The sequence below is a fragment of the Onychostoma macrolepis genome, chromosome 07 (assembly GCF_012432095.1).
Source record: "Onychostoma macrolepis isolate SWU-2019 chromosome 07, ASM1243209v1, whole genome shotgun sequence".
NCBI lineage: Eukaryota > Metazoa > Chordata > Actinopteri > Cypriniformes > Cyprinidae > Onychostoma > Onychostoma macrolepis.
The window spans coordinates 18,597,593-18,669,681 of NC_081161.1; the positions used below are offsets into that span (position 1 = coordinate 18,597,593).

The 72,089-nt window shown below is 37.3% G+C and overlaps 1 protein-coding gene across 1 annotated transcript; it reads left to right on the top strand.

Moving 5' to 3' along the window:
* The first annotated feature begins 384 nt into the window (after window positions 1-384).
* Window positions 385-32,944, top strand: hsd17b12b (hydroxysteroid (17-beta) dehydrogenase 12b). The gene is made up of 11 exons (XM_058782846.1): window positions 385-704; window positions 23,605-23,651; window positions 24,080-24,155; window positions 27,768-27,875; window positions 28,168-28,232; window positions 28,362-28,406; window positions 29,709-29,743; window positions 30,720-30,801; window positions 31,033-31,098; window positions 31,307-31,456; window positions 31,842-32,944. Exons 1-11 carry the CDS (start codon window positions 551-553, stop codon window positions 31,947-31,949), a joined length of 936 nt encoding a protein of 311 aa, XP_058638829.1. The 5' UTR covers window positions 385-550; the 3' UTR covers window positions 31,950-32,944.
* Window positions 32,945-72,089: the final 39,145 nt, after the last annotated feature.

Here is a 72,089-nt window from a genome sequence, read left to right on the forward strand (position 1 = left end):
GAAGTTAAAACCCTTTGTCAGTCCACTGCTGTTAGGCCTACTTTCATAATATAGAATTTAATTGTGTCATTTGTTTCAGTGTTTGTTCCCCTAAATGTTCCAGAAAAATAAAAAGGGACCATCTGACTCTTCACAGTGTTGTCTTGAATTCACACACGGGTTTATTTATGTTTTTCGTCTAAGTATGTAATCGTATCACTCCAAACGTTTCATTATTTTAAGCTCTCTCAGGAACCAAACATTTGAGACGTTCATATTTCTACAGTATGTCAATGTTTTAGCACACTTTGAATCTTCAGTCTTTCGCTGACAGACACGAGACGAGACGAGGCGGGGACGCGCCGGTGAGCTAACGAACAGAGCTGACATCCAACCAGAAAGCGGTCTGCAGAAAACGCAACAATACGTAATTAACACGGAAGCGGATGTGCTTCAATCCTGCACTCCAACGAGCCGACAGCGTGCAGCAGATCACATCTATCGGCATTTGCAGCAAACACTATAAACAGTTGTGATCTTGCGTGTGTGAGGCACGTTTGACTGTGTTGTGATGGAGCTGCTGACAGATGCGCTGTACTGGATCGGTGCTGTCACTGTGGCCTGGGTCTCGGTGAGCACTCTGTGCTGTCTGCTCAGCGGGATTCGCGTGTGGATTGTGGGCAATGGAAATTTGATGCGGGCAACCAAACTCGGGAAATGGGCAGGTTGGTACACACTGCAATGACAGATGTCGAGATCACTTTCATTATTATCAGGCAAACCGCTTCAACTATCAGCCATCTGTTACTGTGTGTCATTATTGTAACATGATGGTCGTATGATGTTTCATTGTGAAGCACTTCATACAACATCTATCAGAATGAGGACTGGAGCTTAACTTTATTTTTCTGTTTTGCTACACTTTTTACGCTGACTTCCACTGAGACGTCTAATCCTCTTGACGTATCCACCTCGCGATAATACTGTTTCCGGGTCCTCTGGTGGAAGATCTCGTTGCTTCAGTACAGTGCTGTGTTCCTTGTTGTTTGAACAGAGCTTGAATGGAGGGACTAGAACCAAGTATTAAGACGCTTTATTTGCCCTATAGGAACCACTTGTGTAATGAATGATTGCAGTACAGAAATATAGACATAAAGGCAATCTTTAATGAGTTGTTACTTTATGGATACATATTTAGTGGTTAAAAAACAAAACATGAAATTAAAACTTTGTCACTTCATTTAAAAAATTTTACATTTTTTTTTAAGTGTATATCTGGTTAAACCAGACCATACATTTGCATTTTCAAATTTTGGTCACAGTTTAGTTTGGGGCTCAGTTCTCACTATTAACCACCAGCAATGACATTTGCCTCAATAAACTCATAATTTCCTGCTTATTAACAGTTAGTAATGCGGTTTTTAAGTTTAGGTATTGGGTGTGGATCTAAAATATGGTCACAGTGAACAGCCAATGTGTTAGCATGCTAAAAAGCAACTAGTTAATAGTGAGAATTAGTCCCTAAACTAAAGTGTTACACAATGTATGTGTGTATGTGTATATATATATATATATATATATATATATACATACACACATACATACACACATACATACACACATACATACATACACACATACATACACACATGCATAGATATAGAATGTCCCTTTCTCCCGTAGGTGCAACAGGTTCTTAGAGTAAAAAAAAAAAAAAGTTCCATTTATTTTGGGGACCCTTTAAACTAAGACCTATGACGAACACTGAGATTGTTAATCGACTGGAAATTTCTTTTGTTGAAGTCATCAGTTTGCATTATTTTAAGTTATTTTTAAAATAATCCTGGTAACAACTTTGTAATAGTGTGAGTCAGTTGGTTTGGTTCTTGGCTTATAATACTCTCTTTTGGGAAACATATTTCTGGAACCAAGGCTGCTGAAAAAGTGGACCACCAACATGCAGTATCAGGCAGCATATCAACGTATTAATGTATAACAACATATTAATAGCAGACATCTTGTTTTTAAAAGGAAGTAAACAGCATGGATAAGAAAACGTGCTTGCCATGCAGTTTCGTGGGGTCTTTAGTTTCTTGGGATATAGATTGTTAAAGATACAGAATCTCATAGAAGCACAAGGTCATAAAGTATTTCGTGGCTCTGGGTCTTAGACCTGACCTTTGACCAAGGGCTTATCATACGTGGAGTTCCAAAAGTCCATCATTCTGTAGAGTTTAGACCAGTCACCCCATCAACATGCTTTGCCCTGATTTTGACTTTAGCTCATGTCTACTCAAATGACTTCCTGGCTGTCATTAATTTTTAAAGTATTTTTAAATGGCAGCTGTCGATCCCCCAATAACAAGTACTGATCATGTCAGAGATCATCAGCCATCTGTGAAAATCTCTTGTGTATTTGTTACAGGTACTTAAATGCATTTAGTTTCAACCAATATAAATCAGTGCTTCTCAATATTTTTGACTCAAAGGACCCCGCAACAGGGTCCAACACAACATTCCAAGAGTAACTTTTTTTATTAAGAAAAACTGATTGTATTGATTAATTTAATTAACCAAGATTCATTTTATGATTCCAGAAGTTTCTTGAAGTATGTTTTTCAGGAAAAAACAGTTGGTGTTTTTTAAAGCAATTTTATCTATGATATGAGAGATTAGTTCATTATTATTATTATATTAAAATATCTTGAAAATTCACTGAGACCCTGTAGTGGACCACACTCCTGGTTTGAGAACCATTGATATAAATAAAACATGAGCTATCTTCTTTCAAAAATTAGGATTTTTTATATTCTGTCTTTATAAATGTGCCCCTTTTAATCTTGAAAAAAAGCATATTTTAAAAATAATACTTTTCAAATATTGTATATGAAAGTAAATGAAATCCAGTGGCATATTCCATACCATTTGTGCACTGTATTCCAAGATTGAATTCATACAATTGTTTTGTGTGTAGAACAAATGGAAACTCAGTTTGTTTTTCACTGCTAATCTTTTAGGGTTCTGCAGTCACAGAGTAAGTGATTTAAATGTAGGTATTATCAGGTACCATTTGTGAATGAATCATTCATGACTGGATTTGTGAACCAAATCCAACTGAAAAGAATGATTTGTTTATAAACCCCACATTGATACTTCTCTTCTGATTTCAACAAGGAGACCTTGGGAGGTTGTGAAGATATTTAATGAATAACTGCTTAAAGGGGTCATCAGATGTCCATTTTCCACAAGTTTATGTGATTCTTTAGTGTCTTAATGAAAAGTCTATAACATACTTTGGATAAAATTTCTAAATGGTAGTGTTAAACGACACCCGTTTTACCCTGTCAAAAATTGCGAGCAAGCCGTTTCAATGCAATTCCCTTTAAATGCTTATGAGCTCTGCTATCCCCGCCTCTCTCCCTCCGTGGGGTGATGCACAGTTCTGTAAACTTTAAGCCGGGCATACACGGTGCGAATTCTGACGGTCGGAAGATCGTATGTCCACGCACACGATGTGAGTAAGTTTATCTGAAAATCGTACGGACGCAGTGATATACGACATGATTTTAAGACCTGCCGAATCCCGAAGCAATCACGTGAAGTTCCCCGATGTAATGACATGTACTGAATTGAGTTGAGAAAAGGGCAGTGTATCATAGCCGTTATGTAGTACATTTAAATAAAACGTTGTCTCTTTGGCTCTCTCTCTCACCTGCATAATATACGATATGTAAGTGTTTGCTTCACATAGGCCTGAAACTTTCCACATTTTATTTTTTGATGGTTGTATTACTGTTTGTAGGCTTTACTGTTTTTGAGCATTAATAAAAAATAAACAGATAAAGAAAAAAAAGTTCAGCGAATTTCTATCTTCCTTTTCATCTTTCTTAATAGTTTTCCTCAGCTGCTGATTGGTCAACTTCAGATAGATCGACAAATCGGCTCGTTCAACCGCACACACCTCACGAATGCAAGCGACAGCTCCCGAACTTTTTTGACATGTTTAAAAATGATCAGGAACTCGTGAGGCTCGTAAATCCCTCTCACACGATGCGAGCCACGACCATGCGAGCATCAGCAATTCCTCCCGATGGGAAATAAATGGTGTACGACGTCGTACAACATCAAAAATATCACCATGTACGCCCGGCTTTAGCCGCATTCATCGTGAAACCTGCTAACTAGCACATTTTTAGGAAAGGAGATTGACAAAATTCATAAAAAAAAACTTATAATCACTTCTTCTGTAAGTGAAGCTGGATCACGAATGATTCGCGCAAACATAGACTCATTTAGGTAGATTGGGGGCACATTCCCTTCAAAAACAAACGCACTCCACTGCGTCTTCAGCGGCTCAGATGTCGGGAGTAAATGACGACTGCTATGTTCATTATTACATCCAACAACAAAACACCTCAATCGCTTAGGAGACATCTGCTCTGGCGTCGAAACAATGGCGGACTGATGACAGCTCACTCGGGGCGGGTCTAAGGTACAACGTTAGTGTCAATCAACAATCATGGGAGGGGCCTGGGTCTGTGTGATGTCACACATCCAAGAATTTGAGAACAGCTTGGTTTGAAAAAGGGGATATTATTTATCTGGATTTAAAAAAACAAAACAAAAAACACTGGGTGAATTTTTATCATTAGGGTGTATGTGTACAAACACTGCCAACACACATTTCAGTTCAAACAACATGTAAAAGTGAATTTTGCATCCGATGACCCCTTTAAATTTAGCCTGCTACTTACACAGAGCATCTAAAGCCATACCATAGCTTTGTGTCATTCGTTTTTCAGGTCAGGTCTTTTCAAAGAACTGCTTGATTAATTCAGCTCATGCCATTAGCAAAGGTTATCATTGAAACACAATTTAAATTTTGGTTTGTGTCTAATATAAAGCTGCTGTATCAGTTCAATAGATTTGGTGTATAGTGCATAAATAGTGCATAAATCATGTGAACTATGATCATCTTTTTTATAATGCAACTTTTGAGGCTTGAAATCTTCACTTCCCATTTCTTCAAAATGTCAGAAGGAAGAATCCCTTGAAGGCATTTAGCAGACACACTTATATAACATAAGACAGAAATTTATAAGAAATATGCATAGAAAATAAATGTGGTTGTTTTAACATTAACATTTTTCGTCTTAAAGGGATAGTTTACCCCAAAATAAAAATTTGCTCTAATTTGCTCTTAATTTACCCTCAGGTCATCCAAGACTTTATATCTTCAGTACAACAGTGAAGAAGATTTGGAGATTATTAGTGCTGTGTTCGATACACTGAAACGACGATGTATCGTTACAGAGATTTGACGATACGAGTATCGATACAGCTGGTTCTGTATCAATTTTGTGGCACGTGTGCAGCAGTGATCGCGCTTAATTTGAATACAAGAACACCGTTTAAAATTGAGTAAAAAGTGCGAGGTTTCTAAAAAAAAAAAAAAAAAATGAATAGAGCATAATATATAGGCTACAACAAGGTTTTATCTGGCCGCACTGTTTTGCCTTGTTTCTCAATTAACAGTGAAGCTGTGGCTTTAATTCCTTTAGAAACAATGACTGCGTTTACATGCGCACGAATATTGCGATTATTTCCAATAATCAGAGTAAGGACTTAATCGCATTTTGATGTTTACATGTCAAGAGCAAAGCTCTTACTCCCGTTTACATGCAATTTCCATTATTCTTATTATTCGCTAAGAATTGTGGTTAATTTTTTCACTGCCATTATTCACATACCCCACTGGACAGCACAAATGATGGACTCAGAAAGAGCAGTGTTACTGGTCGCCGTTTTAATCTATTTACGTCTAATGCATAATGATTTTGTATCGCTGTATTCCACGCTTTTCGCGCCATGATAGAAATATGATGGAATTTGTTTGCCTATACGCTGCCGTCGCGTTCTGTTCGTCCTTTCTGGATGAGGGTAAGGAACAGATCAACCTGATCTCACAGAATTCCGTGTAATGTTCACGGAAATTAACCCCGAATCTGTGGTGGCATCACGGAATCGCCGAAAATTCCGTGATGGGCTCACAGAAGGCATCAGCCGTGGTCCATGCACGGATTCACTGGTTTCTGTGCGTGGAGCACGGCTGGTGCCTGTCACTGACTTACATTGGTATCACTTCTGTGAGCCCATCACGGAATTTTTTCTGTGAGCCCATCACGGAATTTTCGGCGATTCCGTGATGCCACCACAGATTCGGGGTTAATTAAGTCCGTGAACATTGCACGGAATTCTGTGAGATCATGTTGGACGGAGACTGCTGGCAGCTTGTTGTGTTTTCCTCAGAATGCGATGCTTTCTTCCCCTCCATCGTTTCTAATCTCCGTATTATTACAGGTGCGTGTCACGTTATTCATATATGTCACAAGCGCATGCGCACTTTGGTCAGAGCGGCAATACTGCGATTAAGGTGTTTACATGCTTGTATATTCCGATTAAAATCGGCGTCGCCACCTATGTTAATCTGATTATGCTTGCTGCGATTATGAGCTTAATCGTATTATTTAGATCGAAGTATTGCGTTTACATGAGGTAAAGCATAATCGCAATATCGCCAAAATCTCATTATAATCGCATTAAGAGGGTCCATGTAAACGCACTCAATGATGTTACCAGCTCCTTGTTGAGAAAGATAATGTAGCTCTTGAGCGATTAAGGTATTTAGTTGATAAAACTGCGGGGCAGCGCTAAAAAGTTTGTTCCTGAATGTCTGTGTGCGGCCGCAGCGTGATCTGTGTGAGTGACTGAGCGTGTGTGTGCATTAGATACAGTGAAGACAGCGCATTAGTTTAGAACGCTTATTTTAATTTACATTTTTTTTTAAACATAGAGAATGTGCATCATTTGTATCATTTGTGCAATGATAACCTACCAGCAATGTAAAGATTATTTTTTTAATATATTAGAATGAGTACATTACAGTATAAATTTATTAGAACGAGTGGCCTACATTATTATTTATGGGCATAAAAACAAGATGCAATCAGTAAGAATTTTGTACCTGGTGGGGAGTGCCCAATGTAAACATGAAACATTATCTATATTGTCATGGTCTATATTGTACTGTGGTACAGTAATGGAGGCCCTTCGTAATGCAGACGTCAACTGCCTGCTCTGCCTGTAGATAGAAATGGCCCTATAGTATGCAGTGTTTAATATTCTGCTGAGGTGAAATTCAGTGCAGTCCTGTATCATGATACGTATTTTATCGTGGCCTCTGTATCGTGATATGTATCGTATCGTGACTTTGCTGGTGATACACAGCACTAGAGATTATGGTGATTCATAAAATGCGAGTCCACGGCTGCCATCGTTTTGAAAGTTGAACAGGCAACAAAGAAATAATACCTGTGGCTCCTGGTGATATGTTGAGTTCTTAAGAAGTTAAAATGATCTGTTTCTGCAAGAAACTGAACATTATTTACAGCACTATTTATATGACCTGTAATCCATAGTCTTAGGGAACTGGTCTGGAGTGATATCCAGTTCATTTAAGCAAATTGTTCTTTTGATCTGGTTCTTTTTAATGAACTAGTTGCACCAGTTCACCAAATCAGACTGAACCATCTGAAAAGTTCCCAGCTCCAGTCAGCACGGATCTAAGTTACTCAATCAAAACAGTCACTCACTCTGACTTGAAACATACCTGCATATATGATCTTATGATGCCAAATCATTTTTGTCAGCTAATTCAGTGCTTCAGTTACTCCCAACAGTCTATTGAAGTGAGGAAACCGTTTGGACTAGGACTGAAGAACTGATGAGCTGCAGATATGAGCATGTGCAAACTGAGCACTTGAAGCGACAAAATGAGATCATCAAACAAATTTTAATATTACACAAAAATAACCAGAGTAAATACAATATGTAGTTTTGAAATAATGACTTCAGTTATTAAGGGAAAATAGCTGTCTATACCTGCCTGGCCCTATGTGAAAAAGTAATTGCCCCCTAAATCTATTAACTGGTTATGCCACCCTTGGCCGCAACAACTGCAATCAAATCTTTGTGTTAACTGGCTATGAGTCTTTCACATCGCTGTGGAGGAATTTTTGGCCCACTTTTCTTTGCAGAATTGTTTTAATTCAGCCACATTGGAAGGTTTTCAAACATGAAAGGACTGTTTAAGGTCATGCCACAGCATCTCAATCGGTTTTAAGTCCGGACTTTGACATGGCCTCTCCAAAACCTTAATTTTGTTTTTCTTGAGCCATTAAGAGGTGGACTTGCTGGTGTGTTTGAGATCATTGTCCTGCTGGAGATTCTCCTTCAGGATTTTCTGATAGGCTGCAGAATTCATGGTTCCATTAATTATGGCAAGTCATCCGGGTCTTGAAGCTGCAAAGCAGCCCTGGACCATCGCACTAACACCACCATGTTTGACTGTTAGTATGATGTTCTTTTTATGAAATGCTGTGTTGGTTTTACGCTAGATGTAACGGGACACGCACCTTCCAAAAAGTTCAACTTTTGTCTCATCAGTCCACAGAATATTTGCCCAAAGGTCTTGGAGATAATCAAGATATTTTTTGGCAAATGTGAGACGAGCCTTTGTGTTCTTTTTGGTCAGCAGTGGCTTTTGCCTTGGAACTCTCCCTTGGATGCTGTTTTTGCCTGGTCTCTTTCTTATTGTTGAATCATGAACACTGACCTTAATTGAGGCAAATGAGGCCTGCAGTTCTTTAGATGTTGTTCTAATTTTGGTAGGCCGGCCATTCCTGGGAAGGTTCACTACTGTTATAACAGGGTGGCCGCGGGTCCTTAAAAAGTCTTAAAATGTATTAAATAAAGTTTTGCTTAAAGGTCTTAAAAAGTCTTAAAATGTCTTGAATTCAGATTCAGTGGGTCTTAAATATCTTCGGTCTTATTACAGCAAAAGTTTCACCAGTCTGACGGACCCAGGGACTGTTTACAATCATTGGACAGACGGAAGACCCCCCACCCCCCACTCCCCGCGCTGTAGTTACTGCGTCATCAGAGAGAGTTGCGGTAGCAGAATGCAGGTCAAATACCACCAGCTCGCTGACAAGCCTCCTAGCTGCTTTAAATGGGTTAATGCAAGTTTACTGAAAAATTGCTCGAATTTTACTTGCCCGACAGGACAAATAGCCTGATTAAAACTTAAGAGACATTTTATTACATTCAGCGTAAACAGCGATTGATAATGGATAGTGTATTTCTGGTATCAATGTTGCGCTGTTGAGGCTCATGCTGCCTGTCTCTGTGAGAGACTTATATGGAGAAATCAAATCAAATGAGCATAACAGCAAACATAAAGAAACTCATAAAACGAACATACTGAGATAAAAATTCAAAATGTTTAGTTTTATAACATGATGATGATGATAACATACCATGACAAGGGGACTATTTTGCTAAAAATTTTCTTGATTGCAATTGTTACATTGATTTTGGCTCAAGAAACAAGTAGTTAAGTAGTTACTTACATTTTAGACAGAATATTGACTGTTTTGTTCTATTTCACCAACGAAAATAGTTCCAAACAAAGATCAGAAGTATTGCACATTCTCCAAGCAGCACTGGCATGTTTGTTCCTGAATGATTCAGTGTTTTGAATGAATCGGTTGAATGAATAAGTGATGTACCGCCACCTACTGGTGGTTTAGTTAGTTTAAAAGTATGCATTTTTCCACCAACATTTCTTATTTGTATATTCAAAAAAATGTATTTAAAACATTAATCTCATAACATTTATTTATTGCGGTTGTAAATTTGTAGTGCAAATTATTTCATTTGATTGCTAACAGCTGTAGTGTACATTAAATTTCTTCATCAGTTGTAAGAATTTGACATGAAAGATGACGCATACATTTAATAAGGTTAAAAAATATTGGACTTTATGGAGGTAAATAACAACCTGGGTTAAATATTAAAAACATGCAGATTTAAATATGTAAATGCTGAGTAGAAAACTGATGAAAATATTGCTTAATTTACACCACCAAAAATATTGCTGATGTGGAGCTTTTGAGGGATATTTTGTATGGGATATTGTCTTCAGATATGAAAAGTTCTCTGTATATCGTAATAATAAATAGCATTTTTGACAGCGATGATATTTTGATTTCTTTTTAAATTTAAAAACACATTAAATATTACATTTATGTATGTAATATAATGTGTATTTCCTTCACAGGTTTGGTCTTAAATGGTAATTTTTTTTTTTTTTTTTTACATATGGTGGTATTAAAAAGGTCTTAAGTCTTAAATCTAACTTGTTCATATCTGTAGACACCCTGTATAAGTTTTCTCCATTTGTGGGCTTTATAACCCTGTCCAGACTGATACATGTCAATTATTTTGTTTCTCATCTGTTCTTGAATTTCTTTAGATGATGTTGCTCTTTAAGCATGCTTCGGTTCTATTTAAGTGATTTCTTGATTCAACAGGTCTGGCAGTAATCAGGCCTGGGTGTGGCAAGTGAAATTTAACTCTGCTTTCTAAAATAATGTGGTTAATCACAGTTCTTTCATGGTTTAACAGGAGGGGGCAATTGTTTTTTCACGTAGGGCCAGGCAGGTTTGGACAGCTTTTTTCCCTTAATAAATGAAATCATCATTTAAAAACTGCATTTTGTATTTACTTGCATTATCTTTGTGTAATATAAAAATTTCTTTGATCTGAATCTTTTAAGTGACACACATGCAAACAATTTAAAAATCAGGAAGGGGGCAAAAACCTTTTCACAGCACTGTAAAAAGGTGAGTTGACTGAGACTCGTTTATTAATTTTAGACATGTAAAGCATCACATCAGTAATGGGTGCTTATTGCGTGCTTACGAAAGTACCTGGTTTAGACTTTCCTGTTTTCCTGAGGCTATGGATTATATAGGTAGTAGGTATAGGTTTTAGGTAATAATGTTGTAAATAATGTTCAGTTTCTTGCACTGACCAATCGTTTTGCTTCATAAGGCCTCTTCAATATATATTCAGAAGCCATGGCTGGTCATTTTGCGTTTCTGTATATGTTTTTTTGACTTCCAAAGTCACAGTTGCTGTGGACTTGAATTTTTAGAATCACCAAAGACCATGGTTTCTACTAAAAACCTTTTTTACTGTTCTACTGAAGAAAAAAAATTACCTACTTGTTGGATGGCCAGAGGGTAAATACATTTACAGCAAATTTAAAATTTTGGGTGAACTATCACTTAAAAACTAGCTACTTTTGTGAATGAAGGCATTTGTTGGTTGGATATAGGCCTAACTGGTTGACTGAACAAAAGCTGCAATTGGACATTTGAGTTCTCGTGTGTATTTACATCTCTCATGAAGAGCACCCTCTGTAATGTGCCTCATCATCTTGTTTAGCATATTATCTCCCTCCATTTAGCCATCTCTTTTACCGTCATTCCCTCCTCTTTCTCATGGAACAATGTGCAGTGTTTCCTCTGCATCCTTTCTTTCTCTCAACTTCTCTGGTGCTTTTTCACTGCTCTGTTATTAACTGATGAACTCAGACCAATAGATATATATTTTGTTAATCAACCAGTCAGTTGAAAGTTACACTTATATATGTATATGTGTGTGTATATATACAGTTGTGGCCAAAAATATCGGCACCCTTGGTAAATATGATCAAAGAATGCTGTGAAAATTAATCTGCATTGTTAATCCTTTTGATCTTTTATTAAAAAAATTCACAAAAATCTAACCTTTCGTTGGATAAGATTTTAAAATGGAGGGAAATATCATTATGAAATAAATGTTTTTCTCGAATACACATTGGCCACAATTAACGGCACCCTTTTATTCAATACTTTTTGAAACCTCCATTTGCCAGTTTAACAGCTCTAAATTTTCTCCTATAATGCCTGATGAGGTTAGAGAACACCTGACAAGAGATCAGAGACCATTCCTTCATCCAGAATCACTCCAGACCCTTTAGATTCCCAGCTCCATGTGGGTGCTTCTTCTCTTCAGTTCACCTCACTCATTTTCTACAGGGTTCAGTTCAGAGGACTGGAATGGCCAGCAGAAGCTTGGTTTTGTGCTCAGTGACCCATTTTTGTGTTGTTTTTGAGGTTTGTGTTTGGATTATTGTACGGTTGGAAGATCCAAACATGGCCCATTATAAGATTTCTAACAGAGTCAGTCACTTATTGATTTTTTTTATCTGTGGGTATTTGATAGAATCCATGATGCCATGTCTAAGCAAGATGTCCAGGATCTCCAGCAGAAATATAGGCACACAACATCAAAAATACAGCAGTATAATTCATTGTACACATGGGGTATTTTTTATCCCTGTGTGCACCAAACCCAGCTTGAGTGTTTGCTGCTAAAAAGCTCATTTTTTTATTTTCATTTGACCACAGAAGCCAGTCCCATTTGAAGTTCCAGTCGTGTCTGATAACTGAATATCCTGGAGTTTGTTTTTGGATGAGTTAGGAGAATTTTTCTTGAAACCCTCCCAAAACAATATGTGGTGATGTAGGTGCTGTTTGACAGTTTTGTTTTAAGGATTTCTGACCCCGAGAGACAACTATTTTCTGCAATTCTCCAGCTGTGGTCCTTGGAGAGTCTTTAGCCACTCAAATTCTCCTTCTCACCGTGCATTAGGACGATATAGACACACATCCTCTTCCAGGCAGTTTCGTAACATTTTATGTTGATTGGAAATTCTTAATAATTGCCCTGATGGTGGAAATGGGAATTTTCACTACTCTAGCTCTTTTCTTAAAGCCACTTCACTAATTTGTGAAGCTCGATTATCTTTTTTTGCACATCAGAAATATATTCTTTGGTTTTTCTCATTGTGATGGATGATTAAAGGGGTCATATAATGGTACATGCACTTTTACAAGTTGATTGTACTGAAATGTGTGTTAGCAGTGCCTGTACACAACCATCATAAAATGATAAAAATCCATCCAGTGTTTTTTTTTTTAATCTCCTTATTTGTTTTACCCTGTCTCAAATCAAGCCGTTCGACCGTGTGACGCCACACGGTCGGACGCCCCTCCCACGATGGTTGATTGACAGCAGTGTTTCAACACAGACCTGCCCTTGCTCGTGAGCGAGCTGTCAATCATAGTCCGCGCGTCATTGTTGATATACGCTGGAGCTGTCTATGAGCAGAATGGCGTCTAAGCGATTGTGGTGTTCTGTTCTCGGGTGCAATAATGAACACAGCAGTCATTTTGATGTTCCTAAGTCCGAACCGCTGAAGACACAGTGGCTGAGTTTTGCTTTTGAAGGGAATATTCCCCACGAGCAACGTCAATGTTTTCATGTTTGCGCGAATCATTTTCACCAGACTGCTTTATAAATGAAGGTCAGTATAAAGCTGGTTTTGCTAAGAAGCTGCTCCTGAAAAAAGAATCGGTACCAACTATTCGTGTTCCTGCTGAACCTCCAGAAGAAGTGAGTGTAACGTTTAATTAACCTTTATATTAATCTTTGCAAATCGCTAGCACGCTTCACGATGTATGTGGCTAATGTTTACATTCAGGGTACATGCATGTTTTCTATTTACGACGTTCTCAATATAATTAATAATCCCACGTTTATAATGAACAAAACGTTATGGTTATTGTGTTATTACAAACGGTGTACGCAGGTATTAAAGTTAACATGATAACACTACACTAAGCTTACTTTTGTAGATGGTTTATAACGGTGTCTGTTAAGAAGTAATGTAAAAAATTTAAATAAATAAAAAACAGTTATAACTGCATGAAAATTAATGGTTTCCGCCCTGAGAGTTGTACCTAAAACTGCATAGATAACGTTACGCATCACTGACAAGCCTACATTTACCGAATTTATTTTTCATGACCATTAGCTGTAACATCAATCTGTCAATGAACTAACGTATTAGTAAACACATAGCGTCCGTATCTCACTACTCTACCTGACAGTACACACAAAAATAGATAAAAGTGACATTACGTTAACCAACCATTCAGAAACGTCCCGTTCGAGCCTTAATTGTCGAACTTCTTCGGGGCCGTCATCCTGTTCCGGGTCCGACTCCGGTTCGAATTGATACGGTTGCACAGTATCCTCAGAGACTCCCGCTGCCATTCTTCAAAATATACCCTCAACTGTTGTCAAGGCAACACTCCACGTGTGTTGTGTCAAAAACGCCCCACAGAACAGAGGCGGGCGAGCAAAGCTCATTAGCATTTAAAACGCACGCACTAAAGCGGTGTGCTGAAAACAGAGCTGTTTTTGAGCAGGTAAAATTAGTGTTTTCTTACAATACTAATGAGAATTTTTAATTAAAGTATATTACAAACTTTCAATTTAGACCCTAAAGAATCATATTAGCTTGTACAAAAATGGCATTATATGACCCCTTTAAGGGAATTTGGGCTTTGTTTTCCCTCCTATTTATATTTCTGTGAAACAGGAAGGCATGGCTGGATAATTTCATGTTCATAATCATCCTGGAGTGCTCAAAATTGTGAATATGAATGGGAATATACTTCAGAGATATTTTACTCATAAGAATTTCAAGGGGTGCCAATAATTATGTCCAACGTATTTTAGAAAAAATATTTATTTCATGATATTTCCCCCCCATTTTAAATTCTTATCCAATAAAAGGTTAGATTTTTGTTAATTTTTTTAATAAAAGATCAAAAGGATTAACAATGCAGATTCATTTTCACAGCCTTCTTTGATCATATTTACCAAGGGTGCTGATATTTTTGGCTTTGACTGTATGTGTATGTGTGTGTGTGTATATATATATATATATATATATATATATATATATATATATATATATATACATATATACATATACATATACATATACACATACACATACACATACACATACACATACACACATACACACACACACACACACACACATATATACACAGTGGAGTGCGGAAAGTATTCAGACCCCCTTAAATTTTTCACTCATTGTTATATTGCAGCCATTTGCTAAAATCATTTGTTCATTTTTTTTTTTTCCTCATTAATGTACACACAGCACCCCATATTGACAGAAAAACACAACAGAATTGTTGAAATTTTTGCAGATTTATTAAAGAAAAACTGAAATATCACATGGTCCTAAGTATTCAGACCCTTTGCTGTGACACTCATATATTTAACGCAGGTGCTGTCCATTTCTTCTGATCATCCTTGAGATGGTTCTACACCTTCATTTGAGTCCAGCTGTGTTTGATTATACTGATTGGACTTGATTAGGAAAGCCACACACCTGTCTATATAAGACCTTACAGCTCACAGTGCATGTCAGAGCAAATGAGAATCATGAGGTCAAAGGAACTGCCTGAAGAGCTCAGAGACAGAATTGTGGCAAGGCACAGATCTGGCCATGGTTACAAAAAAAATTCTGCTGCACTTAAGGTTCCTAAGAGCACAGTGGCCTCCATAATCCTTAAATGGAAGACATTTGGGATGACCAGAACCCTTCCTAGAGCTGGCTGTCCGGCCAAACTGAGCTATTGGAGGAGAAGAGCCTTGGTGAGAGAGGTAAAGAAGAACCCAAAGATCACTGTGGCTGAGCTCCAGAGATGCAGTCAGGAGATGGGAGAAAGTTGTAGAAAGTCAACCATCACTGCAGCCCTCCACCAGTCGGGGCTTTATGGCAGAGTGGCCCGACAGAAGCCTCTCCTCAGTGCAAGACACATGAAAGCCCGCATGGAGTTTGCTAAAAAACACCTGAATAAGATTCTCTGGTCTGATGAGACCAAGATAGAACTTTTTGGCCTTAATTCTAAGCGGTATGTGTGGAGAAAACCAGGCACTGCTCATCACCTGTCCAATACAGTCCCAACAGTGAAGCATGGTGGTGGCAGCATCATGCTGTTGGGGGTGTTTTTCAGCTGCAGGGACAGTACGACTGGTTGCAATTGAGGGAAAGATGAATGCGGCCAAGTACAGGGATATCCTGGACGAAAACCTTCTCCAGAGTGCTCAGGACCTCAGACTGGGCCGAAGGTTTACCTTCCAACAAGACAATGACCCTAAGCACACAGCTAAAACAATGAAGGAGTGGCTTCACAACAAATCCGTGACTGTTCTTGAATGGCCCAGCCAGAGCCCTGACTTAAACCCAATTGAGCATCTCTGGAGAGACCTAAAAATGGCTGTCCACCAACGTTTACCATCCAGCCTGACAGAACTGGAGAGGATCTGCAAGGAGGAATGGCAGAGGATCCCCAAATCCAGGTGTTGTTGCATCTTTCCCAAAAAGACTCATGGCTGTATTAGATCAAAAGGGTGCTTCTACTAAATACTGAGCAAAGGGTCTGAATACTTAGGACCATGTGATATTTCAGTTTTTCTTTTTTAATAAATTTGCAAAAATGTCAACAATTGTGTTTTTCTGTCAATATGGGGTGCTGTGTGTACATTAATGAGAAAAAAAAATGGCTGCAATATAACAAAGAGTGAAAAGGGGTGTAACAGTACATTTATTCGTACAGAACCGGTTCGGTATGCATGTGTACCGAACGAATACAGCATTTATTTTTTTATTTTTTTCAGGAAATTGAAATAATAAATGGCGTTTTGACAGTCTTTGTGGCATGACAGATTGCTGTATAAACGCCTTGGAGAGCCGCTTCTGGGAAGGATCAGAAACGTGCTGGTATAAACCCAACACAAGCATTGACTCGAGCGGCTGCGATCAGCTCCGGTTCCCATGTCTGAGCTGTGACGCGCCGCAGACTTGTGCAGAGCGTGAGTGAACGCATTCACCTCTGTACTACTAGTTTTATTGTGAATAAACATGACTGAACATCTCATGCCTCATGTAATTGCTCAATCAGTGTTTCAACCGTGGAAAGACATCAACAAAACAGTGTGGAAAAAAGTCACGTAGCATTTCATTTACCTCAGCAAGTCATCAGTGTTCACAACTCGTTAGTTCACTAGAGAAATGAAGTCTAGAGAGGAACATTTTGCAAAATATTACACCATATACTCATTATATTTGAGTATATGGTGTAATACGAAACATGCTATGACAGCCACTGTGTAATTGATTATATTTTAAAGGGGTCATATGATGCAATTTCAAGTTTTCCTTTTTCTTTGGAGTGTTACAAGCTGTTCATGCATAGATAAGATCCTTGAAGTTTTAAAGACTAAAGTCTCGAAAACAAAGAGATATTCTTTATAAAAGTTAAGACTCAACCACGCCCACCTAAAACGGCTCATTCAAACATGCCCCCACATGTCTACGTCACAGTGTGGGAAGATTTGCAAAACACCACCCAAACGTATACGCAATGAAAGAAGGCGGAACTATTATTCTCGCTGTAGTGTTGTTGCTGCCGCCGGCGCCATGTTCTGTAGACACTGTTTCGTTGTGAAAGTGAAACTACTTTGTTTGGGCTTCCAAAAGAGGACACAACTAGAAATCAGTGGTGAAGTTGTATTTACAACACTGTTCCAGAACAGTTCAACCCAAATATTAGAGTGTGTGCAGCACATTTCACGGAGGACTATTTCCTGAACCTGGGAGTAGCCTGCCAGCTATGCTAAAAGTTTGCTGCTTGTTTGTCATTTCTCCAATCACAAATTAAGATATGGTGATGTTTACGCGGCTCGAATCGCGCGATGCGATGCCTAAAAAGACAGTACAAGTCATTATAATCAGTAATTATGTCTCCACTGGATGCAAGAAATGCCTCGTTTGTAATGGGTTTTGTTTTTGTGTCGTCACGCCGGGACACGGCATCACAATATGGTAAGGGACGTAACATTTCCGTCTCACGCTCGAGGTTTTCGGCCAACAGAGCTGGGTAGATTACTTACAAATTGTAATCCGTTACTGATTCCAGATTACATGACAAAAATTGTAGTCAGTAGTGTAATCCGTTACATTACACATTTTAGGTAATATAATCAGATTACTTTTGATTTAACTCGCATTGATTTAAATGGCATTATCTTGTACCATAATGATGCAAAGAGTAAGAAAACTTGTTTCATTCATTGTAATTTACAACATGAAGTGCATTAAACATATTACATCCTAGTTTCCCAAACTAGGATTCGTAAAGGAACTGCAGGGGGGTTGTGAGTTTAATGAAAAGCTGACAATTAATTAAATCATAAAAAATTTAAATGAAAATAAATCATTGTAAAACAAACTCTCTTTCGAGGAAAGTCTCTTCAGTCGGCGGCCATATTTGCAATGCCTCCGGGCAGCTCGTACAAGACCAATCTTAATGAATGGGGGAATCCTGAAATCTCAAAAACTGCTGGCTGAACTCACAATTAAATTGCATGTCAAATCAGCAACAAAAATATGAAATTAATTGCCCCATGAAAGTTGTTTCTTATGGTCAAATAGCGTTTAAAAAGCTTATTTTTCAGGCTAGACCAGCCAATGCGCATTCGGAGTCATAACGTGCTTACTGTGCATGTGCATTGGCTGGTCTAGTCAGGGCTGCGTTCAGCCCCGTCAAAACATTGCAAAACGTTTTTTAAATGGAAACGTTGGTGCGTTGAATACCCTGTTCTGATGACTCAAGAGCTGAGAAGTATATAAACTATGGCAGCTGAGAAGGCCGTTCTTTGTGTTCTCTTTGAAGAATTTTCGGAGCCTAATGAAATCTGTAAAAATACGTGTTTAATACTGCAAAATATGCTCAATGTTGCAGTCACAGCCCTTGCCGTTCATTCTTATGTAAAGCACTTAATTGCCATTGTGTATGAAATTTGGTATATAAATAAACTTGCCTTGCAATGAAGCTAAAAATATAAACAACTACATCATGTTGATATGCTATATTGTTACTATAAAAGTCTTACGACAAACATGTCTTCTAATATCTTCAATTGTTGCGTATACCAAGCTGCAGCGGACACATTTGTAAACGATTTTACTTGGACCCATTGTGCGAGCTGTCTCTTTAATACGGTGTGGTTTATATACATGTTGCTGCTGAAAAAATGAGAAAACATATCTCAAACCCCGTTGCACACCGTTTCCAGGAAACATGTCGTTCATCCCGGAAACCAGGTTTGAGCTTTAATGTGCCCCATGTTTCTATGGAAAATTTGGCTCTTTCATTTAGATGGTGGGACTATTCCTCCATATTGCGCGTTACAGTTTCTCCCATTCATAAGTATAGGAGTGAACCGTCTTTGTATTTCTATATTTTTTGTTTTAAATAAAACACTTACTAAAAAAAATGAAATATTTTTGTTTACCTGCATGCCATGTGATCATTAATCAACATTAAAGAAACTGTGAACATGCAAATGTGATACTTAATTATTGAAATATTTATTTTAAAATCTCAGGGGTAGGCTACTTAAGCAAATATAGGCTATTTAGTGAATAAGGTTTAGATGAAAAAAAGTTTTGTAATCCCTGCATTACATGTAACTAAGAAATAACGTGAATATGTGCATTTTAATTAGTTATAATTAATAATACATGCTTAAAAAAATCTACATAGTAACAATTCTCTACAGAGTAAGAATGTGTATTTTAAACCTTACTCTAATTACAAGTACTTAATTTTTTGAATCTGATTACGTTATCCAGATTATATTATATTATATCAGTTACTACCAATCACAACGCACTGGATAGCAGGCCAATCAGAGCACGTCTCGCTTCTCAGAATGATGAGCTTTATAAAAATCGGCGCGTTTCAGAAAGGTGGGGCATAGAGGAACAACAATAATGTACAGTATGTGGAAAATTAGTTTTTTGAACCTTAAACCGCATAAACGCATTACATTACACCAAATTTAAAAACTGCATTGTGCAATTTACATATTGGCATACAATTTTTAATTTTATTTATTTATTTTTTTTAGTTGAGTGTTGATCATCTATTTAAAAATAAATAGTAATTAAATTTAAGTTTGGATTAAGTTGTTAGGCCTAATTGTAACCATATAATGTAAAAGGGCTCCCTATAGTTTTAAGCATAAGCTGAGGTAGATTTTTATCACTAAGAAAATTTTAACTATAACTGAATGTATTTTAAAGAAAGAGCAACTTACTCTGTAAACTTTTTTTAAAAGAATAAAAAACCCCCCAAAAAACAGTTTAGTTTTCCCCCTGCTGCACCAAAATCATACCGAACCGTGACGTTAAAACCGAGGTACGTACCGAACCGTCATATTTGTGTACCGTTACACCCCTAATAAATGAATATATAAATGTGTGGGAGTTCAGCTAATGTTTCTATAGTACTTGACTACTGTCAATGATATGAGACAGAGCGAATGGGAAATTAAAACCAAAATTTGAGTATTGAGAGTGTTGAAAGGCACTATATGGTGATATTGACCCGTATATATGCCTGAACATAAACTGAGGAAGTGCAGCTTTACGTCTCACCCATGTCCTCTGTAAATGTGATTCATCTTTATTCCAAGGAATTCGCATGGTACACTGGCTCGTCATTTACTGAGAATTTGAGTCAAAAATACTGAAATATGCGTACTACACGTACGTACAGTCACACACATTTCACCACGATGACATGACATAATTATGAATAAATTATATGCAGTATTTCAACAAGAAATGTGGTGTTGATTGCAATTCTCTGTTGACATGGCTTTAATTGAAGGCTCTTCCCCTCTTGTGCACATTGTTCTTAATGCTTCATTAATAGATATTTATGAATTGCTGTAATGCTACTGTACTGTACACTCGATCGCAGAAGACATTCACATAGTTCTCCCCCTTTCTGAAAATATCTTGCCTCAGGGAAAAATAAATGCATCTCGCTCTATTTTTAGAGCAGCCGATTTTAAAACCGTCCTTTTGAACAGCGCTGCTGATGTGAAGCAAATAAAGCCGTTGAGAGAGGCACGTGGCACCCATGCTATTTAAAGAAGCATGTTACTGGGAGTGGGGGCCCAGGAGACACTTTGAATCCTCTACTGCAGCATCCAATGAGGAGGGAGGATCCCGGTCTGCAGACGGAGAGGGGTGTGCTATTACATAACACTGCAAACATGGGAACATCCAAGGGCAGTGAGGGATGGCACTTTTTGTTTTTCTCAAAGTTTTCCAGGTTGCTAAGAGAGAAACTTGGTGGAGAACTGTCTGCTTGTTACAACCCCTTGAAAAAAACTTGTTACTTGTTACGGCTTGAACCGTACTGTTATTGAACATATCGTTAATCGCTTAATCTAAACCTGCAATGAATTCCACAGCATATGTAGAAAATGAAAAATAAAATTGCATTGTTGACAGCAGTTGGCACAATGCAACAGTCGGGTGTATAAATAATCACGTGTACCATTCATTCACTTGCTCTTCATTGTGTGACATGCAGCTGCAGAAAATGCCTCATCAAATGCATGGCTTCTCTGTACGGCTGCATGTACGGCTTGGTCCGTGAGCCCGAGGAGGAGGAGGAGTGCAGTGCATGTGATGCCGGGGGAAGCTGAGGCTCGTTTGTATTCAAGTGCTGCAGCTGTTCCAGACGAGGCTGCAGTGCTTGCCTGGTATTTTTAATCTCCTGTTCTTTTTTTAGCCTTTAGAATATTTAGCAGCAGCAACATCAGTGTGCGCTGTGAGGGAGTGTCTTCTCTCTTATAAGATCACTTCTCAGTTGACCAGACTCCAGCATTTAATCTTTTGATATGTAGCTTGAGAAGGTCGACGAAAAACACTGTTTCATGTTTGTGATAACCTGCCAGTTACTAATGTGAAATTAACAAGGGGTGTTTCCCTGTTGCTGCCTCACATGTTTGCAAAACTGAAATGCTTCTAAACTTGTGGTTTTATACCAGACAGGAGGGGGCTGTGTCTGACTAATGTACAGTTTGTGAGAAATTAATGAATTCACTGAGCTGTTTAATGTCATTGTTTAGCTCTATACTTTAAAAATAACTTGAATCACACTGGCCTAAATTCCTCATGACTAGGTTTGGCATCACCTTCTGAAGATTTTTCTCTGACATTTTCTAACAGATGATGCTCAAAATCGGTGACTGTTTTCACTCAGATGCAAGCTTAGTGATATATCGCAGAAAATATTGTGCCGGATTTAAAAAAAATTGCTGGAACTCTTTTATTGGGGTTGGTTTAGTTGTGTTACTTTTTCTGCACAATGCAAATGAAGTGAAAATTGTGTATATTATACACTACGGTTCAGAAGTCTGGGGTCAGAACATTTGTGCAAGGATTTATTAAACTGATCAAAAGTGACAGTAAAGACATTTACTATGTTACAAAAGATTTTAAATAAATGCTGTTCTCTGCGCGTCTGTCGCTTTAAATTCACGAGCTCCTTACAGCAGGATGGATTCTGATTGGCTGTCAATGTTTGTATCTTTCATCAGCTGGAAAAAAATACTGTTCTGGAAGTTATTCCAACGATATCGTTTCTCTGTGCCTTTATTGTTATAGTTGTGGTGTGGACTCTGCTATTCTTTAATATTGAGAACAATTTTTAGAACTATATCTTTATCGTTATCTATATAGTTATCGTGCTTGGTGTGAAGTGGCCTTTACTCATAATAGCATCATGGAAGAGTGCTCTTAATATTACTTAAATCAAGATATTTTTGCACCTTTCTCCAGACGGGATGTAAACAGATGCATCTTATTTAAACTGGATGTCTAGTTAAACTGTAAAGCAGAGATGTGAAATGATACAACAGCGTTAAACACGTGAGGTCTTTTTACCAAGCAGAGTTTTTCTGAATAAGACTCCCATTCATTCACATTTCCAGCGTGTTTGCAGACATTGCTCCGGGTGTGTTATGAGATGGAGGCATTTGGCCATAGAGCAGCATTCATACAAATTTTTCTCCTCTCTGTCCTCACCTAGCAGTACACGCTCGAAGCGTTTCGTCCCAACCAGTGTTTTTTCCTTCGCTCATGTGGAGTAATGTATTGTAAATGTGCTTAAAAATAACTGGGAAAATGGTTCCCTTGCCTCTAACTGTGTGCCGCCCCCTCCCAACTGTACTCTCCGTTAGCCGCTTGCCTTTCACTCTTCCCTTTCTATTTTTAACTGCCCCCAGGATCAGTCCTCATTCGCTCCTCCCTTGCGCTGTCTTATTGTTCGTCATCCACCCCTCCCTCGCCACACTCTCTTGTGTTACTTCAGCCAGTGTATGCGGGCTGCCCATGTAAATCTTTAATCAGTGCTGGCATCTCTGACACCAAAGATGCCAGGCTAAAGGGTGGGGATGTGTGTCCCTTGTCCTTGATGCCCGATGAACAGGGAACAGAGCATGAATTCATGCTTTTCTGCTCTTTCTATAAATGTGAAGCCGCTTCCCTCTTTGCTTGCCTCCAAGCTATTTTTTGCAAAGGTGAACTGCGTTTGGTGGGTGACAAGGCTTGTTGTCTAGGTGAAGCCAGGACAGCTAATCAAAAATGCTGTCATTTCCATGCTTTCATTGGCAGACACCCAGGTTTAACATGTCTGTTTTTTAAATTGAAAAAATACAGTTAGTTTTATAGCCAAATTTAATAGCCAAATCTTTCTTCTCTCACGAAAGTAATAGCTTGCACTGTTTATCAAAATGCGTAATTACACCTCCTATCAGTGTGTCTTTACACATACATTGAGGTGATGTGTATTTAGTGTGCTTGATCATTTACATTCTCCCCTCAGTAATATCTGGCTGACTCTGTCTTTTTCCCTGTAGTTGTGACTGGTGCCACCGATGGAATCGGAAAAGCCTATGCGGAGGAGGTAAGATTCCTCAGGTTTTATTTGTCCCCCCCCCTCTCTTCACAGAAATCACAATGAGTCATCAAACTAGAGGTCTCAGTCAGAGTTCAGGGAAAACTCCGCTCTCAAAGGTTTGCCTCGTACAGTCGACAAACCGGCAAGCATTTGCCACCCTGCTGCTTCTCATTTCTTCCATTTGATGGCCTTTATGAATTGTGCTTTTTATTATATACTATTTTGAATGATTATACTAAACGAGATCTGATTCTATGATAGTGTACTTGGATGAGTAGGAGCATTTTGATGATAATGCGAATAGAAATGGGTGATTTGATTGTGAAGGCTAGATTACTTATGATCTGATCCAGAGCGATTTGATGTATAATCAAACTAAAGTAATAAAATTAGAATAATAATGTATAATGTGAAATGTTTCTGATTCTGTGCAGCTTGCTCGACGAGGTTTTGCTATCGTTCTCATCAGCCGTACTCAAGAGAAGCTGGATGAAGTGTCCAAAGCTATCGGTAGGTATCTGCTTAGACTTTTTAAATAAAACTGTGTGGACCTCTTTTAATAAATGCAAGCAGAATTAATATTTTCGTAAATCATTCATACAGTTGTTCTGACAGATTTTCATGAAAGTGCTTGTATCATCAAAATGTTAGTTAATACGAAAAAATACACCTGCTCCCAAACATCAGAACATTTTGTGCTCTTTTAGGGAAAATAAAGACACTACATTTTATTTATTTATTTATTATTATATTAATATCACTTTATTTAAATTATTACGCATATGGACAATTAGTCTATTTTACGTGTAAGGAAATTACTTGACCCAAACCTGAGAAGGGAGTCCAGAAGATCCCACAGGATTCCTGTACATGTAATTCATATAGTTATAATTCACGGGGGGGTATTATATTTATTCTGAATAAGGGTGGCCTGTTTACAAAATGATTGTATCTAAGGATTAATGAAGCATTTGAAAATCAGGAGGAGTGTTTTCAGGGAAGGTCCGCATTACGTGCACTATGGAAAATATAAAAATAAAAATACTTTGATCATTGTGTGATTTTAAGTCTGTTGTTGTGTGTGCATTGTGTTGCTGTAGAAAAAAATATTTGAATCATTTGCACTTTTATACGTATAATCCATTGTTGGTTGTTCTTTATACCACTGGCACTGCAAGAACAAAGCAAAAGCAGGTCTCCTAGTATGGCATCGTTGAATGAATGGAGCAGCAGTGGCTGAATCACAGATGTCCCCCCATTCATTTTTTTCTTGTCCTTTGGTTGGCTGACTCCTGATCTGAGGAGGATGGCATGATTTAGATCATGCATGCACGTGTGTGCGCCCATGTGCTGGCAAATGTGCGTTTGTGTTTGCTTGTGTGCAGAGGACCCGTGGGGTACCTATTCGTGTGTGTGTGAGAGAGAGCGAAAGTCGTGAGCAGCGAGTGCTGCTCCTGTTTGTGAGGCAGAGAGTGTCTCCCTCTGCTAAATGAATGTGGATGTTAATGAGCAGAGTTATTTTTAGCTCTGTGTTGAAAGGCAGGCACTCTGCCAATTGAGCTGCCTGGCTGCTGCAGCAGAGCGCGACTTCACAGATGGAGGTGGATCCTGGAGATGTCATGGCGGGAATGAGAGAGAGAGTGAGAGAGAGTGAGAGAGCTTCGAATGGAGGAAATCAGCCCAGTGACCTCCACTGAACACTGGCAAATACAGTCATGTGCATCTTGCATCGGATGCAGCTGGAATTATTTGACAAAAGAGATGGACGTAATGACTCTTACCTCTCTTACATGTGTGTCATTGTCCTCCAGATGGACGGGACTTCTGCATGGTGTATGTTATACTTGTGTTTTATACAGTATTTATTAGGGCTGCATGATTAGTAAAATTAAACTAATATCACAATATGGCTTAGTGGGGTTTTAAGAAATAAATATGAAGTAAAATATGAAGCTGGGCACTAAATAAAATTGAAAATTTCTTATCTTGATTACTGTGACCCAAAATGATCACGGTTATTAGTATTATCATGGTATTGTTAAAATGTGCTGGAAATATTCAAAAAGTACTGATCTAAACTAAATCGCTTCACAAAGTTTAATATTTAAAATCTAATTATCTAATAACATGAAATGTTCAAATAAAACTTTGAAAAGGTGTCATGAAATGTTAAACCTCACATTTCAGCCTTTAATAAAGAAAAGGGTTGTCACAATGATAACTGATTAATAAATGATTTTATGTATTTTATTTGCTCCATAAGTAATTTTAGATACCTATTGTTTAAATGTGTAGAATCCAAGCTTGTTTTTCATTACCTGGTCAAAATTTACAGCAAGGCATGCAAATTGGTCCGTTATTTTGACCAGACAAAAACTGCACACAGGCTGCATGTAAATGTAACTCTGTAACTCCACTCTCTGACAATAGGTGGTGCTTATGGAACAGCAGAATTACAGCTGTTTCCCATAACCTTCATGGACAAAGCAGCATTGCAATTAATGCTGCCTTCACGTGCTATCGGAAATTATTGTAACTATGAGTTTCATAGTTGGAATTTGGACATGAACGGCCTTAGAGAGGCATTATGTCCAATTTCCGACTAGGAAACTTGTATTTACAATAATTCCAATAACACGTGAAGGCAGCTTAAGAACATTATTAAGTTGCCAATCAAACCATTTTTTAAATGCTTGAAGATGTGAAAAACCTACTTTTGCGAAGTAGTTCTAGGTTTTTTGCTCAATCTGGAAAAAACCCGCACCGCAGTGCAATCCTCTGGACTCTCTTGGTCAATGCCAGTTACAGTTTTGGGCCAAAATGTGCAGTCTTACAAACAACCACATCAAACCTGGAGCTTATTTTATTTTATTGCATCTTAAATCATAATTACAATTTTTATCTGAACACCGTAAAAAAATTACTGCGATTTTTAACGGTAAAAAAACTGTGAAAATGCTACAGTAAAAACCTGTTAAATGGTTAACAGTAAGTTACTGTAAACTGACGTTCCCAGAATTCACTGCGTTGCATTTTAAATTTTGTATGAATTTGATGTTTTTTCTTTGAAATAACTGTTTCTTAGTTTGTTAAATGTTGTGAAATGAATGTTTATTGCATATTTCAGTTTCACAATGATGGTGTTTAGTGCTTGTGTGATTGAAACTGTGCACCTTCTATATATGTTATTATTTAAAAGCTGCTTGTGATGGGCTTTGGTTCATCATGTGACTGCATTTGGTGGTTATCGGTGTATTTCAAAGGTACAAAACAGATTTCAGTACTTTAATAGGTTGGTATATTAACATTATATCAGTTAATGAAATTACGGTATTTAACTATAATTTAAGTTAAAACAGTAAAACCTAAAATGTTTGCAGACATCTGTTAATCAGTCAAGTGGGTTCTGACTAATGCTAACGACATCACAGTGATGGCGTATTGGCCAAAGTGTCAGTGTACTAATAATTTATACTGATGATTGTGCCAAAATGTACCATTTTCCCAAATGTGTCCAATTGATATCACTTTCAGAGCTGTTTATTGAAAATGATACTGACTGACACCAAAAAAAAAAGAAAAAAAAAAAAGACCCGAGTAACCAGTACAACAAATTCTCATCAGTTTGTGTAGTTTTATTAGGATATGGTATATATATTTTTTTAACCTCATTTTCCTAGTGTGACTTTCTGAGTGCAAATATACATGTCACATTTCTTTCAATGAAGCAGAGCAGTGTCTACCAGAGCGAGTATTGAATGGACTTGACTGTTTCTTTTCTTTCATTCACTCTCCTCTCTCCCATCCATAGTCTCAGACACATTCTGTAATTAAAGTAGCCTACTTTTACAATAGAACATTTTAGTGCATTTTACAGAAATGAATCATGCTCTTGTGAAGAGAAACTGCAGTTGTAGTTTGTGACATACTTTGTTGCAGTTATTTGATGATAGTTATGTTGATTTATTGGAATTTTTACACTGAAAACAGTGTCTCGCTTTCATCAAATCAAACCAATGCAAGACAGCGTTGCATCTTGTAGTTAACATTCTATGACATTTCATGAAGCTCTTGCATTCATAATGTTTTGCAATTGTCTGCTTTTCCTTTTTCCCCCTCCAGAGAGCAAGTATAATGTAGAGACCAAAACCATTTCTGTTGACTTTGGATCTGTGGACATCTACCCCAAGATTGAGTCTGGACTGGCCGAACTGGAAATAGGAGTTTTAGGTATATTACATATCTGAAGTGGGAGACTATAATGAGTTATTTGGTTTTGTCCAGAACAAGATGTTCTGTGAAACTTCTTTTTTTTTTTTTTTTTAAATAATGAATTGTCTCTTCAGTGATATTTTAGTATTTGCTGCCAGCTATAGGAAGGTGGAGGGAACTACCTGTGTTTCCAGATCTGTTTTTAAAATATCCTGTTTTTGTATTATTGCTCAAGTGCTTTGCAAGTCTTTTTTTTTTTTTTTTTTAATAACCTGCCCTTTAAATTTTTGGATGTTTCTTCCTCCTGCAGTTAACAATGTTGGAGTGTCTTATTCCTACCCAGAGTTCTTCCTCAACATTCCTGATGTTGACAGTGTGAGTTTGTGTAGCCATTTGTGTGTTACACAAAATTACCATTTGATTAATAGATGTGTAATTGTCTGTTGTGATCTGTTTCGTTGTTGTTTGTTTGGGTTGGTAACGTATTGACAATTGTGATTGCAGTTCATCAACAGTATGATCAACATTAACATTACATCAGTTTGTCAGGTAAGAGAAATTTGCTTCTCACTCAAGTCTTAGAAACAGCCTTTACTCATCCACTTTGATGTACAAAATTTCTCCACCAATACCGATAGCTGATTATTCAGAATGGCATCTGCAGATACTGTTAAAAATATCTTCCAGCTAATGCTGTAAACGTTACTGGGACAATCGCATGATACACTGCTATAATATTAGAGATGCTTATTTTAATGTCCTATAATGTAAGTGCCTCAGCCTGTCACATTTAAGAGCGTCAAACAGCATTTATTATTTTAATTTGTTGATAAAATGGACAGAATTTGAGTTTTTTTTTTTTTTTATCAGAAGTAATAAAGCACAAAGCTGCAATTACTGGATGGGATGCGAATTGCAAATAATGTTTGATAAAGGGTAGTGGACCTGGCAACCCTGCCTTGAACTACTGGTGATTCATAGGTTCAAATTGACTCCATTAACTGCACGATTTTTTTAAAGTGAAATTGTGTTAATGTGTTATCGACAGCCCTAAATTCTACACAAGACATTTTCTTCACACATAAGTTGAATTCTGACATGTTTTTCTGCCCCCTTTTGATTGACAGAATATTATCGGCCTTTATTATTTACTGGTATCGGTATTGATCAGATTTTGTGGCTGTTACCAATTATTGGCCGATACATCTGTTCATCCTTAGTATAAATGACAAAAACAGTCATTACATAGTTTTTATAATTTATGAAATCGTAATTTAGTTTTTGTTCATTTTTTTTGCTGGAATGGTTTTAAGATGCCCTCTTTGCCTACATTTTACTAACAGTAATATTGTCTGTCCTGCTTCCTCTATATTACCTTACTGTGTCTTGGCAGTCCAAGTTTCTGAACACAAAATAAGTGCTGTTGGCATGAAATGTTGGCGGTCTTATGTGTATGTGTTAATGCATTCATTGATTTGGCATTAGAAATTTGCAGAACTCCTTTTTGCACTAGAATAGGTTTTGCATTCTGATTGTAACAGTGTTTTCATATTACAGTGAACTTTATCAAGGATAAAATGATTCCTCATAATATGATTAACAAATTTGACTCGTTCATGAAAAAATGTATACATCACTTCCTATATGATGCTCAGGAAAGTTGAGTGTAGCTCACTGCCTCTGCAGTTCTTTATTGTACAGCCAGTCTTATGCTGCCACCTTCAGGATTCAAAATGTATTATTCTGCATATGTGAAAATATTGCTGGAGTCGATCAGATTTTAATTTATTGTGCAATAGCTTTTAAACCTTGTAGATCTGATTCAAATGCTTTATCCCTGCACTATTGCAGATGACACGACTGGTACTGCCCAGGATGGTAGAGAGGTAAGCTCAAACTAAGATTTTTGTTGACGTTCAATGTAGTGTTTTGTAAAGCAGATGGAATGATTCTTATACTTGTAGCATTATGACTAACCATTAGGCTCTGTCCCACAGGAGTGTGTCATGCAAATTTTTATGTGGTTATTTTTGTACAGTTTGGTCATCCCATGCTTACGCAGTGGTTTTGGCCTTTACTTCTTGCACACTTCAGTCCAGTAATCATGAACAAATGTTCCGCTTTCACATATTTTGATCTGTCAGACTGGCAATTATAAATGTTTCATGTTGATGATAAGCTGTTAAAGGGATAGTTCACCCCCAAAAAATTCTTTCTTTTGCTGAATACAAAAGTAGATATTCTGAAGAATGTGGGTAACCAGACATTTCTGATCCCCAGTGACTTCCATAGCATTTTTTTCCCTCCATACTATGAAAGTCATTGGGGACCAGCAACAGTTTGGTTATACACATTCTTCAAAATATCTCCTTTAACATAACAGAAATTCATACATGTTTGGAACAACATGAGGTAAGTGATAATAAAATGTAAAGTTTAGGTGAACTATACCTTTAATTACTTCTTATGGCACAGGCTGACTGTGTCAAGCTGAAATGAAACTGGACATTTTCCCAACCAATGTATTTAGTTAGGGTCTTCCTTAGTTTGGAGAATAAAATACATGCTAAAAGTATTTGTAGCTCCTCCCATCTAGAGCCCTAGAGTCTGGTGTGCACTAGTACATAATGCAACAGTATGTACACTGGCATGGGCACTGGTTGCCATAGCAACAGGGATGCAAGAATCCATTAGCAGGTACCAGTGCGTTAGAAGGGATAATTCTGTGCTGTCAAAAGAGTCAAGTGAAAATGGAACGAATACATGATACATTTTAAGCACTGTTGTCTGTGTAAAACATGCTTATGTGCTGTTCTGCGACAGTTTGAACATTAATGGGTGAAACAACATGACTTTTTCCAGGTCTAAAGGAGTGATCTTGAATGTTGCTTCAGCGAGTGGCATGTACCCAGTTCCTCTTCTCACCCTCTATTCCTCCTCAAAGGCAAGTCATCTTTCTCTTATTCTCTCTACCACTGATCAGTTTTTCGATATCTGTTGCTAAGGTTCTCGGAGGACTTTGCTGTATAGAAAGTGTTTAGCAGCACTATTTTGAGCAAATTAGGTGTTGATATTAGAATGCTACTGCAGCTTGATACTGTTGGTTAGTTATTTATTTTTTATACTTTCATGATGTTAAATAACACGCATTACATGATTATTCTCATACCTCCAGGCCTTTGTGGACTTCTTCTCCCGTGGACTTGAAGCTGAATACAAAAGCAAAGGGATTATTATACAGGTGAGTGACAATTTATTAACAGTAGTTAAAGGCAACCATGAATTCAGGCATCAGCATGTTGTTGTCTGAAAAGCATCATCATTTCAATATGCAAAGATGATTTTAAGTGTAATGCCATTTGAGAGATATAGTGTTTGATGTTTTTTTTCTATATTCTATTTCAACTGCTTATACTGAAAAATAAAGTGTCTTGTGTATTGCCTTGAAGAGTGTGCTGCCGTTTTATGTGACGACAAAACTGAGCAAGATCAGGAGGGCCACTCTTGACATTCCAACTCCGGAACGCTATGTTAAAGCCCAGCTGAGCACTGTAGGCCTGCAGACTCAGTCAAATGGTTACTTTCTTCATGCCGTCATGGTGAGACCCTCTTAAAATGCATTCATCTTTAATTAAGTGTTCCGATTTACAGTGAATTCATCATATATACCGTTCAAAGGTTTGGGGTGAGAAATATTGCACTTATGCTCAGCAAGGCTGCATTTGTTTGTTCAAAAATACAGTTAAAAACACATAAATAACAAAACATTTATTTTAAATTGTTTAAATTTCAATTAAATATGATATTATACCTTAAATTTAAATTAACTCCAAACTTTTGAACAGTAGTATACATCCTACAAACTATACTTAAAAGGACAATTTTGAATGATGGAAGCTTGTAAATGATAACTATAGTAGTGGATTATTTTCATATCCTGTATTTTAACAGTCTAACAAGTCTGTTATTATGTCACTGCCGCAGGGTTGGGTGACTACTGCTCTGCTTCCTGCGAAACTGCTCAACAAATATGTAATGAGCATGGGGTTGACCCAGCGTGCACGCTATCTGAAGAAACAGAAGCAAGGTTAGAATCAGAAAAAGGACAGACAGAGGGATGAAGGGATTGTGTGATTAAACGAAGAGGGACCAACCAACCAACCAACCAAAAAAAAAAAAAATTCCCAATCTCTCTGCCCTTTTGCTGTCAGGGGCCAAGAGTAATCACACCCAAATGCTCCTGAGATGGTACAAAACAAGCAGTGTCTTTTCCAGACATTAGAGTGGTTTATTGAGTCGTAGCCAACCAAAACATGATTTGCTTGAACGGCCTTTGCTGATAAACACAGTTCTTATTAGCTGGGTAAGACAACCACAGAATAGCTGAAGTATCCTAACAGTCACTAACAGCATTGATCAGTACAGTTTGTTTGGTTTTCTTTAATGTTTAAAGAGAGTAAATTAGTAATTCTCTGGGAATAGTGATCTGATGAACATGAATAATGAAAAAACTGTTCTCAACCCGAATGCAATGTCTATTTGTGTAACAACACGTCCATTAACATAATCAGAAGATTTACAAGTAATATGACTGAAATTAGGCAGGTTGCCTGCAATCGTTTAAAAATTGCATCTGCAGAGTCTACAAAATAGTGCACTTATAATTCTTGGTCCATATTTGCTTTTTTTCATCTAACTCAGCAGTTGTTTAAAAACTAAATGCACTACATGAACTATTTGTGCCCATCATAGATGGCACTATGCATTCTATCTTTAGAGCATCTTTTTGAAAGGGATGTGATTTGTATTGCACTAACATTGTTGTGGAACGTTTGAGTACGTCCTGTGTGGTTAACTTTGTACTGCTGGTGACAGGAAGCAAATTTCAATTCTGACAACAGTTTATTCAAAAGCTAAGGCTGTTGTTCCGTTATTGTATGGTCTATGACAATGCAGTATTTGCTCCAAAACAGTTAATATGAATGAAACAGTCGTGAATAACTTTTACAAGACAAATGTCTAAAGTCTGCATTCAGTATGCCTGCTTGTGAATTGATCCTGCAAATAAAATCATCTTTCTAATGATGCTTCTAACTCTTATGTTTGATTAATTTTTAATGCACAAAAGGGAACTGTTAGTTGACCTTAATATATATGATATATTATTTTATTGCACGTGTGAAGGTTTAGACATTATTCAGTAAGACTATGTTGTCATGATGATTTTGGCATGGCTTAATTTCCTAATAGATGAATACCATTAATAGAAGAATGATCATGTTCTGAAGTAGCATGATTTCTGAATCATAAAAAGATAATTGTGAGCTTCAATGGAAGCAAGGATATCTTAATTTATGTACAAAGTGTTGCACAATCATTGTCACAAATTTACAATACTTTTCAAAAGTTTGTGTGGGGTCAGTAATTTTTATATATAGGCCTATATTTTTGGTCCGAGTCTATTATGCTCATCTAGGCTGCATTTGTTTGATCAAAATACAGTATATTTTGTAATATTATTGCTATTTAAAAGTACTGTTTTCTATATATTTTAAAATGTAATTTATTCCTGTGATGACCAAGCTGACTTTTCAGCAGCCATTATTACAATCTTCAGTGTCACATGAACCTTCATAAATCATTGTAATATGCTGATTTTGGAGATCAAGAAACATTTCTTAATATTATCGATATTGAAGACAGCTAAGCTGCTTAATATTTTTGTGAAAACTTAGGATTCTATGATGAATAGAAAGTCATTGTTTATTGGAAATAGAATTTTCTATAAACAATGTAAATGCTGTTACTGTCACTTTTGATCAATTTAATGTATCCTTGTTGAGTAAAAGTATTTATTTCTTACCTAATCCTTACTGACCCCAAATTTTTTAATCATAGTGTATACTTATTTGATTAGTGACCTATAGTTTAGACAATTTCAACTCACAATTGTTCTTTATTGCATTTTTCAGAATCTTTATTTATTATTTTTTTCCAGTTTTAAATTGGATTCAAAATCTAAGATTTCTAATCTGATAAGCAGTCTGTTTTCATCCCATCTGGGATTGTCTACTTGGGCTGTCTTAGTTACTATCAATCACAATGGCACTCCTGAGTCCTGAGCTCACTCGACTTCACAGCAGAGTTTCCCCCATGCCTCTATTTCTCCCCTGCAGGCAAGAACCATCTGTGTCCAATCCATGTACATGCTCTTTGCATTTAAATGCTACCAAAATCGTATTCTTTGGCCCTTGATACAAGTGAATTTTGTAGCTTTGTAGCAGCATTTAAAAGGCCATCTGCCGGGTGTCACGTCCATCTCCTCTGATAGATGTGCATGATCTCTCTCATGTTGTGTCTGAGTGCCAAAACCTCGAGTGCCGTCCCTCAGCCCCCTCCCTGTTGCACATCGCATGCGTGTTTGTTCCGGGCAGTAGTGGGGGGTGATTCCGGAGGATAGGAATGGAAGTCGGAAGCGTGACAGTCCTGTGATGGAGGAGGAGCCGTGAGGAGTGTGTGGGAAGAGAAGGCCTATATAAAGCCTCACAGCATCTCTGGGTTACAAACACTCGAGACGGATACAGAACAGGAGCAGCAAACCGACTGAAGAGCTTCTCTCCAGTTTCTTCACCTACTTATACCAGCACTCCGGCTTGCTGCTTTAAAAACGTGGCATTGGAAGACTGACTCAACTTGCAAGAACTACATCTACAAGAGGAATTTGAAAGAAGCCTTCGTCATTCATCCAAACTTCCAGAATGTCCGCACATGCAATGGAGATAAGCCACTTGAATGCTTTGGCTGTTCACCGAATGTCCTTGGCTATGGAGGAATTCCCCCAGATGGTGGGCTTGTCCAGGACCCAAGACTGCGACAGGGCCCGCTCCGTCCTGCAATGGAAGAAGCAGTTCAGCTGCGACAAGATTGCTGAGGAGGTGGATGAGGAAGGACCGCTCACAGTGGAGGAAGACAAAGCACAGCGCACCTTCTTGCAGTCACTTGAGAGTCTGCGCAGATGCACGCAAGGATGTCGGTAAATTTAGGAGCCTGCAGGCCGGTTTGGACCTCACCTTGAACCTGAATGGACTGAGAGACTGAGATTCAGTGTTGAATGGAGATTATTTTAAGGGAACAGTCAGGGTAGATGCTTCACAATGAAGCCAGACTGACTGACCCAAACTGTTTATATCTACCAAAGATGGGTAATTTGCTAGTTGAGCTGCATTGCACAGTACATTTCTGTTCTGATTTTTGTCTGCACTAGTAAATGGCTAATGTGTAGCATGTTGCATTTAACGTTAGCTGGAAATGTGTTGCATGCCTGTCCATCTGGCTTAGAAAAGCTGTGGAGTTACTGGGCCATTTGCACTGTTATGGTTTTGTCAAAGGCAAAATCTCTCTTGAGACTGTTTTCTCACACATGCATGTGAAAATAATTGTTTTCTATTTTGTCTTTATATGATCTGCGCAATAAAGTTTTGAATATGAAAGTATAGTGACTGAGTCCTTGATTCTTTAGAGTAATCAAGATTTATGCAAACGGATAAAGTTTGTGTCTTTAACGAGTTCACCCAAAGTGAAAATTCTGTCATTTACTCACCCTCATGTCATTCCAAACCTGCATGACTTCTGTGGAACATAAAAGAATGTAATTTGAGAATTGTCTCTGCTTTTTGTCCATACAGTGGAAGTCAAATTGTTTGGTTAGCAACATTCTTCAAATTTTTTTTTTTTTTTTTTTTTAAATGTTCCACAGAAGTAGGAAAAGCAAACTAGTTTGAAACTAATTTTCATTTTCGGTTGACTTTCAATGTTATCTGGTGATATACAGTGATCTTAAGTCCTACGAATTTCATTCTCTGTGATATTCTTAAAAACAGAAATGAATTAATGTAATGTGACAATCAGTTTTTGAGGTAAAGTCTTAGACATTTCAAAGGGTTTTTACACTGTTGCCAGTAAGTTAATGTAATTAAGATTTAGAGTAGCAAACTATTTGATTTACAGTTGCAAACTGTATTGTTTACAGTAAATTACTGTAAAAAATCAATTAATCAGTATACTACTGTAATTCATCATTTTAATATAGATTTCATTAGATTTTATAATTTTTATGTAGAATTAATTGTATGTTTACATAGGTACTACTGGCATTCAATTAAAACAGACACAATAATTACAAAATATCAAATTCTTTATTTAAAACATTGCATGTATAACACTTTTACAGTCTTCCAGTGCTGGAACAGTGCATCACCATTTCTCCTGTCTTAGGACCTTTTGCAGTGCATTATGTTGTATCCTCTGGATTTATCCTCACAAAGAATCTTTAGGCAACAGAAACATAATGGGGAAAAAAATAAAAATACATAGCCATCTGCAAAACCCAGGTGCTGCTCCAAAACATGGCCACCACCTTTGCTAGTGAAAGAAATGTCTTCTCTGAAAAACAAGAAGTAGAAATGTCACACTTTTAAAAGGCAAACCCCATATAGAGAATAGGAATACAGTTATGGCCCAAAATATCGGCACCCTTGGTAAATATGAACAAAGGCTGTGAAAATTAATCTGCTTTGTTAATCCTTTTGATCTTTTATTTTAAAAATTCACAAAAATCTAACCTTTCATTGGATAATAATAATTTAAAATTTGGGGAAATATCATTATGAAATAAATGTTTTTCTCTGATACACATTGGCCACAATTAACGGCACCCTTTTATTCAATACTTTTTGAAACCTCCATTTGCGAGTTTAACAGCACTAAATTTTCTCCTGTAATGCCCGATGAGGTTAGAGAACACCTGACAAGAGATCAGAGACCATTCCTTCATCCAGAATCACTCCAGACCCTTTAGATTCCCAGCTCCATGTTGGTGCTTCTTCTCTTCAGTTCACCACTCATTTTCTATAGGGTTCAGGTCAGAGGACTGGAATGGCCAGCAGAAGCTTGGTTTTGTGCTCAGTGACCAATTTTTGTGTTGTTTTTGATGTTTGTGTTTGAATTATTGTACGGTTGGAAGATCCAAACATGGCCCATTATAAGATTTCTAACAGAGTCAGTCACTTATTGAATTTTTATCTGTTGGTATTTGATAGAATCCATGATGCCATGTGTCTAAACAAGATGTCCAGGACCTCCAGCAGAAATATAGGCCCACAACATCAAAAATACAACCGTGTATTTCATTGTATCCCTGTGTTCACCAAACCCATCTTGAGTGTTTGCTGCTAAAAAGCTCATTTTTTAGTTTCATCTGACCATAGAAGCCAGTCCCAGTCGTGTCTGATAACTGAATATCCTGGAGTTTGTTTTTGGATGAGTTAGGAGAATTTTTCTTGAAACCCTCCCAAACAACATGTGGTGATGTAGGGAGACTCAACTGACCCCGAGACTCAACTATTTTCTGCAATTCTCCAGCTGTGGTCCTTGGAGAGTCTTTAGCCACTCAAACTCTCCTTCTCACCATGCATTAGGACGATATAGACGCACGTCCTCTTCCAGGCAGTTTCGTAACATTTTATGTTGATTGGAAATTCTTAATTATTGCCCTGATGGTGGAAATGGGAATTTTCACTACTCTAGCTCTTTTCTTAAAGCCACTTCACTAATTTGTGAAGCTCAATTATCTTCTGCTGCACATCAGAAATATATTCTTTGGTTTTTCTCATTGTGATGGATGATTAAGGGAATTTGGGCTTTGTTTTCCATCTTATTTATATTTCTGTGAAACAAGAATTAAGCCATGGCTGGATAATTTCATGTTCATAATCACCCTGGAGTGCTCAAAATTGTGAATATGAATGGGAATATATACTTCAGAGATATTTTACTCATAAGAATCAGCTTCTCACACTGTTCAAGTATGATTCTTGTTTTTTAAGTTAGTTGGATGATGTTTGTGTACTGCATTTTTTTTTACAGATTCTCAGGTTGGAAATAAGAACTTATTGACAGGCTTTACCAAGCATGTAGCTTAATTTAATCTCTTCTTGGGATCAGAACATTGAGCTTAGACTTCTTCCAATCTTCAGTTTTTAGCAGTCAGAAGTACTGGTAATTTGCTTTATGTTCTGCCCCCGTTTACAGGCTTTAAAGGACAAGCTTGCCTCCAAATGTTGCAAACACTTCTGTGGAACACAAAATAAGTAATTTAGCAGAATGCCCAAGTTTCTCTTTTTCATACAAAATCATATTCCATACAAATGCTGTTAATTTAAAAAATGTGACCCTGGACCACAAAACCAGTCTTAAATGTCAATTTTTCGAAGCTGAATAAATAAGCTTTCCATTGATGTATGGTTTGTTAGGATCGGACAATATTTGGCCGAGATACAACTATTGCAAATCTGGAATCTGAGGGTGCAAAAAAAAAATCTAAAATATTGAGAAAATCACCTTTAAAGTTGTCCAAATGAAGTTCTTAGCAATGCATATTACTAATCAAAAATGAAGTTTGTATACATTTACGGTAAGAAATTTACAAAATATCTTCATGGAACATGATCTTTACTTAATATCCTAATGATTTTTGGCATAAAATAAAAATTTATAATTTTGACCCATACAATGTATTTTTGGCTATTGCTTCAAATATATCTCAGTGATTTAAGACTGTTTTTGTGGTCCATGGTCACATAGTCTCAAACAACTTTGATTTTCCACCATGCTATCTGATGATTAGACTAGGCAGTTTAGTTTTCCAAAAAAAAAAAAAAAAAAAATCCTTTTACCAAATGTAATAACTTGCTCCTCTTCTGAAACATTGTTTTTAGTTGAAGTCATAAATGTCTCTTGAACTCCTTCCCTCCACTTAGCCTGGATCCATTCTGGTAATGCTAATTACTGTTTCACCAAAAAAAAAAAAAAGGCACATTACTGAAGAAAACTGGTTGTAAACACAGCTTCATGTTGATTTTAAAGCGCTAGAAAATTTTCTTTTCCATCATATAGTTTTATAATCTCATTCTCCCTGTTCTGTCTTGGCAATGCTGAGAGACCAGTGAAATTTGTTCTTTTTGTACTCATTTATTGATTATTCTGGGCTTGTATCATGATTTAAATAGACAGATGGTAAGTCTTTAAGTAAATAATGATTTTTATTTTGTACAATGTTCCTTTATGCTGTGTAGCAAATTTAGTATAACTGATGAGTTAATGTTTGTTTATTTTAAAGGCTCACAAGGTTATATTGACAGAATAATTAGAAATCATTGTGTTTTCTTTCCTTAGTTTCACTCAAATTAATTCTTAAATTGGCATGAATTCAAGTTCTAATATCAATACAATTTATCGGGGCCAGGAGGCTCTCTTCATGACGCCTTTGATTAGGGGTGTCCAAACTCAGTCCTGAAGAGCCCTAGTCCGGCTGAGTTTAGCTCCAACCCCAATTAAACGCACCTGAACCAGCTACTCTAACTAAGGTCTAACAAAGTGTACTAGAAGCTTCCAGGCAGGTGTTTTGAAGATGGCTAGAGCTACACTCTTCAGGACAGTGGCCCTCGAGGACTGAGTTTGGACACTCCTGCCTTTGATGAATAGAGTTTGGCTTATGGTCTCTTAAAATCACATCAGCACGGGGGAAGGACAGAGCGCTGTTTTGGCAAGATGCTCATTCCCTGCTCATGAAAATGGTGAAGCACAACTCCATGGTTAAAGACCAGGACGTTCAAATCATAATTCAAGCCTCTCAGTCTTTTGGTAACCCGAAGCTTGTAGATGTAGAGAGAACTATTACAGTTGTGCTCTTGAGCAGAGGGATCCAAGTTTTAGTTAAACTGTTCTGTAAGTCATCTAAAAAGTTGTAGTATACCCAGTGTTAAATGTAAGATATTTAATGGTTGGCATTACTGGGACATGTATTCACAGAAGGTCAACAAAATAAATTCTGGCCAACAATGGTGGAATTTTATTTATTTATTTGTTTTTGCAAAAAATGATTCAACAAACAATATTCAGGTTTGTTGTTGAACAATGTTATCCATCCATCCATCCATCCGTCTGTCGATCTGTCGATCTATTGTTGTTTTTTTTTGTTTTTGTACGAGTTGTAGTTAATAATAATAATAATAATAATAAATGGTTAACATGGAAAACAAATGCATCTCAGTGCATGTGTGTTTGTGTGTATATATACTGTACACTCTCAGAAATAAAAGCTGTCACTGGGGCGGTACCTTTTCAAAAGGTACATGTTTGTACCTAAAGGGTCCATTTTGGTACCTTAAAGGTACATATTAGTACTTAAAGTATACATATTTGAACTTAATAGGTACAAAAGTGTACCTTTTGAAAAGGTACCACCCCAGTGACAGCTTTCGTACCTTTATTTCTGAGAGTGTATATACAGTGAGGAAAATAAGTATTTGAACACCCTGCTATTTTGCAAGTTCTCCCACTTAGAAATCATGGAGGGGTCTGAAATTGTCATCGTAGGTGCATGTCCACTGTGAGAGACATAATCTATAAAAAAAAAATCCAGAAATCACAATGTATGATTTTTTACTATTTATTTGTATGATACAGCTGCAAATAAGTATTTGAACACCTGTCTATCAGCTAGAATTCTGACCCTCAAAGACCTGTTAGTCTGCCTTTAAAATGTCCACCTCCACTCCATTTATTATCCTAAATTAGATGCACCTGTTTGAGGTCGTTAGCTGCATAAAGACACCTGTCCACCCCATACAATCAGTAAGAATCCAACTACTAACATGGCCAAGACCAAAGAGCTGTCCAAAGACACTAGAGACAAAATTGTACACCTCCACAAGGCTGGAAAGGGCTACGGGAAATTGCCAAGCAGCTTGGTGAAAAAGGTCCACTGTTGGAGCAATCATTAGAAAATGGAAGAAGCTAAACATGACTGTCAATCTCCCTCGGACTGGTGCTCCATGCAAGATCTCACCTCGTGGGGTCTCAATGATCCTAAGAAAGGTGAGAAATCAGCCCAGAACTACACGGGAGGAGCTGGTCAATGACCTGAAAAGAGCTGGGACCACCGCTTCCAAGGTTACTGTTGGTAATACACTAAGACGTCATGGTTTGAAATCATGCATGGCACGGAAGGTTCCCCTGCTTAAACCAGCACATGTCCAGGCCCGACTTAAGTTTGCCAATGACCATTTGGATGATCCAGAGGAGTCATGGGAGAAAGTCATGTGGTCAGATGAGACCAAAATAGAACTTTTGGTCATGATTCCACTAAACGTGTTTGGAGGAAGAAGAATGATGAGTACCATCCCAAGAACGCCATCCCTACTGTGAAGCATGGGGTGGTAGCATCATGCTTTGGGGTGTTTTTCTGCACATGGGACAGGGCGACTGCACTGTATTAAGGAGAGGATGACCGGGGCCATGTATTGCGAGATTTTGGGGAACAACCTCCTTCCCTCAGTTAGAGCATTGAAGATGGGTCGAGGCTGGGTCTTCCAACATGACAATGACCAAGCACACAGCCAGGATAATCAAGGAGTGGCTCTGTAAGAAGCATATCAAGGTTCTGGCGTGGCCTAGCCAGTCTCCAGACCTAAACCCAATAGAGAATCTTTGAGGGAGCTCAAACTCCGTGTTTCTCAGCGACAGGCCAGAAACCTGACTGATCTAGAGAAGATCTGTGTGGAGGAGTGGGCCAAAATCCCTCCTGCAGTGTGTGCAAACCTGGTGAAAAACTACAGGAAACGTTTGACCTCTGTAATTGCAAACAAAGGCTACTGTACCAAATATTAACATTGATTTTCTCAGGTGTTCAAATACTTATTTGCAGCTGTATCATACAAATAAATAGTTAAAAAATCATACATTGTGATTTCTGGATTTTTTTTTTAGATTGTGTCTCTCACAGTGGACATGCACCTACGGTGACAATTTCAGACCCCTCCATGATTTCTAAGTGGGAGAACTTGCAAAATAGCAGGGTGTTCAAATACTTATTTTCCTCACTGTATATATATACATACATATATATATTGGTCAAGACCTGCAAATATGTTTTCATATATCTGATACTGTGTTTTTGTTTTCCAGGACAAGTAAATCATGGCAATAGTTTAATCAAGACAGCTAATTGTTATTTATTTAATTATTATTATTTATTTTGTTTTAGAACTCATTGCTGCTGAGGGATGAAGGATTTCTTTCCTCCATTAGGGGTCTCTGTTGTCACATCATAATTCCTGTCTCACACCTCCCTAAGTCCTCCAACATACAAAGATATTTTTGTAGACATTCAGCATCAGCAGAGCTTGACTGTCTCCCTGAAATATATGACAGCAGCTTGCAGACCTTGTCTGCGCATAGGTTCCGTCACTGTACCTCTCTGGCTTCTCAGAGCCCTTCAAAATGGAAATACAGTCACTGTAATATGGTGAACCCTAAGCATCAACCACTGAAATCAGCAGCCCCTGTCTGTCTGTCTGTAAAAGGGCGCTATGATAGACTTTAATGATGGTGACACCAGTGCCAGCTCTTTGACCTAAGTGTAAAGTCCCATATGGCCTCCTGGTGCCTAATTTGCATGTAATTTTGATAGATGGCTTAGATTCGAGGCCTGCGTCTTTTGGGGGTGGGTGGAGAGGTTAATTTGTTCATCATGGTTCAGTTTTTTTCTCCTCGAATGCCAGTCTCATCATTCATTTGCCCGCCCACTGGAATTAAAGCTAAAACATTTGCACACTGATAAACAGTATTGATAAACGGTGCAATTAATGTTCTCTAATCACAGCAGCATTATTGACTGGACACATATATTCAAAAACACCTGATTTCTCAACATGTGGAATGAAGAGCTAAAGCAAATGAACAGTATATCAAAACCATTCAAGGCATATGGCTGGTGAGAAAAGATAAACTTGCTAAAAATTGGACAGTTTTGTACTTCTGCAAGTTATTCATGAATTCCACCCTTCTTTTTGTAAAGGATGCTGGCATAGAAAATAGCCTTTAACAAAATACCCAAAGCGTAACTAAAAGACCTAATTATTTGGGCTCTTTGCTATTTATTGGTTCATTCCATTGGTTTCCATTCCTCCATTGACCGCTTATATCCTCAGGGAAGAAGGAATGTATTTCATAATACAAGACTCCCTACACGAAGCTATGGTGTATGATTAAGTTTTTTCTTTCTTCCATTCTTTCTTTACCGTATAATTCACCGCCACTAATTTAGAGGACCAAGCATATCGGTAGGGACATTTGAGAATAAATTGAGTGTGAAGATTGAAAGGAATTAATGTCTACTTGACTGTGAGAAGAATGCCCCGCCACATGAAAAAGAAGCAAAATAGTGGCAAGGATGGTATTTCTACGCTGATTTGTACATTAAAGGTTGACTTAGCAAAGTCAATTAATGTTCCTTACTCTAGAGACTCTTTCTCCAAGTCACAATTCCCTTTGTGCAATAAAAAGACCAGTGGGCAATTTCCAATATAAAAAGCTTTTTTATTTATCACTTTTTTTTTTTTAAATCACGTTTCACACTCTATAGAACCAGCAAAGGTAATATACTTACCCCTTACCGGTGTATTCAGGTCTCTCTTCATATCAGACAAACAAGTGGAGGGCTATTTTTTAAATAGAATATGTACAGATTTAGTGACTTTTAGTCTACATGTTACACTGCAGATTAGTTTAGTGCTAACATTAGTGCTAAATGTGAATTAACGGTAAAACAATTTCATCGTTTACACAAGAAATAATTGGAAGTCAGGCCATTTAGTCATAATCAATATCATGGTTATATATTTAATTTTTTAGGTAATAAGGAAAATGCATTTTGAGCCAGAATAATTTGTGTTCTTTTCATTTTACAGCTGTAGACAAAGGGATCTATGATAATGCCGGTACAGGGAAAGACTGATAAGAGACCTTTTGATAAGAGGCATCAGAACCAACCAGGAAATTGGGAATGGGGCTATTCAGATATTTGTTTCTATTGCTTCAAATTATAGCCCATCACAATGGATTCATATTAACAACAACCTCAAAAGTTTAATGAAATTGTTTAAAAGAAATGTTTCCCCTTCACAAACATTAGTATTAATGTTTTCAGCTCATTGACTCTGATGGCATGGTAGTGGAGAGAATGAGGTAAGTCCATACTGGCTTTTCGGTTGATGAGAAAACATAACACTGAATCTATAATTACAACTAGGCTATCTGCACGCTATATTATAGTAGCATAGCTCATATACACAACCAGCCGTTTATTGTAGAAACTTTTTTTTCTTTTTATAGCGCTTTATTGTGTATTGCTGTACACCCAAAGCACTTTACAATCATGTGGGGTGGGGGGTGGGGTCTCCTCAACCACCACCAGTGTGCAGCATCCACAGGACAATGGCGCCAGTGCGCTCACCACACATCAGCTACAGGTTGATGAGCCAATTCAGTGGATGGGGATTCTTAGGAGGCCATGATTGACAAGGGCCAGTGGAGGGAATCTGGCCAGGACACTGGGGTTACACCCCTACTCTTTACAAGAAGTGCCATGGGATTTTTAATGACCCCAGAGAGTCAGGACCTCGGTTTAACATCTCATCCGAAAGACGGTGCTTTTTGCCAGTATAGTGTCCCCGTCACTATACTGGGGCGTTAGGACCCACACAGACCACAGGGTGAGCACCCCCTGCTGGCCTCACTAACACCTCTTCCAACAGCAACCTAGTTTTCCCAGGAGGTCTCCCATCCAGGTACTGACCAGTCTCAACCCTGCTTAGCTTCAGTGGGCGACCAGTCTTGGGCTGCAGGGTGATATGGCTGTAGCCGTATGAATTACTTATATTCAGCAAGGACACTGAAGGATCTAAGGATCCTCAAATGCAGCATGTGTGTTTTTCTTCAAGAGAGCAACCATACATTTGTGTTGTTTTTCATTCATAATCATTTATCATTTAATCCTTTTTATTATTCCATTTGATCATATAATAATTTATAATAATCATGTTAGCCATGTATATACTCATTTTATTGATTTATTCATTGATTGGTCATTTATATTATGTTATTGTTTTTAAAAAATATATTTTTCCATTGTTGTTTAGACTTAAGATGGTGGTAAGGGATGTTTGTGGAATGTTCATGGAAATTCAAGGTTTATGGGATAATGTTGTGAAGCAATAATTTTCCATTTCTATGGCATACTTGTATTTTTATTAATTGTTATTGCCATGAAAATAGCATAAGATGCTGACATGGCATTAAATAAAAATATACTACTGCTATTCTATTTCTATGGCTTGTGGTATAATAACACTGGTTGGATTTGTACCGGTCAGATAAAGTCTGAGCATTGAAACAACTAAGATTATTCAGTTCTGCTCCTTTTTATCATAATTTCTTCATCTCCTACTTCTGCTCATCACTGGCTTTACTTAGTGAACTTTTTGGCTGATAGAAAACTTAATACAGTTTTGGGTACCAGACAAGACTTGCTGTTAATGGGTTTTTAGGTATTAGACAACTTTGCAAATTTTAGTTGTTCTGTTACCAGACAAAATAGATCTTTTCTGACAGGATCTGGTGTCTGGGGCTGGATGGAGGAAACAACACATTAACTTGAAGGAAAATGACAGTAACAACATTTATATTGTTAGAAAAATTTAATTGAAAATAAATGTTCTTTTGAACTTTCTATTCATCCTGAAAAAATGTTAAGCAGCACAGCTGTTTTCATCATTCTTGTGCATCAAATCAGCATAAAATGATTTCTGAAGAATCATGTGACACTGACATTTCAGTTTTGCCATTACAGGAATAAATAACATTTTTAAAATAGAAAAGCCTTCATTGAAATTGTACTAATATTTCACACTACTGTTTTACTGTATTTTGATCAATTAAATGCAACCTTAGTGAGCATTGGAGACTTCTTTCAAAAACATTTACAAATCATACCAACCCCAAATATTTAAACGGTGGTAAATCTACCATCTATGAAGTTTTAAAGACACCCACTTCCACCGAAACTAGGCTGGTGCCCTGCTCTTACTTGTCTCTGTAGTTTACCCCTGAGCTTCAAGCCTTGAAACAAATTCTCTCATCCTCTGTCAGCGAGTTAATTATAAAATCTAACTCATCATCCTGCCACCTAGACCCTTCCCTAAACCACGTTTTAAAAAACTGCTCTCATTTCACATTTGATAATATGCTCTCTCTTCTGCTTCTGTGCCAATACACCTGAAAACGGATGCTGTCACCCCTATAATTAAGAAACGTGGCTTGGATCCATCTGCACGGAACAATTTCAGATCTATCTCAAATCTTCTTATCTAAACCGCTTGTTGCTTTACAACTATAATCGCATCTGCTTACTCACAGTCTCTCTACCCTTTTCAATCTGTTTTTCACGGCATAGACTTTGGTCTCTTGAGTAATATCAGTGACCTCCTTTTAGCTGCTGACTCTTGGTATCCTCATTCTGCTCGATCTTAGCGTTTGAGTTCAGTACATACTCCTCTCTTGACTTTCTTTTAAAGGAAACAGATTTTGCTCCCTTGTGGTTTAAATAGTATTGCACTGGCAGACTTTGCTTTTCAATATTTCCATGCTTCCTCTTGGTCATGTTGTCAGCCAGCATGGTCTCGGTTTCCATTGCTCTGCTCATGACTTTCAGATCTGTCCTCCCACTCTGTTCTTTTAATGCCTGCATTGGTGATTTGAAAGCATGGTTGCTTTAATTTTCTCACACCCAACATAGATTGATGTTATGCTGGTTTAGCTCTTCTCTCTTGGTTCAGCTGAAATCACTGCAATATGTCCAAACTTCTGCAGCAAAAGTCACCCACACTAAACAATGTGCCCACATCCTTTGTAAATTCCATTGGCTGCCTGTCTCTTTTTTGTATCCATTACAAGATGCATCTCCTAACCTTTAAATGTCTCAACGGCCTCTTGCTACATCTGTGAGTTACTTCATCCCTAGATTTCGACTTTCTTTTTGTGGGTGGAAGTTAATTTTGTATCATGGCACCAAAACTCTGAATCTCACTCCCATCGAGTCTGCACAGCTTCTCCTCAAATCCCAAATAAAAACTTTTTCACATTACTGTTTCTCTGACTCTGAATGTTTTTGTGTATTTCTCTCTCTTTATGTGTAGTTACTCATGTCTGTCAGTTGCATCTGTCTCTTAAAAGTTCACGCTTTGTTGTGACGTGACCTTGAGCTGTGGGAAAGGAGTTTAATAATAAAACGTATTATTGTTTATTATTATTATATGAGACTGAGACTGTCTGAGTGAGGCTAATCCATTGCGTCTTTCTATGCTGGTTTTCATAATCTTTGGGCCTAAACAATCGGAGGAAAACATAGCGGCAACCTCTTTACTAATGTGAAATGTAAATGTGACATTCTCTATTATGTCAACACCTTGCAGACCCACTTTCCTTTTTCTGTCTTTGTTTTCCCTGAAGACCCTCCTTTCCACGACAATAGCTCAACACAACTCTTCTTTTTCCATCAGGTTTTCATTGATTATCTTGAGGGTTCCCAGCCGGCACATTATGTTGTGCATAATGAAATCACAACATCTCTGTGTGATTAGTTTTTTTTTTTCCCTCCACACACCTGAGGAAGGAGCTACACAGGAAAAACATTCATCTAAATAAATACACACTGATGATGTGCCTATACAAGTATCAAGCTAAAGTAATGTGGACTTTAATCATGGTTGGACCATTTGTTTTCATTGACCTTTAACATGACACTTAGCCTATATGATATGGTATAGCTATATGGTACATTCTCCTTCACTTTCTCACCTTTTAGAGAAACCTGGAAATATATTATGCATTGCTGGAAATAAAAGGGCAGGCTTTAAAGTAACCAATTATATGTAGTTTTTATGCCACATGACCTTTTCAAGACTCCTTTCCCCTACAAGAGATATAACCAGCTGAAGTGCTTCAAAATTGCTCTATTAAACAAACAGTTCACCCAAAAATGAAAATGTGCTGAAAATGTACTCCCCCATAGGCCATACAGGATGTAGATGAGTTTGTTTCTTCATCAAAACAGATTTTGAGAAATTTTGCATTACACCACTTGTTCACCAGTGGATCCTCTCCAGTGAATGGGTGCCGCCATCTGAGTAAACTTTCAGCAAATTTACATTTTTGGGTGAACTATTCCAATTTTTTTACAGAAAACTGAGAAAATATGAATATTGTCAACACTGACAACTATATATAACAACACTGTACCACAGTGGAAAATTGCTGTGTTGCCATATGACAACTCTGTACAGTGGAATTGTACTCATGCATTTTCTCATTGGGAATGTATATAGGTAGTATCATCAGATATATTATTGCATTTATTAATTTATTATTGTGTATAGAAAGGGCAAGAATGCACAGTCAGCTTTTCCAAGTGACAATAGTGAGAAAGTTCAGAATTAGTTCGTATGCTTCTAGGAACACTATTGAAGAACCCATTATAATGATGCACTCAATTTTAGTTTGTAAGATTTTGAAGTGCATAAACATTTGTTCAATTAATTAAATAAATATTGATTTAATTCAATGAGAAATTGATGTGAAAAACGTTTGACATAAGGAAATATTTCCTGCAATATTTTAGTTATTAGAATTATTTTGTGTCCAAAAATAAAATGGGAAAATATTCCACTGTAAAGGCCAATTCACACCGCACAGACAAACGCCAACAAACACCAACAAACAAGTTGGCTCAAGTTGGCTGTTGGGTTTAGAATTTTATTAAAAATAACTGTCATGTTCACACTGCCCCAACAAACACCAACAAACGTCGAGTCACAAAGAGTCAAGTAACACGGTGTCTACACCGGACGCGACAGTGGTCCCATCGCGCCGCATCCAGTGTAGACAGCGTCACTGATTATAATCAATAGAACCTCTATTGTATTTTGTCTCGTTGCACCGCGCCGCTCGCGTTTGGTGTTGATGGTGGAAGTCTGATTGGGGACGAAACTGATGATCCTGTAACCAGAATCAAAATTTTATTGTTATTAATGTCTTTGCGTGTCATTCTTCACCTGAAAAGATGGCGAATAAAAAGGAAAGAGGCCGTGGGTGGAGCACGCTTTAAGTGAAATATGCGCATCGTCATGGAAACGGTTTGTGGCACGTCAGAGTTTGTTGTAGTTTGTTGGAAAACCCTTTCACACTGCTCAGATATTCCACGACCAACAAACGCCGATTAAGCATGTTCAGTCGGGTGAAAACAAACTCCAACCAACGCCAACAAACGCCAACAGGGGTAACACACTGATCCAACAAACTCCAACAGACTAGTTTGTTGGAGTTTGTTGGCGTTTGTCTGTGCAGTGTGAATTGGCCTTTAGAATGTAAAGTGTACCACACCAGGATAGAATATACAGCATCATACATAAACACATAAATAAATTGTGAAAAGTTTGGCAGATTCTAATTTTCCATAGTTTGACATTTCCCAAAAAGCATAGTTGAAACCATAAACAAAATTCATATTTCCTTGTGTCTTGTACAAGGTGTTCTGCCTTTTTTTTTTGGTAAACTTTGATACTTTAACAATGCACAGCTAGTATATTACATATATTCTAATTCATGTGTATATTAGATGACGAAACTATGATGGAAATGATTGACGGGGAAAGGGTCTCAGCACAAGGTAATCCATCTTCAAATTACTGGCATTAAGTTCACATTGTGAGAGATAATGTCATTTTACGGCTAATCAGCTAATGGAGCCCAAATCCATTTTCACCTAAATAGGAGATTCACGCACACACTCATATTAACTTAATGGCAGTGCAGAGACAAGGGATGAAACTAATGAATGCAAATGCAATTTACAGCCACCTCTCACTCCAACCACCTGAAACACAAGACTAAATTGAAGAGTGGTATGAAGTGTGTTCCCAGCTCATACATAACCCAAATATAGTTATGAAAAAAAAAAATCCATTTTCCTTGAAGAAAGGAAGTCTGAATGCCAGCTATTCCATTTTTCTTAGCTGTTAGCATTCTCTAATTATGAGGTAGCTGACTTCCACCCTTGAGGACCTCAGAAGAAGCAATTTTTTGTTCCAGCATGAACACACCTCTAATGCATCTGATACAGTTAATGAATGTAGTAATTTGATCTGAAAATCAACATTTGTGAGATTTAGTTTAATAGTAATCAATGACACGGATGTTGGATATTAATATTCTATTTGTTAACGAGGGACTTGTGGACATATAGATGTTTTAACTTCGAAGTGAAAGATACAATTTGATCTTTGGGGTAAGTTGACCCCCCCTGAATTGGCAGAGAAGGCCCCAAGTGGCATGTTGTTACAAGTTTGTTATTTTTTCAATTTAACACCTATTAATTCAAATGCAATCCAAATGTACTCAGAATTGTATAATTCAAAATTGTTACACTTTTTTTATTATTAAAGTCTATAGGGTAATTGAGTGAAATTAAGTAAAATTGAATTAATAGTGTTACTATTATGACATATCTTCAATTATAATATGGGCAATTAAATATGTAATTTAAATATACCTGTGTAAGTAATAAAATAAATGTACCTTTCAGATAAATCTTTTACAGGGCCTCTTTGAATAATTTTACATTCTGTCCTAAGGTTTCTATTTATTTTCCTTAACACACTGGCTGATGCATCATGATCCTGCAGACCTGCACATGATAAATGTACATCTAAATATGTTACAATTTGAAATGCACATTGTTCTTAAGGAGGCACCTTTCTCCATCTTACCCTAATGCAAATGTCATCAAATGCATTTATATATATATATATATATATATATATATATATATAAACGCAGCGGAGGGTGGTTGCCTCCGCAAAGTGCATTCAAATCGTTTAATGACGGTTATTTTCATATTCTCAAAACACCTGCAAAGGTTTCCTGAGCCTTCAAAATGGTCTCTCAGTTTGGTTCACTAGGCTACACAATCATGGGGAAGACTGCTGATCTGACAGTTGTCCAGAAGACAATCATTGACACCCTTCACAAGGAGGGTAAGCCACAAACATTCATTGCCAAAGAAGCTGGCTGTTCACAGAGTGCTGTATCCAAGCATGTTAACAGACAGTTGAGTGGAAGGAAAAAGTGAGGAAGAAAAAGATGCACAACCAACCGAGAGAACCGCAGACTTATGAGGATTGTCAAGCAAAATCGATTCAAGAATTTGGGTGAATTTCACAAGGAATGGACTGAGGCTGGGGTCAAGGCATCAAGAGCCACCACACACAGACGTGTCAAGGAATTTGGCTATAGTTGTCCTCTCCTGAACCACAGACAACGTCAGAGGCATCTTACCTGGGCTAAGGAGAAGAAGAACTGGACTGTTGCCCAGTGGTCCAAAGTCCTCTTTTCAGATGAGAGCAAGTTTTGTATTTCATTTGGAAACCAAGGTCCTAGAGTCTGGAGGAAGGGTGGAGAAGCTCATAGCCCAAGTTGCTTGAAGTCCAGTGTTAAGTTTCCACAGTCTGTGATGATTTGGGGTGCAATGTCATCTGCTGGTGTTGGTCCATTGTGTTTTTTGAAAACCAAAGTCACTGCACCCGTTTACCAAAATTTTTTGAAGCACTTCATGTTTCCTTCTGCTGACCAGATTTTTAAAGATACTGATTTCATTTTCCAGCAGGTTTTGGCACCTGCCCACACTGCCAAAAGCACCAAAAGTTGGTTAAGTGACCATGGTGTTGGTGTGCTTGACTGGCCAGAAAACTTACCAGACCTGAACCTATGGGGTATTGTCAAGAGGAAAATGAGAAACAAGAGACCAAAAAATGCAGATGAGCTGAAGGCCACTGTCAAAGAAACCTGGGCTTCCATACCACCTCAGCAGTGCCACAAACTGATCACCTCCATGCCACGCCGAATTGAGGCAGTAATTAAAGCAAAAGCAGCCCCTACCAAGTATTGAGTACATATACAGTAAATGAACATACTTTCCAGAAGGCCAACAATTCACAATTTTTTTTTATTTTTTTTATTGGTCTTATGAAGTATTCTAATTTGTTGAGATAGTGAATTGGTGGGTTTTTGTTAAATGTGAGTCAAAATCATCACAATTAAAAGAACCAAAGACTTAAACTACTTCAGTCTGTGTGCATTGAATTTATTTATACTACGGGGCCGTTGAATGCTTGAATCTGATTGGCTGACGAACGTTCTAAGGTGTGCAATTATTTTCAGGGAAACACACGGCGAACGTAGTTCCAGGCAGCTCTTGACCGCATTACATTACCATCTCACTTCGCCAAACGATTTCTGTTATTTCAAAGGTCTTACAACAGCAAAATAACCAAAACCCACAAAGGCACTGGCCAAACAAATAAATATAGTAAAGAAATGGATAAAAACGACAGATCATGTCCATGTTTTTGCCACAAAATTACGCTTTATTATGTATGGAAAGCATACTCTATCTCTCCCGCTCTCTCTCCCTCACAGACACTAGCATACATCGCGCTAATGTTGTTAGCGCTACTCTGACGATTTTATCAGTAAACAACTTAAAAACTACATGACTTCTCACAAGCGAGGGAACAACAAGGGTACTGTTCGTGAACAAAAGGGACTAAGTTTCACTATAATTACATTGCTGCCGAACACCATTGATAGACGCACAGAGGTAATCTCTCTCTCTCTCTCTCTCTCTCATAACATAGTTATTAACTGTATTATTAATCTGTTATTAACGGCTCAAGCCTCCGTTACTAGGTTTAAAATGACGTTTAGGAATTAGCAACAGAGGCGCTGGATGAGATGCGGAATAAATAATCCTACTCACAATAGCGATTTAAGTAGAAATACCGGACGAATGCCATGAAATATATCATCTGATCGATGTCTTGAGGTGTGGCAACCGTAGTATAAGCGGAATAATTGACTTCGGTCCGTTGAATTATTACTCCACTTCGCCTCGTGACCGCATCACCACCTCGGGTGTGCATTATTTTTCTAATAATCCAACGGCCCATCGTCAATTATTCCTTACTTAATACACGAGTTTCACAATTTGAGTTGAATTACTGAAATAAATGAACTTTTCCACGACATTCTAATTTATTGAGATGCACCTATATATTGACATGTTTTTCCATCTACATTTTGAATGTCCAGAATTTTTAAAACAACTATTTGATCTAGAAAGTTATTATGCTGCTTTGCTTGAATACTTAAAGGGATCCTATTACGCTTTTTCACTTTTTGAATTTTAGTCAGTGTAGTATGTTTGGGCATAAAAAAGATCTACAAAGTTACAAACCTCAAAGTCCACTCCAAAGGGAGATATTTCGTTTTTTAAAAAAACCTTTCAAGAACTACAACAAACGGCTCGTTTGGACTACAGCGTTGTTTTCTGGGTGTTGTGACATCACAAAGCTGTCCACTAGAATATCTTTCAAATAAATCCCGCCTACGGAAATTCGAATGGTTGGGGGGTGGGGAGGGGCGAGGTCGTGGTTAGAAAGCTTGAGTGCATCAGACAAGAGGACGATGATGAAGAAGTGCTGCTGTAGCGGAAAGTTTTCGCAAGTTATTACACACGCACCTGAATAATTATGTATGTAGATATGTATGTTACAATTATGAAAACGTTTTCATAAATTGCTGACAGTACAATACTGGACAATGTTGTAATCTGCAGAATTTACACTTCAATTATGAGACTATGTTTCCCATACATTGATTTATTTAACAGCGCCTCCTGCTGGCAGATAATGAATTTGCATATGCAGCCACAAATAGCAAGAAGTCCTAAATAGAGTGTCTGTTTGAATCGGAAAACACTGGACTTTGGTAAACATAAATTCAACTGTATAACAGTTTCACTGCAATTCATGTTATAATGTTAGAATTAAAGAACGATAAACATATATTATTACTATTGCACTTATCTGTACATAAATGCAGTTATTTTTAAGCGGTTGTTGACATCCTATCTAAAACGTGATTTAGCCAAAAAACAAACAATAATAAAAAACAACAACAACAAAAAAACCTTTACCATTCTAATATGTCTTGCATATCCGTGCGTGCAAAGGTTCTGCGCGTATTCTCAGGGTCTGAATTGATATGCAATATTGACAAACTTGCTGCTTTGGCAAGGGGCGGGGCAGTACTGAAACACCATCTAAGCTGTTCGCCAATCACAACACACTGGGACAGCTAACCAATCACAACACATTTCCAGTGATGCCAACTTAGCAATTTTGTTGTTAAATTTAGCAACTTTTTCTTCCAAAAGCACCTAGCAACAAATTTAGCTATTTTAAAAATGTATTTGGCAACTTTTAGCAACTTTTTATAAGTGACTCCATCCAAATTACACAAAAAGAGGAAACCAAAGATGCCTAGCAGTACACACATCACGTGAATTAAGTTAGCAGCTATTTGCAATTGTTCAATTTAATAATAATAATTTATTAATTGGTCATTTATGATACACTTTGTTAGTAGCTTGTACCTGCGATTGCTGATTACACTGTAAGAAAAATGGAAAAGATACTAGTAATTTTCCAGGACATTACCCATTATCCATTGTAACCCTGTTCATATTAACATAGTAAATTGTGGCCTATTTTCACAGACTTTTCTTAGAGTGTAGCATACTAGCAAACAAATCTAAATTAACATATAAAATATATTTTTTTGCTGAGATTTGATGTTGTGACACCATTTTGCGTCGTGATTATGCAATGACGTCATCGCGCAATGACATCATAACATCATTTAGCAACTTTTAGCAACAAATCGACCTTCCTTTAGCAACTACCTCTGAAAATTAGTTGGCAACACTGCACATTTCGTTTTTCGGAAGGTGGGCTTTCATCAAACCCGGAACTAATTGAGCCGTTTGTGCCAGGGTGGGGAGAAAGGTATATACATCTATGATTGTAATAATGTTATGTGAAAAATAATGCGTTTTTCGAACCACCCAAGCATCAGAGCATGTTCTAGTACACCCCCAAAACAAAATCAAGACTTTGTAAAAGAGCATAGGACCCCTTTAATTCTTCATTCTGGTCACACCATGAACTTACTCGTTTCATACAAGAGCAACAGCTGCTGATGTAGTCATTGTTTGTAGTGAAAATGATCTTGGATGTTGTAGTGGACTATTTGCTTTAAATGCAGGCATGTAAAAGATTGTAAAATTTCAGTGCATATCAATATTTAAAGTGCCCCTATTATGGGTAATGAAAGGTTCATATTTTGGTTTTGGGAGTCCCCAACAACAGGTTGACATGCATGCAAGGTCAAAAAACACTTTCATTGTCTTGTATGCATTTATTTTACCTTACTTGCTCGATTCATTTTTCCAAACCCCTCCTTTGCATGACGCTATTCTATGATGATTGGTTCTATTGGTCTGATTCCCATTTCATCTCGCATGTAATGCCTGATAAAGCAGCTTTTGTGAGCTCAGTGCTGCTTTGTGTACAGCGTTACTGGGGAAACAGCCATTTTACCACTCCAATAGCAGCACCTAGTGGCAAAGAATGAATTTGCATTTTCATTCAGACCAACCTGAAAAGACCAACAAGTGGGCGGGAATGCTAATGTTTCATGTTGAAGTCAACATGAAACGGCTTGGGATTCGTTTTAAAAATGACTACGTTTACATGGATTACAATACTCCGATTTTAATACGATTAAAACAATACTCTGATTAAGAATCTACCATGTAAACAGATATTTTTGATTACCTTAATCCGGCTAAAGTCATAATCGAAGTAAACACAAATCGAATTAAGACATGTGGAGTATTCTTATTTTAGTCGCATTATCGAGGTGCAGTACAGAAATGTAAACACCTTAATCACACTATTACCGTCGTGTAGGACTTTTCGCCGCATTTTGCGACAGGATACACACAGCAGCGGTCAACCATTAGAAGGCAAATAAAAGAGCTTCAACACTGCCGTCGTCTGTATGCACGTACAAATAATTAACTGCACTTGAAGCTTTCATAAAATTAAAAATGAAACACCCAAAACTGTATATGGCATCGTCACGAAGACAAACTATATGTTTATATGTGAAATTCTGGAGGGGACGTAATGACGTGTGCCATTAATCGATCTATGTACTCTAACATGTAAAACGGGAACATGAAAGGATTATTCTAAAAGCAACTCACCTTAATCATAATATTGTCTTATGCAGAATAAGGTAAATAATTAGATTACTGATGTCAATGTAAACGTAGTGAAAGATTCAGAATCGACTCTTTCTTTTGAGAGACAATAACTTTATAAGTGCACTTTCAGATTTAAAACTTTGCATTCACTTAGAGCTGCGTTACACACTGCATGAAAGATAATTTTCAAAGATCCATAATAGGGGCACTTTAATGTACATATATTTATTTATTTATTTGTTGAGTTAACAAATGCATCACCTTGTGGAGGTTACATAAAATCTAGTTCTCCGTCTACGAACCAATTTGAATCAACTGAATTAATATTCATCAACAGTGGTGACAAACGGTTCAGTAATTCGTCCTTGGAGCAGAATAGGACATTTCTGGCTTGAGTTTGATTTTAACATGTGATTACTAATATGATCAGTTTTAGATTTGATTATTCCAGAAAGAGCTGTGATTACTAAACTGCTCGATAATAGAGCTGATTGGACAGCTGAGGCAATGAACAGTCATTTTGGATACTAAAACCATAGTACTGATTTAAAAAAGTCCTGATATTGATGTAATATTGAAAGGACTGGGTTCTACACAAAATTTGGCATGATGTAAAATTGATGCAAAGCATCTGCAGCGATACCATCCTGTTTTATCTGATAAGACCCTTTGGGGTATGTTTTCTCCTCAGTAACTCCAGTAGTGAGTGATCAACTAAAAATTGTGTGACTGTGGAGCTAATTAAGCCAAGACAGGGCAACATTTGCATGTCTGACATGAGGAGAAATATGACAGTGTGGTAATAAACAACGTAAAAGTCATTTTTGGCGTCAAATTATTCATGATTAGTCTGCTCTATGCAGATAGCTCTAATCTTGCCCTTTAGGTGAGGATAACTCTTGCCAAACATTCACGCAATTTGGTTGATTTGAATTGTAAATTGACAGTCCCAGTTTCTGTGCCCTAAGTCAAACTAAGTGTACAGGAAGGACATCTCGAGCTTGAATTGCTTTGTGATCTGGACCAGTGGTCCTGGAGCCCTTTCTCTGACACACCCTACTGAGGTCTCGGAGTCTCTGCTACTGAGCTGATGACCTGAATCAGGTGTGTTTGATTAGTAAATCCTTTTGTGTAGATAGATTATAAAGATGTTTCTGGCAAAGATTGTGTGTTTGGCTAAAGTGTTGTTTTCTGTCTTCTGCCATCTGCTGCCACTTTCATTAGTCCTCTAAAGAGAAAATTCTTTTCATCGGCAGAAGTGTTTTATATAAATGTGCTTTAATGTTCATTGGAATTTGGCCATGCACATTTCATTATCATCTCATTTCAAAGGCTGGGTGAACAAAAGGAAAAAACAAATAAACTCAGGCACAAGCTAATTATTAGTGCAAATTGTCTTGGCTGAATTGAGATATTTTTTTTGTTTTCTTTTTGTCAAAGTTCACTGACATTTTTATGAGTAATGGATAAGATAAAAATAAGGATTTTATATATATATATATATATATATATATATATGTGATATATGTCAATAGAATAGATGAATAAATTAATACACACACTTAAACACACACACACAGTCATCATTTAGTTTTTTCATATCATTTATCTCCTATATGTACATGTACACACACAAGTCTAAACAAGTACATTATCGCCAAAAACTCCTAAAACTACATTTCGTGACATAAAAACAGTATTTATAAAATTATAGTGGATTTGGGCATCCACCATCCATGACTCTTGCTGTGAGAAATACGGCAAGCGGAGTTATACAAATGGTTCTGGAGTTCTGTTATCAATAGAATATCACACTCCTTTCAGCCAATCAGATTCGAGAACCAGAAAGAACACACACACACACACACACACACACACACACACACAAACAAACAAACAAACAAACAAGCAAACACACACACACACACACACACACACACACACACACAAGTCTCAATGAGTTTCTCTCTTTCTCTCCTTAGAGGACACAGTTGTAGATATAAACAAGATTCTTTGAAGTAAAAGTGTGAATTGAAAGTATCCGTTCAAAGCATCGTTGTCAGTACTTCTGAAGCCAAGGTTACTCCAGTTCTACATCCACTATGAAGGCTAGGTAATCAAATGCATAGCAGATAATTTAGCAGCAAAATGACCTTTCTCATGCCTTGATAATTAGGAAGGCAGATAAGGAAATCAAGCCCAGAGCACAGAGCTCAGAACCATTACTATGCATGAGAATGGGGCCCACATCACACAAAGGCCTGTCAGAGGTTTGCTTTTGTCTGGAAACAACTTATCAGGGCTCCAAATTTCCTCTCGCTGCACTATCATGTGGCCATTATAATTTACGGGGGGCAACATGACGGTATATCGTGTAACATCTTCTATACTGAGTTATCCAACAAGCTTCTGCCAGCAGTTTGATATTCATGAACTGCTTTCATCTATAATGGTGCTGTCCAGGTCTCTTACAAGCACTTTTGTTGAGCTCACTCTCAAGCTTATTATTTATTTAGAATATAAGTAGATAATGAATGCCATTGGTTTTAAATTAAAAGAGACACTCTTGCATATTTATGTATGAAACTATTACATTTCTGGCTTATTGCCACTGAAGGTGCTCATGGAGCTAAACTCCATCTAAACTTGTATGCTAACACACTTTGATTTTTGCTTCATCTTCCAGTGACAGGTCAGATACATTATTCTTTGAGTGCTACATTCATTAAACTGCAAACACACACACACACACATACACGCAGAGATAGAGTGTCCTTCAAAAGTTTGGAAACATTATACGCCAAGTGGAGTTTTGGACAACATCAGCATAAATTATTATCATGCAGACTTTGCATTGTTAAGTAACAACACAAACTATGAAAACATTTTATTAAATTGCAAAAATTCAGAACTTAATAAAAATGCTATAGCTATTTACAAGGTAAACTGTATTGGTGTAATAACCTCAGGTGTGCATTGATCTTCATAAAAGAAACCTGGAGCAAGTTTAATTGCAGCTGCCAAAGAGTCATATCATCATTGCCAATTTTGAGTGGTAATTTTATGTTACTTTAATGCATTTGCACCAATAAATTATTAGGATTTATGATGGCATTATCCAAACCCATACTTTAAAAACCTAACCAAACCAAAGATAAACATTGTCTAATAAATTCAAGATATTTATATTTCTATGCAGGTCTTAAAGCTATTTATTGGATTTTTTAAGGAGTTTTAAAAGGAATTGAAAAGCATGTCAAATCGAGTCTTTGTAGATGAATTGATTGTGCTAATCAAATTTACTTGTTCAAAATAATTGTTATTCCATTCCTAATCACCACCCATTCAAGCATTTTAATTCAAAAAGGTATATATAATCAATCTCACAATTGTGGCAATATGGCTTGTATATAATGCCCCATTCTGTGCAATTTAGTGGAAGTACAATATAAAGTGTTACAATCCGCCCAGTCTGGTCAACCATGATATTTCTTTCTTTGCTTTTTGAAATATGCAGATGAAAAGCTTGTGTCGATGTTATATATTAAATTAAACAAGAGAACCGGCTGACACCAGTTCTGACATTTATCATTTGTTAACATGAACACAATTAAGCAATAGGTTAAAAGTGCTACATTGTGAATATAGTCATTGCTAAAGGATATTTTTACTTTTTTTGTTTTATTGCTTCTATAAAATTAAATATCAAAAATATTAAGTACTCAGTTTGTCATTAGTCTTCAAAGTCTTTCCTCCCTAGTGATTATATTGGTAAATCACACTGTGTTCTGCAAATAGATATGCTGATTGTCTAATGAAGTCAATATCACTGCATGCAGCATATTGTGTAACTAATTACAGATTTGACTAAAGTGTTTTTATAGAAACTTCCGTTAACATGCCAAATTCGGAGCCGTATGCAAACAACCAACCTTCCAACACAAACGCTTACTTTATCTGCGGTTCCTGAGTCACCCATCCATCTGCCTTTTAGCCTCCATCTCCGGCTGTTACACTCATCACTTCATTTTGATCTGAACACAGTCTCACTCTCTCTCTCCCTCCAAGCCGAGTAACGGTCAGAAATACAATCATTTTAACAAGACCGTAGTAAATTTTTACATCTACCACTGTTATGTGTGAGTGCCATTATGTAAGAATGGTTATGCGCCTCAGTCTGTATCCTGTGTCATTGTGAGAGTGAATGTGGGTGCAGTTTGTGAAGTTATATTGCATGGCCTGTGAGTGAGATGAAAATTATGTTTCTATGGCAACAAGTGCAGTATTGTTAGGAGGTCAGAGACAAACACAAGGAGGATACAGATTAGGGCATTAAAAAGAGAATAACAAAAAGGCAGCTTCGCTTAGGAAGTATTTATGCCTCATAATGAAATGTTTCTATTACTCATTCAAATTAATTTCACTCTGCATTCGTCTGGTAAATAAAACAACTGTTTGCCTACCTGTTTGACTTCCTGTCTTCCACACAAGTTGATACATTTAGAAAAAAGATTGGTAGCACTTTAGTATAGGGACCAATTCTTGCTATTAACTAGTCGATTATTAGCATGCCTATTATTAACATATTGGTTGTTAATAATGTACATATTTTGCATGACCATATTCTACATCCCTAATCCTACCCAATACCCAAACTTAACATCTATTAATAAGCAGGAAATTAAGAGTGTATTGAGGCAAAAATGGCAAGAATTAGACCTTAAAATACAGTGTGAGCAAAAGATTTAATAATCACTGGCCCAAATCACACTATAAAAAAGATTTTTGGTATGTTCTGAAAACTCCTCAGAAATTAAATCTGGTCTGTAGGTGTAATGTAGGTGGAAAAATAATATCTTATTGAACTACAGTATGTAGTTTGACTAAAGCCAATGAGCCTGTAAGTGGTAGTTGCAGAAAACTGTCACCACCGAGCCCTGGGAGATTGATACAGGGCCACAGAAATCATCACATATCTTGCTATCACACATATGTCTATCTCTGCACTACTGTCCATGCAGAGCTGCAATCATTAAGAGTGCCCAACGGCACCCTTATTCTAGAACCCAATGGAGGCTGTGCAGGGTACATCAATATCAATACTGAGCAATGGCAATAACAAAAGCTCTTTTGACACCAGCATTAGTCTTCCAAATCACCCCTTCTGCCTTTCAGCATAAGGCTGTAATGTTTGTGATTTCTCTCGACAGCACAATTTAACACCCACAGTTCAGGCAAGGCCATTGCCTTGGGCCCTAAATGTGGTTGACCGATCTCACTAAGCTATCAAAACCCAGCGAAAAGGAGTGAATATGAATTTGATTTAAAATAAATGTCTTGACAACATAGGAAAGAAACTAAGGGGGATTTACATGACCACTAATGAGCTGATGTGATGGGAAATATATACAGAAAGAGGGGCGTAATTAATCAAAGAGGAAAGCGTTGCTATGATGTTCTTGTTGATAATGTGTATAGCAGGGTTTTGTTAATTTACCCCAAAATGATTTCAACTTCAGGACTGATCCCAAATGTCAGTCTCTTTTTGCTGAGGTAATTAAAACCCAAACGGTCAAAGTTTTAATTGGACTGAAACCTGTACCTCAGCCAAATTTCAATGGAGACTAATATGCTGAGTTGGGCTTTCAGACTGTAATTCCAGTTTATTTTCATTTACTCTACACAACCAGTCCCTCAAAACAACAACAGGGTTGTGCTTTAAATTACTTTTTACCAGGGACATGCGCATTGGGACGACTGCTAATTTACTCAAGTACCTTTGTTGCTTTCTAAAGAAGGCCATTTCACAATCCTGCTTCTGTATTTATTATGGTTCTCCCAGTTGGCAAAAAGGTTGGGCCTAATTGATCTCATTGGAGCACGAGGTCCTGCTTCCTGTTTGTTGTAAAAAGCAGAGAAAAAAGCATTAAGGCTTACAAGCTTTTATAGGATTAAGAATCATAAGCTTTTACCTCTGTTGCTCATATTAAATAGTATTGAATGGTTAAAAGACAGACATTTTAGAGGATTACACGAAGGAAACAGTTAATGTCCATGTTATTCTCTGGTTGCTTAGCTAACTGTAGCTAATTGCTTTATATATTTTTTTTCTGCCCAGGACTCAAGTAAGACATTTTGTCTTTATCTTGAAACCACAATTACAGAATATGCTACATTTACAGCAAGTTCACCTCTTTGCCCTATAGGATCTTTAGGCTTAAATGAATTGCAATATATACAATTAATTTAGCAATTAACAATTACGTTCATGGCAGCCTGGTCTCATGTTTATACGTATGTATTAATACGTAACATTTACAAACACAAAACATACATTTTTGTACGTTTTTATTGATGCTAAAACGTACAATTTAGACGTATTTCAACGTTTAAAACGTTCAAATCGACACGTATTTTTAGCTAAAAAACTTACAAATATTTACGTATCTTTTATATCATTAAGATATTCGAATCAATGCATTTTTATCATTTTATCTATAAGCAATTTTGACTTTTAGACCCCTTAACCGTTACCCCCAAACCTAAACCTACCCATTCTACAGCGAATATGCATTTTTATAATTTTATTAATAAGCAATTTAGATTTTAGACCCCTTAACCTACCACCAAACCTAAACCTACCCATTTTATAGCGGATTTAAAAGGATATAAAACGCAATTGACCATTTACATGCAGGAAAATAACCATTTTAGTAACAATATAGCATTAAAAATGTTTTTATAGTCGCTAATCCCACTCCTGCATCTAAACCTAAACATATATATTTCTGTACAGTATAAGAAAAACATGACAGACAGGTAAATACAATTACAATCATTTATTTATTGCAAAAATAGGCTACTATTTTTATGCCCCCATTTGTTTTTTAAAGTGAAAGGATGAATGCCTTATAAACAGTGACATTTAAGACTTGCATTTAATTCACCCCAAAATGGGCCATTTGCACATTTTCACATAACTTCTGCTACTTCACGGAGTAAGGATAATTATGAAATTAATATTAGCCACAACAGAGGTGCAAATTTTGCAATACATAGCCTAATTCAAATTTTAAAAATTAAATAGACCGCAGCAATTACCATTTTGTCAGAACCTCTAGTAAATTACAAGCTATTTGTTTAGTTGTCTACTGAGAATCATAGGAGAATATGATCTCTATTTGAAAAACAAAAACAAAAGAGATACATTTTTCCAGAATTGTACATATTCCTATGTTTGACTGACATAGGAATATACCATACCATTTACAATTTTTATATATAGTGAAAAAAATCCATTATAAAACACTCGTGCCTTTAAGCCAAATACAAGCTGAAACGACTCTCCGCAATCTCTGCAATCTCTGATCTCGGGTTTTCTCTGTATTAGAGCTGTTTTAAACTTGCTGTTTGAACGCGTTCGTTTACTGGATCCTTGGACTGAAAAATTTACAGGAGTTTACCGGTTTAAAAAATATCTGATCGCAAAAACCTGGTCCTTTTGATTTTTCTTTTCATATTATAATGTACTGATTCAAATTAGAAATCAATAATTAATTATTATTTTGCCATTTTGTCTGGGGACAAAGCAGGCGCGGGCGCAATCATCAATCATATTTAAAGGGAAGCCGGCGCGTCCTGACCGCATCACTGTCTTTACTGGGTGTTTTTAGGGAATATTTGCATTTATTCACAGACGATTTGATTAGCAAATCATGACACCACTGAATGCGCATCAGAGGGTATTTAGAAGTAGGTATAGGCTACGCAAAGCCGACTGATAAGCCTTATACCTGAATATACCCTGCACTACACCACTGAGACTGACGAAACCATACATCAACATATTCTTAGCTTATTGACAAATATCTGATCTTGTAAGATGTTCTCCCTTTACACAGAGCACTGTCCCACTAAACATTAGACGTCTGACGGACGTGCAGATTATGTCTATATTGCGTCCGTCGGTCCAAGACCAATTCTGCACGTCTACACGACGTGCAAACTAGGTCCGCTATTTGGACGTCTAACCAAGACCCCATTTGGACGTCAATATGCAGTTCTACATTTGAACGTCGGACTAGGTAACTTTTTTTGGACGTCGAAGACATGTGCAGAAAATTGACATTATTAATGAATGTAATATTTATTTTATTTAAGACAAATATCAACATTGTTCTTATCAGCATGGTTAATGAATATCAATATAGGTTACTTGTGATGAAACATTATTTGTTATTTAAATATTTATTTATTGAGTACATGATGTCTAAAATGAGTTTAAGTTTGATGTAGAAAAGACGTCCACAAAGACCACATTTGGCCTACAATTAGCCCTTATACAGAGGTCCTGTGGACGTCAATACTGGACGTTCATTAGACGTTGGAAAAAAGACATCATCTGGGGTCTGCACCTTCAGGGGACCAAAATTGGACGTTCAAAAACGAAGTACAAAAGACGTTGTTTGGACGTGTCTTTGCTCAGTGGGGTACACGTGATCGCCAAATCGAAAGTGAAAGTGAAAGGCGCGAGCGCTCATTCAAAAGCATTTCAATTTCGCGCATGTTGATAGCGGCTCCCTGATGCGCGAAAATACAGTATTAGCACGTGTGTGGGTGTGGGCGGTAAGAAAACGAAAAAGAAAAAATATATGAACCTCAATTGAATATCACAACAATTTTGTGATTGGCTGTTATGTGTGGGGCCAGGGTGGGCCAAGCTTCTGACTGGGTGGGCCATTTTTAGATGTCGTCAATACGTCAGTTTTGTACGTTTAAATGCTGAAAATACGTAAGTATTGTACGTTTTAGTGCCTGTAAAAACGTAAGTAAATGTACGTTTTATAGAACCACATTTTACGTAAAATACATACGAAATATCATGAGATCACGTTGTTCATGGAGCTAAACAAACTGAAACTGTTCCACACTGACAGTCATCTTGATTTGCGATCAGCTCCGTTTTCCATCTCAGTTCTTTGCATGGTCAAGATCTGTGTATGTCCTCATCTCCAGGTTTCATCAGGCTGGTAACAGGCAGAAGAGTGGCAGCTACAGTAATACCCTTGGGTTTTCTCTGCTCATCTCAGGGCACTACTACTGTCTCTCCCAGCGCTCACCGTGCGCAATTCCATTAAACTGTCACATCTTTCCAAATGACTTTCCTCTGTCCAAGGAAAAAGACCCACATCTTCACTGGCACAGTACTGAGCGACAGCATATAAACTGTAGTTGTTCAGTTTTACCATTAGCATAGCATAAAATAAAATAAAGGTTTTATTTTTGTTTTGAAAGCAAGCTTCAAGTGTGTACAATCTGCTACAGTTTGTGTTGAAGACCATGCTGATCTCATTCATATTGAAAGGTATTCACATGTAAAGTGTATACATGTAATGCAATGGCAAAATTTTGAACCCTTTTACACATGTACAGCTTTAGAAATGTACGAATCGTTTCTGATCTCCTGAGGATTTGAAATGAGAATTAAACTGGAATCACTGTGGAGGTTATGGTGCTGTGATTCACTCATTTATTGATTTGTGTGTATATGTGTACTGTCACAATAGTTCATCTAGTCTGTATAAATTGCAGAATGAAACTCTAATGATGTCAAATTAGGCAGATGGATTAACTGTGTTAAATAAATGTGATGCTGTTAAACATATTTAAATATTTAAAATCACGTTGAGCAGACAGATGCCAAGGTGACAAGCAGCAGCTGGAATCCATTATTTTGTTCCCAAAGTGAGTATATGACCTATCAGCTGGAAATGCTCTTCACGTGTGGCGTGTTACAGATGAACAGTTTCTTACGGTCATTTCTGCCAAACAAAATCTTGTAGTAGTGACAGTTGGTTGTTACAGCAAGAGCTGTTGTTTACCATCCTTGAGTCTTGGAAACGTACTAATGTCATGTGGAGCATGAATTAAGTGTCAGTATCAAGTGAAACTGTTTTTCTTGTAATGAAATGAGTTGTCTTTAGTCAGTGGCAAACAGATTGAGTCGATGAAATGCTTAGCTATATTTGGGCATCAGAGCCTGACAATATGTTTGCCTGAGGATTGCTGCTGTTCGAGCTTTTGACATTTGCTGTAGAGGCACTGAAATACTGATTGTATCTGTGGAGAGGCAGGGTTTTCATATTTTCCAAACCATGAAATCTTCCAAGATTTAAAAGTACCAAATAGGGCCTGCTTTAGTTTTTATTTGACAATAAAATTTTATTTAATATCATAGTCATGTGTAACAAAATCATTAAATTACATAAGACATCGTCTCGGAAGGTTACAATTGCCAATTTCACATTTAGAGCCAAATCGACATGATTGTGTGTAACTTCAAGTCATACAGTATGAGTTTAATTTGTAAAGTACAACTGACTAATCCCATAAAACGCTTGGACATTCAAAAAAAGTCAAATAATTGTCATTGTATGAGTCACTACGGCATGATTTATATTAACACTCTAGGCAAGGCTACTAGTATAAATTTTGAAGTGCAACCATTTTCCTAATCACATCTCCTCCTCACAGACATGCAGTTATTGGATAAGCACTGAATATCTAGTTTTACTCAGCCTTTCAAAATAGCTGTAGGCTGTGACATCCAAAGATATTGGTCTGTGCATTGGAGTGGCACTCAAATATTCCAGTTCTAGACTAAACTGAAATCGAATGTCTACAGATACTGAATGTGTTGTTTATTCTAATGCAAATTAGCATGAAAAGCATGAAAATGAAGTTAATTACAGGCAGGGAAACAGTCCAGTGGTTGTATTCAGTTCCAAACAATTCCAAGATAATTGTTTTATCATACTGATTCCCCTCATAATTTCCAACCCCTTTCATTTCACCCAGTAGAGGATTTCATTTAATAGTGTGTTTTCCATTTCTACATATGCTAAATTTTATGGCCATTTCAGACTTCACATTCACATGTTTGCACATATATATATAATGTCTTATAGAAGCCTGTTTTTGCCAGGTAATTGCACCCATTTATCTCACAATTCAGACTTTTTCCGGAGTTCTGAGAAATGAAGTTGGAATCGCAAGATATAGGAGAGTGGGGTAAGTTGAGCCACGTGCCTGTATCTTGGCAATTGTACACTTTTACTGTAATGTGACCTTATATTTCAAAACCACCCATCATTTCTGCCAAACTGTGAACATGAGAAACACAAGGGAGGAGTGGAAGGCACCCATTTATTTTCAAAACTGTTTTTGGCTTTTCAAAGTAAAATTTTGGCATAACAGGTGTAATGGCTGTTACGCTAAGGCAAAATTATCCAGGTCTTAAAATATTTATGATGCATATAGGTGATTTAGCAACATATAAAACCATGCAAATCATTTAGCTATATATTAGCCTGAACTGGAAAGCTACGGGGTAAATTGAGCCAACATTTTAACCTACAGTACCCCACCATAAGGGACTGAAGTTAAGTTAAATCTCTGAAGTATAAACTGTTATTTTAATGTTAGGTATATATATATAAAGGCTCATCTTGCCCCACTCTCCCCTATAAACATGCAATTCTGAGTTTTTTACAAGATTACATTTTCCTCAGAATTCTGAGTGTACATCTCACAATTCAGTTTATTTATTTATTTATTTTCTGCCATGGAATAATAATTTTAAAAAAAGGTAATTACGACTTTTTATATCACAATTCAGACTTTTCTTCTCTGATTGGAGAGTTTATATCTTGCAATTCTGAGTTTCTATCTTTATATAAACTCAGAATTGTGAGAAAAAAGTCAGGATTGTGACAGAGTCACCTTTTTGATTATTTCTTTTTAACCCGTGGCAGAAACAATCGTCCATAGTCTCTAGCCTTTCAAAGCACAAAGAACTTTATTTGTATATGAGAGCAGTTCTGGCAGCTGACAGGTCATAAAAGTGAACCATTCCCAAACTTCCTTCCCAAACTGCACAGTCTTATTGATGACCGAGGCCCAAGTGCTGTTTATCATCTTGTGACCTGAATTTTCTGCTGAGCAAGACTCGTTCCACCCAGCACCCCACTGAACACAGATCATACATAATAGTACCCTTTCCCTTCTTCTATTATGCTTCTATCAGCGCACAATGAATACAACCTCTGCCCTATTGGAGTCATGTCCTGTTTAATTAGCCTTTTTCACACTTCCGCGTTTCTGGCTTCTGGATTGGCACTTGCAGGCTAAAAGTTTTTTCCGGTGACAACAGCGGCCGTACTTAACAAGAAGTTTGAGAATCAGAGTCTTTTTTTACAAATTGAAAATGCTTGAACTGCCGGTACATTTCACAATTAACTAATTTAATAATCACAATTAAATTTGTTGCCTGTAATTGTTTAAAGTTTGTTTAATTCTAAGTGGCAGTTATAATTCAGTTAACGTTAGCTTTGCCATTCTGTCCGTTTGGTGCTGGCTGTGCATTATGACTTTCCACATGATCCCCCACTTTTATTATTATTGTTATTATTATTGTAATGTTGTATTTTCTGCTCTCCTTTGCATTATTAATGTGATGTCGTAAATGTACGTTGTATAATGTGCCCTGGGAAATACATATTAAACAAGAGATGACTGGGACTCATGGCTTTGTTCCTATTCTATCGGGATTACTTGGTTGTGTTGAGTTTAATATGCTTCAACCGGACTGAGAATTGTTTAACGTATTCTTGGAAAAATGTGCATCCGGTTATTAATAATTTCTCATGATGTGGTGATGTGGAGTAAATTGAGGTAATACGCTCAAATGTACCGGAGATCAAAGACTATTTAAAAAAAGGGACTTTGTTAAGTGCATTATCTCACGAGTTAGCGGTCTGAGTGGCCATATAAGTTACAAACAAGTAAAATGTTATTTCTTTGGAAAACAGACAAAACAGAAAAGGTAAAAAGCATTATTTGAGAAAAGGGCACACTGATATAATATAGGCGCAGACAGTGGCGGTTTTAGGCATGGGCGAACCGGGCAGCCGCCCAGGTCGGCATTTTTTCATTACCACGTGGGGGGCGGCACAAGCACTTGAAAAAAAAAATCATCTGCGCTGCTAAGCAGTTTTCTATTATCTATCATATAACTGTGTAGGGAATTGGCAAATTGGCGCCCCTGCTTGCTGAGAAGGCGCCGTGCACAGAAGCTGTGTGAGAAGTGGAAAGGGGAGGGGGGCGCGGGCGCGGTCGCGGGGACAGTTCACCTCTCCCAAATGGAGTGGACAAGGAGGGCTAAAGTAAGTCACACCTTGACTTTCTTCCAAATAACGCACATTTCATTCATAATATTAAAACACAGGCCTATAATTTGCACGTTTTTGTTTTTTCTGAATTGTGTGAAATGGCTAATAAAAATAAGTAATACAAAACGATTGTGTGGCGGCGAATTGACTTCTGGTTGTGAGTGATAGTGTTGGGGGATGGGAAATCTGTTGATTGTCGAGTGCCAAATAAACACAAAGTGTTTATTATGTATATAGAGTATATTTATTTAAGTTCTGATAACTTATACTGGGCGCAGACCTGTAACAGAACTAACTTTACCCTGCGCTGACGTAATTTCCGATTTTTGTGAAAAGCGCTAATTAATTCTTGTTTATTTCACCCCAAACGATGCATATTATGCTGGCATAAAATGATGCAGGGTCCTATCAGGCTGGTAAGTGATACATGTCCATTCTCTGTTTTTCATAACTGGATTATGAATCATCATGACACCTACAATGGAGCATCTTCTTTGCTTGTTCATTTGTTTTGCTCTGGTACATATTTCATATAAATGGAGAGTGATGAGAGTGCAGAATTTCACAATTGAGATATCCATTTCAAATGACAACATTGCACGCTCTGAAGGGCCCTTTAATTTTTCTTTAGCCTCTGCAAACCAATGAAGGGAGAAAATAATAAAGAATTCAGCAGAGGCCCCAGGTCAGTGTGTTGCAGCAGCACAGTTTGCAGGCATATTGTTGACCCACCTTCAAAAGGAGCTGTCAGGCTATTGCTGGCATACACCGTGAGCGACTAGCTGTTTCACTCCTCAGTGATAATATTTCATGAGCCAAGGATCATAAACAACTGTAAGCTTCTGTCAAGCAACCAAGGTAAACATAACTTTTCTCAATTCCGAATGGTTTAGAGTTGCCATCAACAGATATACAGCTTGACAGTTTTACATGAGAAGCGATTGGACTTTAAAATTATTCTGAAGCATTATTAAATCACTGTTTTGTTCATCATCTATAAGAGCAAAGGTGTTTAAAATATGAAATTATGATTAATAGATTGATATGTTCATTTGTTAATCTTTTTTTAAAAACTCTTTCAGACATATTGAGGTTTGAGATTCTTTGGGCCTTTTAAAAGACAATTGATAACTATGGAAGCCCGTTTCTGCCACGGAATAATACTAAAACAAAATAAAAAAAGGTAAGTGTGACTATTTATCTCACATTTTTTAAATATTTTTCCTTGCAATTATGAGTTATGAGTTTATATCCCTCAATTCTCAAAATTCTGAGAAAAAAGTTAGAATTTCGAAATATAAACTTGCAATTCTGAGAAAAAAGTCTGAATTGTCAAATATAAATTCACTATTACAAGAAAAAAGTTAGGAATGTAAGATAAAAAGTTGAAGGTAACTTTAAAACTGAACTGTGAGATGTAAACTTCAGAGGAAAAAATGTCAGAATTGCGAGAAAAAAAACAAAAAAAAACCCCACTTGGAATTGTGAGATGTAAACTAGAAATTATGAAAGTTGTGAGATGTAAACTAGAAATTGCAAGAAAAAAAAATCACAATTCTGAGTTTATGGGCGAATTCCAAACGGCTTTTTTGTGCCCTTCAAGGGCACTTCAGGAAGGGGACGCCATTTGTAGGGACGTTCCAAACGAACGTGATCAACCGAACCCCTTCACGAAGGGCCCTTCCAGAAGTCCGTTAGCAAAGGGAGCACGCGATGGTCACTTCACGGAAGTGATTTCCGTTTGAGATCATGTGATCTTCAGTTAGGAGATCTTGCGATGTAAGCAAGTTTAAGCATGTTTAGTTTGAAAAAGTATAATAGTAAATAAGACACAGTGAGACAATATTTAAATAAAATAATAATAATGAGAAGAAATATTTATTTGCAACAACTGATGGAGTGCTGAATGCTGCACGCACGCACAGCGTTGTCAAGGTAACGTTTGGTCAGTCGTTCCCTTCTCCAAGGGAGTTCCTAATGCTTATATGAGACAGTAATGCCCTACACCTTTAAAAGAACACACTACAAAGGTCTCTGCCCTTCGAAGGGAGTAGGGCATAGGGATGCTCACTTCTGTTTGGAATTCGCCCTATATCTCACAATTCTGACTTTTTTTCTTCTATTTTTATTTTTTTATTCAGTGGCAGAAATGGACTTCCATAACAGATAAAGTAATTCATTTAGGCTCTCCACAACTCTGCATTTCTAAAAACTATGAATAGACATCACTTTAATATTCTTTTTTTTTCCTGAAACCATTTTTCTCTCTCACACACATCTTTTTCAAAAGAAATGAAAGCGCCAGTGACACCTCTTGACATGTCCCAGATATCTTTGCCTGACAGGCAGTGTGTGGCGCTGCAGGCGACTCACTCCCCAGCGTCGACAATACTGTCTAAAACTGCCGCTTCCATATGTCCATTGAGCCCACTGCGAAACGAGGCCTGAGTGGCTTGGCTTGCAATGTGGATGTTCACACATTAATGCCAAAAACTCTTGAGAGGTTGTCGAGGGATAGTGTGATGGGGGCAAAGGGTTCAAAAGGAGAAAATGGCCAAAAGTATTTAAAGGAACCATTTCCAGAGCTCTTTTGACATGACCTGCTCGAGTGGCTGTCATGTTGAGACTGTTTTTGTGTTTTTTTGTTTTTGTTTTTGGACAGCCAACCAAGCCACTGGCATATCTAGGTCTCTTCTAGTGTGCATGAAATTGCTGCCAATTCTGTTTTTTTTTTTGTTTTTTTTGGGGTTTTTTGGGGGTTTTTTTACACAAACTTGGGCAACATTTGAGCCACATCAGCTAAGTCTGTTGATGTTAGAAGATGCCATATGTTACAGCACCAATGGGCAGCTGTACATACTGAAAATCACCAATCATATG

What these genes read in the sequence shown, in the direction of transcription:
- hsd17b12b (XM_058782846.1), top strand. Translation starts at nt 551, where the DNA reads ATGGAGCTGCTGACAGATGCGCTGTACTGGATCGGTGCTGTCACTGTG. An exon ending in TGAAGTGTCCAAAGCTATCG is followed by an intron (nt 24,156 to 27,767) that starts GTAGGTATCTGC and finishes TTCCCCCTCCAG; the next exon opens with AGAGCAAGTATAATGTAGAG. An exon ending in CTGCCCAGGATGGTAGAGAG is followed by an intron (nt 29,744 to 30,719) that starts GTAAGCTCAAAC and finishes GACTTTTTCCAG; the next exon opens with GTCTAAAGGAGTGATCTTGA.